Source organism: Malaclemys terrapin, chromosome 2 (genome assembly GCF_027887155.1).
Source record: "Malaclemys terrapin pileata isolate rMalTer1 chromosome 2, rMalTer1.hap1, whole genome shotgun sequence".
In the NCBI taxonomy this organism is placed as follows: Eukaryota; Metazoa; Chordata; order Testudines; family Emydidae; genus Malaclemys; species Malaclemys terrapin.
Genome location: NC_071506.1, coordinates 122,790,749 through 122,862,837, shown reverse-complemented (window position 1 = coordinate 122,862,837; position 72,089 = coordinate 122,790,749). Strand labels below are relative to the sequence as shown.

The 72,089-nt window shown below is 41.7% G+C and overlaps 1 protein-coding gene across 1 annotated transcript; it reads left to right on the top strand.

Annotated features, from left to right (window-relative positions):
* Window positions 1-12,833: 12,833 nt before the first annotated feature.
* On the top strand, window positions 12,834-52,536 carry LOC128831277 (glutamate decarboxylase 1-like). Its single transcript, XM_054017594.1, has 15 exons — window positions 12,834-12,972; window positions 17,875-18,009; window positions 20,562-20,804; window positions 21,778-21,868; window positions 26,594-26,706; window positions 27,633-27,748; window positions 30,097-30,176; window positions 33,527-33,581; window positions 37,382-37,498; window positions 39,049-39,113; window positions 39,691-39,769; window positions 42,667-42,816; window positions 45,659-45,766; window positions 47,402-47,491; window positions 49,950-52,536. Exons 1-15 carry the CDS (start codon window positions 12,834-12,836, stop codon window positions 50,121-50,123), a joined length of 1,755 nt encoding a protein of 584 aa, XP_053873569.1. The 3' UTR covers window positions 50,124-52,536.
* Window positions 52,537-72,089: the final 19,553 nt, after the last annotated feature.

The following is a 72,089-nucleotide window of genomic DNA, read 5'->3' as shown; positions in this document are numbered from 1 at the left end:
TACTTCAGGATAAAAAGTGGAACAAAAACTCCCCTTACCAGCTCACCTTTCGCAGAAAGAGTTGGTAACATAACTCCCAGTGCATCATGCTTAAAATTTTATAGCCAAGAGTGAAATCAATGTATCAGCTAAAGGCCTATAAAATATAAACCATGTGCTGCTAAGATCATTCATGAAACAGCTTTAGCACATCCTTACATTGGTGAGATAGATAGCCAGTTATGATTAAAAAAAAATCCTTGTTTTCTGGCAAATAATAATAAATATCCAATATGAGCCACAAGACAAAATAAATGGTTAATAGCTGATTTCAGACCTCAAATCAGACAGTGTCTAAGATTAGTAAGTGCAACAGTGCCCTCTACGTCTCGTCAGTTCATCTAACAACGTATTTCTAAAACTCTGATGAACTTGGAATAAAAATATTTATACAGGGTGGTAAAGTTTTTGATGCACTATCTACACAAAAAAATTTGGTTTATAAAAATAGTTGTCCACTTCAATTACTGTATATTATATTATCTGAATCTTCATATTTAAATCAATCATCACATTTAGAATGAGTTATTTGAGAGTCACATCCTTAAATTTCTATTTTTAATTAAGGCAACTCTCTCTTTATCTCAGTGGGAGATTGCTTGCGTAAAGAGTGAGTAAAAAGAGTGTGGGACTCAGGATTTGCCCCTATAGCTTATGTGAGAAAACTGATAACACCATAAATCTCAGATCATAAGATTTACATTTCTTCCTCATTTTGGTACAATAGTCCAATACTTTTTGTATATGTACATTGGAGGAAAGAACAGACTGCCACGTCCAGGAGCCAAGCACCAGCGAGAGCAGGAAAATCATGGAACTTTCAATTTGCATCTCTCTCTGAAAAGTAAGCCAGTACAGTACGGTGTACCGGTAAGAGCTGGTTCACAGCCGACCGTACCAGCAGCGGCTGGGAGCCCCAGGGCTTCGGCAGCAATTTAAAGGGCCTGGGGCTCTTGGCCACCACTACCATTATGGAACCAGTAGCTGGAGCCCCGGCCCTTTAAATTGCTGTCTGAGCCCTGGGATAGCACTAGCGACGGCAGGAAGCCCTGGGCCCTTTAAATTGCCACTGAAGGGCTGGCTGGGGGAGTCTGGCCACAGCCCCGCCCCTTCCGGTTGAGGCCCCGCCCCCACCTTGCTCAGGACCCTGGCCACTCTGCGTACTGGTAAGTCCATTAAGGTACTTTCACCCCTGGTCCTCATCATCAGGTAACGGAAGGAGCCTTTGAGCAGAACAGCTGCACTGGTAACACTGCTCTACAGCCAAAATGCTTCTGAAATAAATGTAGTCAAAATGTAGTGGTCTGCTATCCCCGGGCCACTTCCCATCTCCTCCTCCATGGGTACCTGTCCATCCTGAGTTTCGTCTGCCGTGTCCCAGATCATGGGCTCCTCCGGGCCCCGAGCACCGGGTAGGTTTGTCGCTCCCTCTGGGCCCTCGGCGGGGGGAAGCTCAGACCGCTCCTCAGGATACCGGGCTCTCGGCAGGCTCGGCCAGTCCTCCTCTGGATACCGGGCTCTCGGCAGGCTCGGCCAGTCCTCCTCAGGATACCGGGCTCTCGGCAGGCTCAGGCCCGCGGGAGCTCGGGCACCAGCGTCTGTCCTCTCCCGCTGCTGGCCAGCTACTGAGCGCTGTGGCTTGGCCTTTATACTTCCTGTCCCGCCCCTTGACTTCCGGGGGGCGGAGACAGGCGGCGGTGGCTCCGCCCACTCGGGCGGCTGTTCTGGCTCGTCCCTTCCAGGGGCGCCTGGGAGCCAGGCCGCCCCGCTACACACACCCTTCATGTAGCTACAGCTCAGGTTCCTGACTTGTTCCCTGTCAAGCCTATCTGCAGACAGACAAAACAGTCAGATAATTTAAGATTGTCATGTCTGAATTCTACTTAAACATATAGTTTAAGTTGTTTCAAATCAGTTGCATCTCAGTATAGTTATAAAAAAGTCTTCCAGAGATGTTATCAGTAGATTCATTTGCATAAACTTGTTTCTAAATGTTAGTCTGCAATAGTATGACATATCTGATTACATATCATGTTTATATAAAGTTTATTAAAGAAAAAAACATTGTACCTGTATGTCACAGATTAGGCACACAGATTCAATTAATATTGAAAATATACTCTTTAAAACTTGGTCTCCTATGCACTGGATCATTAAGTGAGGCCTGTTCCTAAGAGGGGACACTACCCCCAAACTAGTTCTCCCTCTCCCCACCATAGAAATTATAAGTGTTCCAGATTTCCTCCCCTCCCCCAATTCCTTGGCATGACTACACTAGAAACGTAAATTGACCTATGTCAGGTCGACTTACAGCCACCATAGCAATTACTACAGTGGTTCATGTCCACACTACCTTTCTTCTGTGTGGATCCTCACCAGGAGAGCTTCCACCAACTTAAGAGGGACAGTGTGGGGGGTTGAGATCCTAGGCTTTCAGCTCCACACGCTGCTACTTGCCACGAGTGCCCCAGACTACAGGCACGGAGCTCCCTGCTGGGAGCCGGCTGCAGCAGGGAGCCGAGAGTTGTGGGGGAGGGCAGCCAGGCTTCCCAGGAGGAGCTTCTGGGGAGCCTAGTCAGCTGGTCTGGGAGCCAGGGGTAACCATGCTCTGAGTGGAGTGGGCACAGCCTGGCTGGGAGTGGGACGCTCAGGGGCAGGTTGGTTCTAGCTTGAGCACCCCACCCACCCTGGTGACAGCTCAGCTTTCTTGTCACTTTCAAAGCTCCAGCATGAAGCTGCGAAATTGACAAAAATGACCGCCAACTGCTGATGTAACTAATGCAGCATCTACACAGACACTGCATCGCCCTAACTACACCAACATAAGCCCTAACATCTTTCGTGGAGCTGGAGTTATTACGTCAGTGTAGTTGGGCACTTACATTGGTGGGAGCAAGGCTACAGCTACACTAACAATTAAGTCGACATAAGCAGCAGATGTGTTCTCAAATTGTAAGTCTCTAGGCATAGTTTTTCATGGGCATGAAGTGAGTGTGCTGTATGAAGACCAGCACCTGCAAAGACTCATAGAAATTAGATGGATTGGTTACCTGAAATTTTAGAAATAATCCTCAAAAATTTACTTGGATTGGATATTGAGAAGATGAAAGTTAAAACGGCTGTATTAAACCACTGATAAGTAAGAGAAATTGAAAAGAATTTGAAAACGTTCTAGATCAGTGGTGGGCGCACGCAGCCAGTTAGGGTAATCCGCTGGCGGGCCACGAGACATTTTGCAGACGTTGACCGTCCGCAGGCACGACCACCCGCAGCTCTCAGTGGCCGTGGTTCGCCGTTCCCAGCCAATGGGAACTGCAGGAAGCAGCACAGGCCGCAGGGATATATACTGGCTGCCACTTCCCACAGCTCCCATTGGCCGGGAACGGTGAACTGCGGCCACTGGGAGCTGTGGGAGGCCATGCCTGCGGACAGTCAATGTAAACAAACTGTCTTGTAGCCCACCAGCGGATTACCCTGATGGGCTGCAGCTTTCCCACTACTGTTCTAGATGCTGCCACGGCAAAGAGTCTTTTCAATTTGTTTCTGAAATGTCAATTGCGGTCTCGTTGTTTGGAGCATTAACTGCAGCTTGCGAGATTTCTTTTTCTTGTTTGAAAATAATTTTGCCTCACTGAAGGATGAGCATGAGTAATCAATTCAATGAAAGTAAGAGAAAACTAATTCTCCTGTCATACAAAAGTGACTTCAAAACTGGACCTAGATATCTTGAAGAAGAATTCAGATGCTATTATCCAAGAAGAGTTTAAGTTTCTATGAACAATCTTTACATAACAGCAATCTATACTTTTATATTTCTGAATATTTGAATTTTTGAATGCTTGAATATGTTATACTGAACAATCACAAATATGTAACTTATTTTTCCTGATTTCACAACCATAAAGTTTTTAAAGAGGCTTCTGGCTAAGACTGTTTTTCACTAACTACATGAACTTTTGAAGGCAAGCACAACTGCCCCTCTTGTCATGCAATCTAACCCACCCACCCTGTCACCATGTCGACGTCCTAGCTACAGGGCTTTTAGCAATATCTTTTAAAGGTTGCAATCCAAGAATATGCATTAGGACAGAAAATATGAATTAGTAATCATTATTCATTTTATTCAGATCTGCTGAGAAAGTGTGATTATTTTGACACATTCACAATTTGAGCTACACTGGACTGTTAGCCCTTTTAGACACTTTGTTAAGGTGCAGAAACAGAAGCAGAAAACTGATTACATTCATATACGTACTGCAAAGTAGTTATTTTCAGTATTATTTTGTTTCCCACCAGGTTTATTTTTCATGTAGCCATAAGCATAGCATAGTCATTAATACTTATTCTGCAATACCTAAATATCCTGTTTGCTCAGAGATGTTCATAATCAAGCAGTCTCACTGTGGAGAAATATCTAAAAAGCAGAACATGTCATTTTCAGCTTCCCTTTATCATAAACACTTGCATCTTGATATCCCCCGAATTAACCCCAGAACAACGAACAGAAGTCATTGATATAATCCAACAGAACCAAGACGTGCTCTGTACACACCTGGGCCAAACAACACTGGTCCAACATCATATTGTCACCAGTCCCAGAGTGAGGGTGACAATAAGACAATACCGGAAGCTAAAAGGGAAGAAATTAGGACGGAAGTGAAGAAAATGCTGGAACTCAGGGTTATTGAAGAATCCCATAACCAGTGGGTCCAGCCCTATCGTCCTAGTCCCCAAGCCTGATGGCACCCTAAGGTTTTGCAACGACTTCTGGAAGTTGAATGTAGTATCCCAATTCAATGCCTATCTGATACCACACATCAACGAGCTAGTTGATCAGTTAGGCAAGGCCCGATACCTAACCACCCTGGACCTGACCAAAGGGGCAAATTCCCCTGGCAAGGATGCCAAGGAGAAGACTGCCTTCTCTACACCCGATGGCCTGTTCCAATACACTGTCCTCCCTTTCGGACTCCATGGGGCCCCTGCAGCATTCCAACAACTTATGGACAAATTGCTGCGACCCCATGCCAAGTATGCAGTCGCCTATTTAGACGACATAGTCATCCATAGCCCTGACTGGGAAACGCACCTAGGAAAAGTAGAAGCGGTGCTAGATGCCCTTCGGAAGGCCGGCCTCACTGCCAACCCTCCCAAGTGTGTAATAGGGCTAGCTGAGGCCAAATACCTTGGGTATGTAGTAGGGAGAGGCATGGTGAAACCCCAATGGAACAAAGTGGAGGCAATACAGGGTTGGCCTCGACTGGTCCACAAAAAGCAGGTTAGAGCATTTCTAGGGATAGTAGGGTACTATCGGAGATTCATCCCTCATTTCGCCACAAGAGCAGGGCTATTGACGGACCTGATAAAAGCTCGGGGCCCTGAGTTAGTAAAGTGGACTGATGTGGCAGAAGGAGCATTCAGAGACTTAAGGACAGCCCTTTGCTGTCATCCAGTACTCATAGCCTCAGTCTTCGAGAAGGAATTCGTCCTACAAACAGATGCCTTGGAGGTAGAGCTAGGAGCCGTCCTTTCACAAATGATAGGGGAGGAGGAACACCTGATCCTGTACCTCAGCCAGAAATTCCTCCCCAGGGAACAAAAATATGCCGTCGTTGAAAAGGAATGTCTGGCGGTAAAATGGGCCATGGAGACTCTCTGCTACTACCTACTGGGGCGGCGGTTTACCCTCGTGACAGACCACACCCCACTCCAGTGGATGTACAGAAACAAGGAGAATAATGCGAGAGTGACTAGATGGTTCCTATCCCTGCAACCCTTCCATTTCCAGGTACAGCATAGGGCCGGAAGCCAACACGGCAATGCTGATAGCCAGTCACGACAGCACTGCTTCTCGTCCCAACTAACCCAACCCCATGGTGTTGAGCTGGGGGGGGGGAGGGTTGGAATATGTGATACAGCATGGCCAGAGGGCAGCAGGAGAGTGATAGAGGGGAGATATGTAAGCCCCAGGATGATGAGAGCCTTATTCCCTGTAGAGGGAAGAGAGGTTGCTATAGATTAATTAGAGCACCTGAAGCCAGTCACCTGATAAAACCCCCCAGCTTCAATCAGACAGAAAAAAAAAGGAGTTGAAGCAGAGTGGTTTGGTGTTGGAGCAGAGAGCAGTTTGGAAGAGAGCAGTTTGGAGGAATTGAAGCAGAGTGGTTTGGTGTTGGAGCAGAGAGCAGTTTGGAGGAGAGCAGTTTGGAGAAGTGCTGTGGCAGGCCAGAAGACCAAGACCCTAGGTAAAGGAAAACCTGGCTTGTGCAGAGCAGAGGGACTCCACAGTGATGAGGGGTTGGGAGAAACTTGTCCCAGGCGGAGAGAGGGCAGGAAGCCCCCACAAGCTGAAGGGCCGGAAAGGGAAGTGGTCCAGGGGAAAGAATAGCTAGTTCAAGTTGTTTGCCGCTATCCCTAGGGCCCCTGGGCTGGGACCCAGATAGAGGGTGGGCCCGGGTCCCTCCCTCTCCACTTCCCTTCTCTGGGACACTAGTGGGACAGCTGATACCCCAGGTCAGGGGCGAGAAACGGCACCCTGAAACCCCCCCCACAAGAGGAGAAAATGCGGGACCCATCATAATAGTGTCAGCAATTTGCCACAAAGAGATCACTTCAGCATAGCAAAAACCAAACAAGCAAAAAACCCCAAACCCCCAACACACTCTACTTTGAGCAGTCACCAAACCACAAATTCGCAAATGTCTTCTGCACGATTCCAACTCTATCCTTGGGCCAGCATTAGCTAGTATGATTAGTTACACTTACACTGCTCTACAGTCAAAATGCTTCTGAAATAAATGTAGTCAAACTTTACTAATTCTGGGTCACTGAGAACGAAAATGATGCTTAAAATTGTTGATTGGCTCTAGTTTTCAAGATATGCTATTGGGTCAGTATATACGACCCTTGACTTGGGAATGGCGGAGGATAAGTGAGTTATAAAAGAAGGGATCTCAATTTAAACCAGAAATGACTAAAATACATCTTTGACTGGATCTATGAATAAATCTATGACTGGGTTTGGGCAGTACCTGCTTTTTAGGCAAAACAATGAATGATGCAATCTGAAGCTGGTATTGCATCATACATGATATGAATTGCATCATGTTATTCCTAGAAGTCATGGATGATGCAATCATAACGAAGTTTACATCACTCTGCTGAACAAATTGCCCTATATCAGCTCTAGAAATCATACAGTGTCGTGCTCTCTTATTTGTCAGTGTTTGATTTTGCAAAGGGACACATTTCTGTTTAGCCAAAGTGATCGAGCAGAGATGCCTCGTACTTGTGTGAACAATGCAGATAACTTCTGCTATGTTTGTGGTGAAGTGACTTTTGCATCACAAAAGCACAGTATAACCAGTATGGTTAAGAAAGCCTATCACCTTTATTTTGGCTGCAAAATTGGAGATCAGGACAAGAGGTGGGCCCCACACATATGCTGCCACACTTGTGCAACAAATCTTCGCCAGTTGTTGAACAGGAAAAGGAAATCTATGCCTTTTGCAGTGCCAATGATTTGGAGAGGGCCAACAGATCATACCAGCAATTGTTACTTCTGCATGGTGCCTCCAGTTGGGAAAGGTGTGTCAAAGAAGAAAAAGTGGACCGTGCATTATCCAAACATTCCATCAGCTATACGCCCAGTACCCCACGGAGAAGAACTGCCGGTTCCTGATGCACCAGAATCATTCTCACTTGAGTCAGACGAAAAAGAGGATGAAATTTCTGGTCCTGAACCATCAGTGTCACAGGACCCACATTTTCTCCCATCCTCCTCCTCTGAACCACACCTCATAACACAAGGTGAACTGAATGACCTTGTCAGGGATTTGGAACTACCCAAGAGTAAGGCAGAGCTGTTGGGCTCCAGACTACAGCAGTGGAATCTCCTGGCAGGTGATGTTAGGGTTTCCATGTTCCGTGACCATCAAAAGGATCTTGTCCCATTCTTCTTCATGGAAGGTGATCTTGTAGCCTGCAACAACATCGATGGTGTGATGGCAGCCCTCAACATCATTCACGATCCAGATGAGTGGAGACTGTTCATTGATTCATCGAAGACGAGTCTTAAAGCTGTTTTACTGCATAATGGCAATGTTTTGCCATCAATTCCAATTGGTCATGCAGTCCATATGAAGGAAACCTATGACAACATGAAACAACTTTTGAGGTGCATAAACTATGACCAACGTCAGTGGCGGCTTTGTGGCGATTTGAAGGTTGTTGTTCTCTTGCTTGGTCTGCAGACTGGATACACAAAGTACTGCTGTTTTCTCTGCGAATGGGATAGTCATGCAAGAGATTCCCACTACATCAAGAAAGATTGGCCACTCCGACAGTCATTGGAGCCTGGGAGGAAAAGTGTTCAGCATCCACCTCCTGTTGAATCAAGGAAGATTTTGTTACCACCCTTACACATCAAGCTGGGTCTGATGAAGAACTTTGTCAAGGCCATTGACAAAACACAAGCAGCTTTCAAGTACCTCCGGGGAAAATTTCCAAGGTTAAGTGACGCTAAGATAAAGGAAGGTGTCTTTGTTGATCCTCAGATTCGTGAACTTCTTGGAGATGATGCATTTTACCATGCACTGTGTGGCAAGGAAAAGACGGCATGGAAAGCCTTCCAGTTAGTGGCAATAAATTTTCTCGGAAACAAGAAGGCAGACAACTACAGTTTGTTGGTGGAAAACCTCCTCGAGGCATACAAAAGCCTTGGTTGCAAAATGTCACTAAAGATACATTTTTTGCACTCTCATCTAGATTTTTTTCCACCGAACTGCGGAGCAGTGAGCGACGAGCATGGCGAGCAATTTCACAAGGACATTGCAACAATGGAGAAATGCTATCAGGGCAAATGGAGCCCATCAATGCTTGCAGAGTACTGCTGGACAGTGACAAGAGATGCTCCATTTAATGAATACAAGAGACAAGCCAAGAAGCGCTGAGTAGACACTGAATAGGAATAAACTATGTACAGAATAGTTTTTTGCCTTTTGTTTCATAATAAATTTTATTTATATAACCCTTTTGCTAATTTTTAAAGTGTTACATAAACAGGACAGGTGAAATATTATCATGTAAAGCAACCATAAACACATGAAAAGACCTAGGTTTACAATTTATGATTAAAATTCTACTATCTGCACAATATACGTAGACATAAAATGTACAAACTTAAATATCTTAGGAACAGTAGCCAATCAGTTGTTTTAATTGTCATATTTGAATTCAGCACATCAAAATACATAATAAATAGCACATTTTATCTTTGAAGCAGACGACTTCTCAAAAATTGTAGACCAGTGTTATCTGTGATGATGAAATAAAATGAACCCTTCCACAAGGGCATGCTATCCTTTTATACTTTTCTGGAAAAAGATACTACATACAGTAGAACCTCAGAGTCATGAACGCCTCAGGAATGGAGGTGGTTCGTAAATCTGAAATGTTGATAACTCAGAACAAAACATTATGGTGGTTCTTTCTAAAGTTTAGAGCTGAACATTGACTTAATACAGCTTTGAAACTTTACTATGCAGAAGAAAAATGCTGCTTTTAACCATCTTAATTTTAATTAAACAAAACACAGAAATAGTTTTCTTACCTTGTCAATTTTTTAAAAAAACTTTCCCTTTATTTTTCTAATAGTTTTTGTTTAACACAATACTTTTAACACAGTACTGCATTTGTCTTTTTATTGGTTTGTTTGTTTGTTTTTACTGCTGCCTGATTGCGTACTTCCAGTTCCAAATGTGGTGTGTGGTTGTCTGGTCAATTCATAAATCTGGTGTTCATAACTCTGAGGTTCCACTGTGTTAAAGACACTGCCCAATACAGGAAACAACAGAGACTATGACAGAACAAAAGCGCCTCTCAAAGACATCAAACCTAATAAATATGAACTTTGACCATTATATTGTCTGTGGAAGATATTTCAGCAACAATGAAAAAATGTGGTATACCATTATACTGAACTAGAATGTCTAGCAGCTTCCTGTGAATTAGTGGATGTCCGTTTGAGGCAATAGAAATAGCTGCCTGCCAGCCAAACTTAGAAAATGGAGTATATGAAACGCCCTTAATCCCACTTGTTATATTCTCACATATAGCTGATATAAGCAAGTACAGCAGGTGTACTGGCTCAACAGAATCGAGTTAAATAAAGCCAGTAATGAGACTGCCCTGGCCATTCATGGGCAGTCCTTGAGTCTCGCTCACCAGTATTGGAACAAGCATTCATAAGGTAATAACTGAAGAAGTTTATCATCATACATTAGTAGGCCCTACCAAATTCACGGTCCATTTTGGTCAATTTCACAGTCATAGGATTTTAAAAATCATAAATTTCATGATTTCAGATATTAAAATCTGAAATTTCATGGTGTTGTAATTGTAGGGGTCCTGACCCAAAAAGGAGTTGGGGGAGGGGTCGCAAGGTTATGGTATAGAGGGTTGTGGTATGGTTACGCTTATTTCTGCCCTGTTGCTGGCGGTGGCTCTGCCTTCAGAGCTGGGAGGTTGGAGAGTGGTGGCTGCTGGCCGGAAGCCCAGCTCTGAAGGCAGAGCCACCACCAGCAGCAGTGCAGAAGTAAGGATGGCATGGCATGGTATGGCCACTTTTACTTCTGCGCTGCTGCCTTCAGAACTGGGCCCTCAGTCAGCATCTGCCACTCTCCAGCTGCCCATCTCTGAAGGCAGCAGCTCAGAAGTAAGGGTGGCATGGTATGGTATTGCCACCCTTACGTCAGCACTGATGCTGGCGGGGCACTGCCTTCAGATCTGGGCACCTGGCAGAGAGCGATGGCTGTTGGCCGGCCGCCCAGCTCTAATGGCAGCACAGAAGTAAGGATGGCAATACTTTGACCCCCCTAAAATAACCTTGCAACCCCCCCTTCAAATTCCTTTTGGATCAGGACCCCCAATTTCAAAAACACTGATCGCCCCCATGAAATTGTATAGTATAGGATAAAAGCGCACAAAAGACGAGATTTCATGGGAGAAGACCAAATTTCCCGGTCCGTGACGTTTTTCATGGTCATGAATTTGGTAGGGCCCTGTACATTACCAGGCTGGCTATGGCCTTTTGGCTGCCCCAAGCAAAAAAAAACGGGGTGGCCGGAGCGCGGGTGCAGGGGGACCGGCTGGAGTGGGGGGAAGGGAGTGGGTGGGAGAGAGACAGAAGGGGGCGGCCAGGGCTACAGCAGGGGCGCTGCCACGCGGCCCCTCCCGCTGCGCCGCCTCCTGTCACGAGGGCTCCACTCCAGTCGGCGGGGAGGGAAGGAAGTGGAGTGCCCTGCAGGGCGCTCTAGTTCTCCGTGCCGCCGCCCCCTACAGGGCGGCCAGAGCGGAACAACAACAACAACAAAAAAAGTGGCCGTGCCGCCCTAGGATTGGGCAGAATGCCACCTCGAACAATCTGCCGCCCCAGGCACCAGCTTGCTCAGCTGGTGCCTGGAGCTGCCCTTGCACATTACTAATATCCACAATTGCCTGGGCAATCCACCATGACAATGACAAGAGAGTCACATGTAGAATCATGAGAGATAGTAGATGGGATCTGCTCTGGGATGGACAACTCCAGGATTTTTCATTTCTAAAAAAGTGTTTTGTTTTATTATTTAAATGGCCTGCCTGCAATCGTTCAGTTAGTGGTCTCAACATAGGCTCCACCTACCAGGAGTTGAGTCTCAGTTTCCAATAAAGCAGAAAGTCAGGGGAAGAGACTTTGGTTCTGCAGCCTTAGCATGCATCAACTCTTCTCCCTCTGCATCAAATCTGTTGTCATTTTTGGAGCCTCCAAACTTGGAGACCCATTTACCTCCACCACCTGATGATAGAGTCCCTCTGCTGCAGGACTCATTGTGATACAAATCTCTACCAGCATGCAGAGTTATACCCTACAAAAAAACCATCCCCCATTCCCAATTAAGCAGGCAGCTTGTCCTCAGAGAAGTTCTATCTTGGCAAGAAGAGAAAGTGGCTAGAGAGAAGACTAAGGAGAGACAGTTTCACCACAGTTTCACAAGCCTGCGGGTAAGTAGAATGGGGTGGGGCTGACTAGATTAATGCAAGATTTAAGCCCTCAATTATGTCAGATTAAAGGCTTTTCAAAGCACCAAGAGCACTTTCAAATAAGATGAATAGGAAGTCCTGTCTTTCTCTGCTCCATTTTAAAAGAGAAACTCATGTTCTAAGCTTTTGAGTTGAAGAAAGAGGAAACCACAAGGAGGAAGTGCAAATGGTTGAGAAGGGTCACATCTGAGTAACAGGTTAGCATTTTCAGGTGAAAAAAAAAAGATTCCATCTTCAACGGCAGCGCTAATACTGGACTGCACACACATTGCTTCTGTTTCTCTTCCCCCACACACAGCAAAATCAACGAGAGAGTCGCATAAGTCCAGCAGAGCAAGGAATTGATCCTACAAGTTCCTGAGCACCCTTGATTCCTATTGAAGTCAATGGAAGCTAAGGGTACTTAGCACCTTTCAAGATTGGACCACAGATACACAAAGTAGTTGAAAATGTTAAAGGGAAATTTTGGTAGGCATACAAACTACTTTAATTATATTAGAGGTTTCTAAGGAAGCCTTGAAAAAGGTGGTTATTGCTTTAAAAACAAACTGGTGCTAGCCACTTAAAAAAAGAGAGAGAAAAAAAAAATCATACCTCCCCTCCCATTTAGTTTAACTAGTAGGAACGCCCAGAAACTCTGAGCAATAGAAAGAAAGAATATAAACACTAGATAAATCTGTATCTGTGACAAATCAGTTCAGCTGCACATAGGCTTGATGAACACAAGCTTTTGTTTTATTTTGTTGTTGTTTTTTTGCGAAATTGTACTTTTTATTACTCAGGGCATTTTCCTGTGCTGTGCTGTTCTTCAGAGAAGCATAGACATGGATTTCAGGACAGGTGCTAACAAGACAAGTAAGTTCAAAGATGACATGAAATAATCTCTTCACTGAAAGGCTTCATATGAAATTATATTTATAAATTTTAAAAATCAGAATAAAGTTTGTTTATGTAACCAATTTAAAAAAGTGAGATGGTCTTTGATATGACTTTAACTATACACAGGGATATGGAACTATCCCTGCATAGTCTGCCCTGGGAAAGAATACAAATATTGGTCTGTTTCATACCCCTTAGAGATCAACGTTAAGACTCCAGCTGACTTCAGTGAGTTAGAATCATGTCTTTAATTGTCTGATTTATAGCTGTCTGACGTGATATAATGAAATGATGAGGAAGAAGAGAATGTAGAAGAGGGATGATTACATTTTGGTGATGGAGTTTGATGCCAAAAAAGGGGAGAAGGGGCAAGCTGGTAACTAGCAGTGTCTTTGTGTCTGAAGAAAGGATAGTAAAAATGAGAGGAGTTTTTTGTAAAGCTATTACATGCTTGGTATGTTGAGGCAAAACGGTGTAAAACCAAACAATTTCCACCACTCTTTCCCAAACTAGCGTTCAGTTCATTAGGATGTTAAACTTCACTGCTTATCGAAGAGAACAAATCAGCATCAAGTCTCTGCTTATACTCTGCATCTTTGCTTTCTCTCCTGACATTCATTCTCTTTAGTTGTCTAGCTGTTAATCATATTTAAAAGAAAAAATCAGGAGTGTTTCTGAAGATCATGCCCTACAGCAGCCCATTCCACACTAATGATCACATTCAAAATATGTACTGAGAAAATATCCCGTAAATTCAGAGTCAAAGTTGCTGCAACTGATTCTGGTGTCATTTGCACCAGTTCAAATTGGGAGTAGCTTCTGTGAACCCAAGGTAGTTGCATTGATATAAAATGGGTATAAGAAGAAAGCTATCTTCTAAAAATACATACAGAATATATAAAGCTTAATCCTCTATTACCAAAACAAAAAGACAGTCCTTTCCCCAGTACTGGTATAAACAATGGAGAGATATTTGGTTAAACACAGAAAAGCGAATGGATCAGACTTTTGAACTGCTTTACTTTGACTTGTGTCAAGAGAACAGTCATAGTTTAAAGCTAATGGAATCCCATTAATATTTTCTTATTCATTAGAGAGAACAGTTGAGTCCTGTGGAGGATTCAGTAACAGAACACAGTGGCCTTTTATCATTCTACATTAATATAAACAGAAAAACAAGAGGGTGTTATATTATTCAATTAAGTTAAAATGAAGATTTGATTTTAGCAGTGTTGAAACAGTTATTCAGACTGAAAATATACACGCTGTTTTCTCATTATGTCTAATATTTGCTGTTTGAACACTGCAAATTCTGCACTTATTGGAGTCCTGGTATCACCTAAAATATTGTACGCATAGGAATTATCAAGGGAATACTACAGATATTGAAGTTATATAATTGCTAATACTTATTTTAGTTTAACTAGAACAGTTGGTGCATTTCCATCATAAGTAAAATTGGCATGTTGTTAGACACCCACTGGAAAAGATGTTATCTTTGTAGTTACTTAGCAAGACAAGGTGGGTGAGGTAATATCTTTCATTGGAACAGCTTCAGTTGGCAAGAGAGACTTTTGAGATTACACAGAGCTCAACTTCAGGTCTTGGAAATGGAGGCTATGTCTACACTAGCACTTTTGTTGGTAAAACATTTGTCGGTCAGGGATGTGAAAAAAACAAACCCCTGACTGACATAAGCTTCACAAACAGAAGTGCTGGTGTGGAGAGTTCTATGTTGGCGGAACATGCTCTCTCGCTGATATAGCTACCACTGCTTGTTGGGAGTGATTTAATTATGCCAACTTCACCTTGAAATGTGAAGCATAATTACTTATGCTAAACTATCTATTCCAGCTTGTATTTATCTGTGGCACTCCGAGTAAGTTTTCCAGACTTGAAGAGCTCTGTGTAAGCTCAAAAGCTTGTCTCTCACACCAACAGAAGTTGGTCCAATAAAAGATATTACCTCACCAAACTTGTCTCACTAATATCCTGGGATTGACGTGGCTAGAATAACACTGCATAGTTACTTAGCAGTCAATTATACAAGTAAAATTATGTCTGCTACTTTTAGGCTTTAGGCTGTGGTTTAAGTGAAAAAATACTCAACAAAATACAGATAGGTTTATATTTTATGAGTCTTCATTCAGGTAAATGACATCATAAGGCATTGGTAGTAACAGAGTAAGGAGTACAGTATTGGGCATAACCTTAATAGAGGCCTCATCCCAGCCTTCAGTTTTGCAGGTGCATTTTGAACACATAAATTGTTAGCTGTTTACCTGGTACTATCTAATTTTAGGCACAATAGTGCAGTTAGACATGTGACGGTTATTTGTGCCTGCAAAACAGCACTGCAAAATTAGAAGCTGTTGTTCAAATATCAAGTCTTATAACTGTATTTGATGCAAGTAAATTTCTTTGTTTAATTACGAAACACGGAATTAAAATAGTAACGAGAGTCTGCTTATGAACTGAAAAGAAAAAACAAGAATTAAAAATTCCCTCCAGCATGACTGTAAATTACTGTCTGATGATTGTCCAGTCAGTGACTATGTGCAGTCCAGCTCATATTAATTTGTTCCCTGTAGTCCCAATGACCAGTCTGTATTGCCTTTGTGAGTGGAGGAAATTCCCATATCCATTTTAGGGACACCGTGTGTATGGGTTTCAAGGACTACACCTGTTGACCTCTTTTTGCATGTAAACAACAGCATTTCAAAGTTGTATTTCTTGCCTTGATTTTGCTGTTCTGCTTAAGCAAATGTCTGATTATTAGTATTAATGTTGTTGTTTGAAAAACATAAGCAGAGAACACTGAGAGCAAAGGAGATCCAACATCTGTGAGCAAGAGCTGTGGTGCCCATTGTGCCTCTACCATACTGCACTAGGGCAATGAGAGAAAAGAAGGTGTATTTGCTTCAATTATTTCCATCTTAAAAAACCCCCAAAACATGGATCCTTGTATTTTGTGCTCTTCCCAATTATTAACACAAAATCACATAAAAGAAAATTAATTTAATAAAAGCCTAGGTAAATCAGTCATTTCCATCCAACAACCAAAATAGGAAAGCACCTCCTTTTATTAAACTAAACAGATGGCTATCTGATGAATATAAGGTTTGTTCTAATTTAATTGCCTCTTTGGATAGCTGTTATAAGGATTAGCTCAATGTGATAATGAAATAGAGTCTAGGATTTAGCTTTTGTACTTTAAAAAAAATTAAATAAGTGCCTTAGTCCAGTGACAATTGTTACTTATGTTACAGTCATGTCCACCCAAAGTTGTCAAGCTGTGGAGGCAATTTACCTGAGTAAGATGTTAAATGTGTCAAAGTAACTCTTGTGACACACTTAATTGGCAAACAGATTTTAAAATCCATCTCCAAGTCCAGATTCTTTCCAGGTGCAAGGCAGAAGTCAAAAGAAAAGTTAGCTTTATAGTCAGAGAACCGGTTAAATCGTGTGGGCTCCTTTTTTCCCCCAGGCAAATTCCTTCAGAAGTCAACTATTTTGTTTGGCTTGCACTGGCAGATCTCCTGATATGAATCTTACCTGTGGGATGCATCGTAAGGATTTAGATACTTTGGAAATGCCTTTTAGAGATTCCTTTAGGAAAACCTCAGGAATATGGGAAATATGTTAAGTAGGCATCTGTCAGAATTTGAAATTATGGTGACCAGAAGTAATAGTTTCAAGGGCTGTATGAACCGTTTGTCAAAGGAAGTTAAATGTTTGTTAAATGTTTAAAAAAAATAGTAGGTAAATAGCTAGAGGCCACATTTTGATCATTTCTCATGTTGATTAGCACATTATCCCAACAAGCCATCCCATTGTATCAAAGTCGGCCCCAAAAGATAAGCAGCCAGGGTGATTTGGAAGGGTGTCCTCCTCTATTCTATATGTATTAGAAAGAGTAAAGCTCTATGTTAATGTGCAATCCTTGACAGTAGATAGGCAGAACAATATATACATAGGGGCACAGATAAATCACACAGGGGTATGGTGGAAAGAGGGATTTAAAGAGACTTATAAAGGGGCCCATGGAACTCCTTGTCATCAGATATTATTGAACCCAAGGACTTAGTGGGGTTCAGAAAAGGATTAGACATTTATAAGGATAACGAGAAAATCCAGTTTTATTAGATAGCATAAAATATACGGGATAAATGTTGCAGAGAATAATCCAGTCACTATTTGATGGAGATTATTGTAGGAGGAAACTTCCTCTCTGGACTTCTTGTATTTTCCTCTGAAGCACCTGGTAATGGCTGTGCCAGATATTGCAAGCCAATACAAGTTTATGAATGGTTTATGTATCATTGTGGGCCAGGCATTGTATGTAACTCTGGGGTGAGGAAGGGTTATCACAATTCTGGCAGGAACCAAAAACAGTGTGTGGGAGGGTGAGGGGGATTAAGGTGAATTACTCAATTTGCTAATTCTTCAAAGAAGTACCACCCCCTAGGAAGGCTCGTGTATACTTGTTCAAACTGGGTTTTCCAGAGATCAACAGACAAAGAAAGGGCTTATGATACAAAAAGGCTGCATTTAAACTTACTTAGGGTCTTCTTTCTGATCCAGTAAATAGACAGGATATTCTGTCAAATAGGAGGCCCTAGGCCTTGCAGAAGAGTTGGAAAGACTTTGGCCTACTAGGGCCCTTCTGGGCTGATGATGACTGACTAGACACTCCTTGAGTGGACCTTGGAGTGGGGATACAGGTGCAGTTACCCTGGAACTGTGACTCTGGCAACTGTCACAGACTGAATACTGGACTAGTGGATGGACTATCGTCTGATCTGGTCTGGAAATTCCTATATTGCAAATAATCATTTAAAGCCATTTTCTTTTTTCAATCTGGTGGCATTTTCCCAGATGAACGGGTCCATCTTGAACCTTCCCAGCTGAGAGAGAAACATATCTCTAGCTTTCAGGGAGAATGTGAAGAGAAGGAAAAGGATACTAACGCTGAGATCCTGGTGGCTAATTTTTCAAATATCTATGCATCGGGTAAGTGTGACATAAAAAACAAAACAACAGAACAACCAACTCTTTCTATAATTGTTCCTTTTGTTGTCAAAAAATTCTGTCTGGTGTTTCTCTTGGGAAGATTCCCTGTTTCTAAACAGCCTGTTGTGGAGATGTGTCATGGTTCAGCTTGATGACCACATTTTATATGACCAATGGGGAAAGATAGAGGACAATGAAGATGAAGTGTCCTCTTTTCTCTGTTCCCAATCTCTCCCTCTCTATTCCTCATTCTCTCTAATCTTCATAAATCTGGTAACAAATCTCCTAAATAAAGCCAGCAGGCAAAACTGGTAGTAGAAGTCCCCCCACTTTTTTTCCCACCCTCCATAGATTGATAGGCCAAGAACCAGCAATTTCTCCCCACATACACACTAGGTTTGCCAATTTTCTAATCGCGCAAAGCTGAACACCCTAGCCCTGCCCCTTCCTCGAGACCCACCCCACCCACCCCTTCCCCTAGGCCCGCCCCGCTAATCACTCCCCCTCCCTCGGTGGCTTGCTCTCCCCCACCCTCACTCACTGTCACGGGGCTGGGGCAGGAGGTTTGGGTGTGGGAGGGGGTTAGGACTCTAACTAGGGATACAGACTCTGGGGTGGGGCCAAAAATTAGGGGTTCAGGAGGAGGATCCAGGCTGGGGCAGGAAGTTGGGGTGCAGGAGGGGGTGAGGGCTCCAGGTGGAGTTGGGGATGAGAGGTTTGGAATGCAGGAAGGGGCTCCAGGCTTGGGGGTGGGGCCGAGGGATTCAGAGTGTGGGAGGGGGCTGTGGGTTGAGGGTGTGGATTCTGGGGTGGAGATGGGGATGAGGGGTTTGGGGTGCAGGAGGTGGGTCCAGGCTGGGGGTGGGGCCGAGGCATTCAGAGTGCAAGAGGGGGCTTCAGGTTGAGGCAGGGGCTTGGGGTGCAGGAGGGGGTACGGGCTCTTTGCTGGGGGTGTAGGCTCTGGGGTGGGGCTGGGGATGAGGGGTTTGGGGTGTGGGAGGGGGCTCTGAGTTTGGGGGGGCTCAGGGCTGGGGCAGCGGGTTGGGGCTCTGTGTTGGGGTATGAGTTTACCTCGGGCGGCTCCCGGTCAATGGCACAGCAGGGCTAAGGCAGGCTCCCTGCCTATCCTGACTCTGTGCTGGGCCCTGGAAGTGGCCAGCAGGTCTGGCTCCTAGGCAGGGGGGCCAGGACACTCCGCGCACTGTTCTTGCCCGCAGGCACCGTCCCCCTCAGCTCCCATTGGCCGTGGTTGCCGGCCAATGGGAGTACAGAGCCAGTGCTCAGGCCAGGGGCAGCGCGTGATGCCAGGACAGGTAGGGACTAGCCTCCTTTAGACTCGCAACACTGCCAACTGGACTTTTAATAGCCCAATTGGTGGTGCTGACCGGAGCCACCAGGGTCACTTTTCGACCGGGTGTTCCGGTTGAAAACTAGATGCCTGGCAACCCTACCACACACACATGCACCCTGAGGAGGAACCAAGGGTTCCTGTAGCCTGTACCTATAGACCAGAGGAGGGGTAGCTAAGCCATTAGGATTTTTGCTCATGCTCAGTGAAGACCTAGGAGTTTCTCTCTTCCTACTTCGCAGGCCAGTGAGTACAAGGGAATGGATTCAAAGGGTATTTTCATCATGGTGGTGAGGCAGAGACCCAAGGATTTATGGATGATCTTGCCCCTCCTTTCTAGTGGGAAGAGGATGAGTGAAATTTTGATCCTATCAATTGCATTGTCACTAGTAGACTGAGAGGGAGCTGTGGTCTTCAGGTTCTGAGAATCAAACTGAAAACAGTAGCATAGTAAATCTCCTTTCTGTACCAGTAGGAAATTATCCCTGCTCTTCTAGCCTCTTCCAGTCTGAATTGGCCCTTCAACACCCTGTTAGAGAGTTGGGTCACTGAGCAAAATGCCTGTTTCCCCACTATCTGCATCTATGTTCTGAGCTCCGCACATGAAAGGTGCTACAGAAGTGCAACATATTGTGAATGCTACAGGAGGGTTAATGTGCTAAGCCCTTACATGATAATAGTAGGGATAAGTAATATGATAATGGGGACTGTGCCTTTAAGGGCTGAGCTTCCTAGAAAAAGAGTCTGGGTGGGACGCTGCAGAAGTTCATGTTGTTGTTGTTATGCACAGTTGGTTGGAACTGGTAACCGAATAAAGCAGATCTTTTCCAAGCACCTTATGCACTTAAGCCCACATCCTCAAAGGAATTTAGGAGCTTAACTCCCACTGATTTTCCAGTGTGGTGAGGATTCACTTCCTCAAAATGAACAGTTAAGACTTCCATTGGCAATAAGGCTCTTAAATACCTTGGAGGATCTGGGTCTGAATGATCACTGAACACCAAAACGTGTTACAACGATGGAAGCAACTAGAGTAAACTTCTGAGCATGTTCAGTGGAAACTGGATATTCCCAGAAGCCTGTGCAGGGTGAGACTGAACAGAGCATTTGTGAAGTCTATAAAAGCAGTGTGTCGTGTCTCCAACCAACCTGACTCCTGAGTACTTGTTAACATTACACTGATGTTCCCTTGATTTCTTCCTAGACTTGTTGCCTACTAGGAATGGTGAGGAATTCACAGACCAGTTCCTGCTTGAAGTGGTAGAAATTCTCCTGAATTATATTAAAAAAACCTATGACGGGAAGAGCAAAGTTCTGGACTTTCATTACCCCCATCAGCTTCTGGAAGGCTTGGAAGGGTTCAGTTTGGAGCTGCGTGATCAGCCAGAGCCTTTGGAACAGATACTTGTTGACTGTAGGGATACCTTAAAATATGGAGTTAAAACAGGTAACATAGTGTCCCCCACAGCAAAAATGTATCTGTCTCATATCTTCACAGGCATATATATCATTGTTTAGGGGTCTGACATTTCTCCATACTGGAATCAATTTGTCCAGGACTCTTCTTTTTGCCAGATTCATACAACTCGTTAAATATTTTTTTCCTTATCCTGTATTTCCAGTGGAGTGTGCATATTGTTCTGCTCTCAACTTGTTTTGATACAGTAAGAAATAAGGGGTGAGAATTCACTTCCTCAAGAGAACCAGTTAACACTTTCATGAACTATTCACTAATGTAATTCTTTATTTAAATAATTTAATGTAATTATTCATTAAAGAGAATTATGTACAGGAACTGACAACATTTTAGATAGGGCTGAGTATTTTTGTTTGTTTTTCTGTTCTCTTTCCCCTTTGCAGTGCATGACACTAGGGAGGTTTCTAAAATATTTAGACAACTTTTCCAACTGTGTATATTTATTTTTAACGCCTTTTTAGATGTGAATTGACTTGGCATGTACAAAGGTTTAAGGGATAGCACATTGGGTTCAAAAATATCCTTAGATTTAGAGACAGTTGGTTCAGAATAGTAAAAGGGTTTTGATCTCAAATGGAAAAATGCTCTAAAGCACATAAATCTTATTGACCTAAATGCTTTTGAAAATGTTACCCACATTCCAATATAAGGAACCAGTTGTCTTGAATGATTTGAATTCTGGTGTTAGTAGAAAGTAAGCTACTTAATTGGAAAATGTAGTTTAATTAATTTGCTCAATAAAGACTTGAATGTCCTAGGTTTTACTTCATACCCATTTTTAAGGAAGGCTTCTTTCCCCAACATTAGCATAAAGAGACACACTTTCTTATTCTCCATACTGATTTCACTGTCCTTATCAACACAAGTTAACTGGGGACTGAGCTGAAGAACAATGTATTTCTATCTCTTACACAGATTCTGGTTTATTTTTATTTCATTTTAGGACATCCTCGCTACTTCAACCAACTCTCCAGTGGCCTTGACATTGTTGGACTAGCTGGTGAATGGCTGTCAGCTACTGCAAATACAAACATGTATGTACTGTAAATCCCAGTCTTTGGTTACAAGTTAAATACTAACAAAAGCCAGCCACTTTTTACTACTTTTCTAGACTGCAAAGTACCTATCTGAAAACAAGCAAGCACAGACTTCCCATTTTTTAAACAAAGGCGTGAACGCTTGCATAAATAGTGTTGTATAGGTAGCAGGAATCTGTGCACTACAGGCAACCGAGGTAGATAAACCATGATGTACAGCAAAGTGACAATGGCTGTTCAGGAGCCTGCACTGGATGTAAACTCATTGGTTGTTTTCAAGTAGAACATACTCCGGACAGCAGTCTTAAAACTATGAGCCAATTAATTTAACTTAAGAGCAGCTAATAATGATCCAGGTTTATTTTGGGGCAAAACATACACAGATGTACTGAGTAGAGGGAATAACAGGGTTCACTTGAAAGACACATCAGTACCGAACAATGGGAACTCAAAATCACTAACATTCCTGTTTATGTTACAGGACTAGATTCAGTCCCAAGTTACATCCATGTGACCAAGGGTGTAAGGCCCCTGATGTTGGATAATTCCCAGAGAGGGACTGCAGGAGACAGACTGCACACATCCCCTGCTCCACTAGGGAGCTCATAGCTGACCGATATAGCCCCAAAATGACTGCTGAGGAGAGAACATGGCTAGGTCAACCAAAGGATGAACTGATTCTCTGCCATAGCCTCTACCAGAGGGGTTCCCAGGAAATCCCAACCGCAACTTAAAGCTGATTGATTCTATTATAATTAAACATAAAATATAACAAAATTTCAGAGCTCTCAGATTCTCACTAGAAGAATTTCTGAAATAAAACACAAAGAAATTAAGTATATGCAAAATGTTCAGGATAACCATAACACAGCAAAATCTTCCTTTTTTGGTGAAACTTGTAGGACTGAATGGCCAAAATGAATATTTTGGCACATGCTGCCATATTTTCAAAGGAACCTCAAACCAGACTTCAGGATTGGCATGTGCAATTCTGCACCCTCAAATACTTTTGATACATCCAAGACATCTTAGTGAACACAAAACCTTAAATTGGCACATGCATCATGGGTAATTAGATGCTCAACTCCCTGATTTATAAATGCAAATACAAGGATTGAGCATGCTAAATGTTGGGAGTGGAAAAACTGCATGGACAAAACTTAGTGCATCAAGTTGCAGCTGCAAACTAAGAAGCGATTTTTGGAACATTTGATCCATATACTTTCAAGACTTTCATCTTGGAGATTTGGCCACATGTTTTCCAGTAAAATAAGACTTTGTAACAATTATACTGAACTTTTAAAACTCTAATTTGTTTTAATTTTGTTGATAGCATTTAATAATCCTAGTAAGAATTTTGTATATTACTCCGCAAGGAGTGTAAATGATTAAGGGCGGGTGTTTGAGATAAGGAAAGGCAGAGAGAGAAAGAGAGAGTGAGAGACTTGGCTAAGAAAGTGAATTCAGGAACTGGATGCTTCCTGGAAGGGATAAAGGATCTAGCGGAGTTGACTGAAATATATATGTATTTTCCACAATTAATTTTGAAAAATTCTATCCCCTGCCCCACAAATTTTCTGTGGATGGAGGAAGTTTAGTTTTTTTTCAACAAAAAATCATTTCCCCCAAATAAAAATCTGTTAAAAAACTATTTTGGTTTAAAAAAACAACACCAGTTTTCAGCATATAAAAAAAATCAGTTTCTATTTCTTTTTACAAAAATTTGGACCAAAACGAAAATTAATTTAGTTTGAATAATCATTTTTCATGTTAAAAATTTTTTTTGACAAAAAAAGTTTTGTTCAGCTCATTTTTTAGAATGGGGGGTGGAAGCAGAAGCCTTGAGGGGATTATTGAAGATGCTTTATCTGTGGAGAATATGTGGAGTAGACTGTGTGGTCTTGGTAGGCAGGAGAAGTTGAAAAGTACTAGGTTTAAGCCATAAAATGCATGTTTTACTGAAAAGACATCACAAAGCCAAAGGGGGAAGCATCTCATAGAAACTGACTGTAGGGAGGATAGAAAGGAAGAATGGAGGTGATAGAGTTAGCCAATGTACCTTCCATGTGCCTAAAACCAAGTATCTTACATCCATAATTTCCATTCATACATTCTAAGGGATGCCGCTCAGTGCAGTTTATAATGTAATGGGGAAAAATAATCAAACTTTTCTTTTCTAAAAGGACAACATTATTAAAGACACTGGAACAGAGACTAGTGTCCACAGAGATGAGCAATGCTGCACCTAAACAGCTTTCAGCCACACTGTATTTCTGTCCCTATTTCCCAATTCAAATGTCTTAGCAGATTTTTACTATCCACAAGAACATTGGAACACATCTCTTTGGAGACATTTCAGAAAAACATGCATTGTATAACCCCATAGGAAAGATTAGCTGGAGAAAGTGTGCAGAATGTCAGTGTACCATAACATCTTAACCCTTTTCAGCTTAGAGATATATTAATTTACATACAGTAGAATTTATGTATTTGATAGTCTAAAAAATGGGGATGATAATGCTTACCCATCTTTGGAAAGTACTTTCAGATCTACCTAGGAAAAACACTATGGACAAAAACACTTACCTTTCCCTAACGTTACATATGTGAGTAGCCCAACCAGAAGGGTACTAGTTATGTGGTTAAATATGTGCTTAAGTGTTTTGCTGGATCAGGGCCTAGTCAAGCACTAATGTATTATTAACTGGCTTGTCACTTTGACAGTCTGGAATGCAAATATAGTTTACATTCATTAGCCTACATTTTTGTACTTAGTCAAACTTTTTCATGCATGGAGCATTGCACATGTTAAAAATAGGCATGTAAAACCCTGGCTGCAGGTTTAGGTTTTTTTTGGTTTTTTTTTTAAATGTAAGCCACAGATTTCTTTCAACCAAAGTAAATTCCTGCTATTGTTTTCTATTACAACAAAGCTGGGGTCTTTATGGAGATGCTTGAGTGGAAACTGCATAGACAGCTGTGAGTAGTTTGGTAAAATTATCCTGGCTGGTTGCTGCAGATTATAGTCTTTCACCTGGACATTTTGAACTAAATTTAAGGGCTGTCTTGGTATAGTTTTTTGGCTCAATCAAAATTGTTTCTGTTTTAGCTGGAGGTCTAATAGGTCTATAGTGAATAGTGTAGCTACACCACCAGATTAGCTATAACCATATTTTTTAACTAAATACAATTCTAAGAAAGAATAGAACATAAAAATATGTGCTGGAGAGCAGTACAATTCTAAGTAGTTTCAGTCAAAGGGAGAACAGAAAATAGCTACACCTTCAATTTTTATTTGCTATGATACAGTCATAATGTCATGCTCTGATAGTTACCTTCATTCACTAACTGCCTAGTAAACATTCATATCTTTCCCTTGTATTACAGAGCAGTATTAGCCACACAAAGCGAATGACTAATATGTCAGTCAGGAAACATTACAGTGTTTGGGGTTTTTTTAGCTTGGTAGGTAATTCCATTTTTCCAGATAAAAATCACTGCATCACTCCTAAATTTAGTCAATGCTAGCTCTTCCTCCTTTCCTTTGTATTTTTAAGAGTCCATATAAATGCTCACATGAGTGACTAGAAAGTTTTGGGAATGGACTTTTTAAATTGGTTTGGAGTCATGTAGATATTTGAATTAGGGTGAGAGCGTGTGTGTAATAAGCGGACTTTATGTCTCTCTCTAGTTCTTTGTCTGCTCTTATAACACTGGCTTCTTGTCTGTCTGCACACAATCTGGTCACTTTGGTTTGAGAGCCTTCTCCAACTCCATCTACAAATACCTTCCTTTAGCTCTCCACCTCAGCAGCTCCCCAGTATCTAATAGGGCCATGATGTGGCTCTACATCTATACATGGTTCTTTGGGAATCTTCTAAATGCTTTGCCTCACTCGGTGCCCAGGACATCATATTAGAAAGCACACCTGAGAGATGCTGTAGTAATAAACAGACAGTGTAACATTGTCTCATGTTATAGTTTCAAGCAAAATTCACTTGAGGAATGACCCTGAAATGTTGGACTATTTTAATCAGCTGAGCTGTGATTTTTAGTGCCATCCCAGTGCAAACAACAAATAAATCCAGTGAAGTCAACAGTTACACAGATGTAAGTGAGACAGAATCTAGAACACCATTTCTAGATTCAGTGGGCACAATTAAGGAGTCTACTTTTGCCACCTCAGGTATCTACAGTAATCACAGTATCCTTCTGTGCTTAGCAGGAAAACACAATTGCTGCAGAATGGCACATGCTGAGTGTTTAGTAACACCCACAGCATATTGCTTTCTAGAATTTGGGAAGAACATTAAATATGGCATTCCCCACTGATTTAAGGCAAATGTAGAAAAGATGGGTCTGTAAAATGATAGGTATTTCAGTTTCATACCATAGTAACTTGCAAAATAACATTTTTTTTTATGAGAGACTTGAGGAGAACTGGCTAATGTTTATACTTTTTAAATACAATCTCAGGGTAGATAAAACATATCCTCTCTGAACATTTTCGCATTCGAAATGTATAGTCAGATAATGGATATTATGTGGGATGAGAAAGAAGAAGGTAATGGGGAAGAAAAAAGGAAAGGAGGCCACTAGTCTAATCTCACCCCTTATATCACTACTAAATCAAGTTGTCTCAATTCCTTTTGTGCCTATTTTGTGTAATAGAAATACATTTCAGAAAACAGCCTGTTGCTATTTTTTTAAAACATATTTTAGGTTTACATATGAAATAGCTCCAGTGTTCGTTGTCATGGAGGAGATCCTTCTCAAAAAAATGCATGAAATGGTTGGATGGGGAGAAATGGAAGCAGATGGTATATTTTCTCCTGGTAAGTAGACAGGAAATTACCCTTGCTATGGGCCTGATCTGAAGCCCAAGCAAATCGGTGAGAGTCTTTCCATTAAGTTCACTCACTTTTGGATCAGGCTCTGTATGAAAACTGCACTAGGTTTGTTTTAGGGATCAGCAAAGTAGCTTAAATAAAATAGACAGCAACTTGAACCTTCCCTTTAATCTAAAAGCAAACTTGAATTGAACTTTTTTGCAGTTTTCAATAATATGGTTAAATTATTTAAAACATTATTTATAATTTCAAAATATTGTTAATAGCAATCATGTAAATAAAAAAAATGACAGGATAAAGAAGAAGAAGGTTACTGCAATGAAAACTTTCTCGGAATAAAAATCCACAAAGCTTCTCAGAATTCAATTTTACATCAAGCTAATTATCAGAAAGTACCTTCTGGTGTAATGATACAATAAGAATAGAGAAAGAAATGAACCTCTCAGAAATCAGAATCTGATAATTCTGAATCAAGCTCCTTAATTCCCTCTGTTTCTGTTAGGGACTGGGACATGGTGGGTTGGGGAAAAGAAAAGGAGACTTGCAATCAAATTTGCCTGACAAGCATGAACCTTAAGAGTTCCAGCAAGCTGGGACTCCCAATGGCAAATCTTATCAAATCAGTGGAAGCCTGGAGAAGTGCACAAGGGATTAAATGGTGGGGAGAAAATTCTGTGGCCAAGATTTGACTGGTATTCTATACACATATCCTGCAGTCAAAATGGGCAGTCAGCTGGTGAATTGCAAATTGTTGGGTCATTAAGGAATCAAAATTAAGCCAATGGAGGTATGCTAATTTATACCAGTTGAGAATCTGGCCCTATGATGCAATGATGTAAAATTTAAATTCCCAGTAGGAATAAGCTATTCAAACCAAAATAGAAATATTTGTTTCCCTTCCATGCTGTTAGGTGGGACCATCTCAAACCTCTACAGTGTTCTAGTGGCTCGTTATAAGCGGTTTCCTGAGATTAAAACCAAAGGCATGGCAGCACTTCCACACATTTCACTGTTTGTTTCTGAACATGTAAGTACAGAATTATAGTCAATAGCTTGTCTCTGCTAGATTCGGTACTGAATCTTGAAAATCAGTATTTAAATATTCAGACTATGGAAATAAATTAGCTGAAAATGAAATGAAATATTTCTGGAGAAAGTTTGAGTGAGATTTTCAAAAGTGCCTACATGATTTAGGAGCACCTGTCCCATTGCAAGTAACTAGTGCTTGTTTTTATGTTCTAAGTCACACAGGCTCTTTTGAAAATCCTCTCTTATGACTTTAGGCACAGCCCTGCATAAGTGGTGTGGTGTAAGCTGCACCAGGACTAGCCCTGGAAATCACTGGGTATGTCTACACAGCAATTAACCCTCCCCTTCCCCTCAGCTGGCTCATGTGTAGTGGGAGGGTCCCAGAGTTCGAGCTGCAGACTGAGCCCAAATATCTACACTGCAATTAAACAGCCCTTCAAGCCCTAGTCATTTGGTATAGGCCAGCTGGGGGTATCTAATTGCAGCGTGGACATAGCCATTGTGACTCAGAAATGTATCTCTGAGTCACAGTTCCTCCCCTGTTATCCTCTAGCTTTAGAGGAAGGGATAGTAATTTCCTGCTGACCTGCACCAGCAGTAAGTTATCACACTCCCTGCACTGGCACTTTGGGGTGATGGAGCCACGGCCTTACCTATTCCAACCCACTGCTTTTGGTGTGAGGATGGGCAAGTAACTGGACAAACAGCACCCATTCACTGCTATGTGCATACACAAGGTTCAGATTTCACACCCAGGTGATATCTGGAAGAAGTTCACTCCTTCCTACTCCCTTATGCAGGTGCATTGTACAAGTCACAATCTGGCCCTTGGAATTTCCCCGCTCCCCTCTGTATAACTCAAAAACAGTGGCACTTTTCCAAGTGAAACTTTCTAGGGGTCTGATGATTGATGTCAATGGAAGTGTTTCCATGGACCTCAATGGATCAGGCCTCAGGTGCCTACTCTTCCCTGACTAGTCTGCAGACAACTGTGCATATATACAATTTAAAAATAAGAGTTTGAATGTTGTCATTGTACATGCATAGTATGAAACGTCAACTATATTTATATTTACACCATTGCTTATGGAACTGAGGCATAATGTAAAAGCAGAATATTGATGTTGGTTACTCAGGTGTGGCTTTGTGTTATTTCACGGTGGAATGTTCCACAGTTGCAAAAGTTGTTCACTCTGCTGCTGTGGATGTACAGAGTGAAATCAGTAGAGCTTTCAGTGTTTTTTAAAATCTAATTTATTTTTTTCATAAAAATAATCTCTTACATGGATGTTAACAGAGGACAATCTAGATTATTTTTAAACCTTTATTTAATAATGCAGAAATATTATGCAAAAAATGGGACATGTGAAATTCCAAATGCTATTTATCATCATAGTTGTATGTTGATGCAGATTTGTGGTTCCTTTTTAATAGTAAACTTGAGGTCAGGATGCAAAATAGTGCAAAAATAACCCACTATTTACCCTGTAATTAAATATATTTACCATGCAACCCGTAACTTAGGTTACATCCTCACTACGGGGGGTGGGGGGTGGTCGATTTAAGATACGCAAATTCAGCTACACGAATAGCGTAACTGAATTCGATGTATCAGAGCCGACTTATCCCGCTGTGAGGACGGCGGCAAATCAACCTCCGCGGCTCCCCCGTCGACGGCGCTTACTCCTACCTCTGCTGGTGGAGTAGAAGCGTCGATTCGGGGATTGATTGTCGCGTCCCAATGAGACGCGATAATTCGATCCCCGAGAGATCGATTTCTACCCGCCGATTCAGGCTGGTAGCGTAGACCTGCCCTTAAATAATCAATGATCATATAGGCACATGAATTTCCTACTGATTAACATAATTGCCATAAATCTAATAAATAATCTCAAGCATATTGTACACATTCCTAAAGCTTTTTTGCTTTCTTTGTCTTACTGAGAATAGTTGCTCAGTCTAATGACACTAGCTAGGATTTTAAAATGTACAGACTATCTGTCGTCAGGGCAAATAATTATCTCCACATGGGATCAGGAAGTAAACTCCTTATACAGCTAAGCACAATATTGCACAATTAGGAGCATTATGGGAGGGGTAAGCCTCTTTTTGAAATATTTGGTTTTGACCAGTGTTAGGCAGGATTTGATGGACTCTTGGAAATTTCAACATGCCCATTATTATACTCTTATATGTCATCACAACACCTGAACCATAACGTATTTAATATTTCTCTAGGGCAGAAAAAATAATGGTGCCATCCATATATCGTATGTACTTTGTATACACCAATGTATCTAACAAAACTTCCTTATAAACTTTTTATATATATATATATATTTTAAGAGCCATTATTCAATAAAGAAGGCTGCAGCGGTCCTTGGAATTGGGACAGATAATGTAATTGCAGTAAAGTGTGATGAAAGGTAAGCCCCTTAATGTCTACCAATAAATGTTTTTTTCTGAATTTAACCTTCTCTTGTGCCACTTGCTCTTGTGTCTATTTCTTAAGGCGAATGTATTTTATAAAATGATCTTGAGCTACAGCTAAAGCAGAATTGATTAAATGCAAAACTATGGGTCACTTATGAATACAGACCCAAATTTGTAGGTCCTTATTCAGTATTTACTCAATCCCTATTTAGACAAAACTCTCACTGAAGTCAGTGAGAGTTGCGCCTGAGTAAGGATGGAGTAAAATTAAAGGGCCAATTCTACAAACTTTATTCCAATAGTAAAACTACTTGACTAGTTGCCAATGCCAGGTAACATATTATTTAACACGAATAAAGGTGGTGGAACCTGTCTCCAAGTAAAGATTTCAATATGGGGCCCACATATAGGGTTAGACTGAGGTTTTACTACTAACCCTATATAAGGAGCAAGACATGGTGAGCCACCCCAAGAACCTTGCAGGGAAGGAAATTGGCCCTGGTGCTCCCTGTGGGGCAGAAGCCCTGAGCCTATGGGCAGAGTTGGGGACCTGGAGGGCATTACCCCCCTATCACCCTCCAACTGCAGTGCAAGATCACGGCAGTCCCGGGGGCAGCTCCACCCTGCATCTCCTCTCCCCAACCCATGGCCAGGTTGCAGGCGGAAGGTGGCTGGTGTCCTGGAGCAGTTAACAGCAGCAGTGTTCCCGCATCTCCTGCTGGTGCCCCAGGTTGAAGCTGCTCCTCAGCTCCCAGCCCCTTTGCTCCCGCAAAGGCAGCCGGTGAGAGCCCCCTGGGTGCGGAGACCCGGCTCCGTGGCTGGCAGGGGAACAGGGTTCGCAGGGGAGTTTTCCCAGCACACAGCCCCCTAATACCCTCTCCCTGTACCCTGAGCTACCCCCTGCCCGCACACAGCCCCTAGTACTCCCTCTCTGTACATGCTGACCTACCCCCCTGCCAACACACAGTCCCTAGCCCCCCCCTCCCTGTACCCCGAGCTACCTCCCTGCCCACACACAGCCCCAGGTACCCCCCTCCCTGCACCCTGAGCTACTCCCCTGCCTGCACATGGCCCCAGCTACCCCCCTGCACCATTAGCTATTTTTAAACTTTTTGAGCTAAGCTCCCCACCTCTGAGTTATAATTTTTGGTTGCACGCCTCCGCCCCCACCCCACCGAGACCGGCTGGGTGGCCTGCTAGGGTGAGTCATGGGGTGGAGGTGGCACTCCCTCCCTGGACCCTGCCATGCGGAGATGGCTTGAGCCCCACTGGCCCCTTCCCCCCCACCAAAATAGAAGTCAAACAATGCCTATGCCAAAGGCCACTGCCCCAAGGCCCCTCCGCCCCCACTGGGCCCTGGAGTTTTTATAGCATGTCGAGGGGGGCCTCAGAGAGAAAAAGTTTGAGAACCCCTGGCCTAGACCACAATTTGGTCCACTTTTAAATCTATTCTTTCTAATGCCATCTTCTCTTCACCTGAATAGCTTTCATTTTATATGTTTACTTTGGGAGCAAGGCTGTTGAATTTTTTTTCTGCGAGTGTTTGGGAAGGGGACTATGTAGGAGTTTGTGGTTATGTTTCTTTTCCATATTTTGCTCTGGGACTATATGAAGACATGTATTAGAGCATTTCTGCAATTCTGTGTCAGATACATTCTTGTTAAGAGGCCCTTACTGTGCCTTGCGGGTTAACAATAGGTGAGCCCCTGGTACTCCCTGCGGAAGCCCTGAGCCCAGGGGCAGAGTTGGGGACCTGGAGGGCATTACCCCTCCCCCACCTCCCAACTGCAGTGCAAGATCACGGCAGTCCCGGGAGCAGCTCCACCCTGCATCTCCTCTCCCCGACCCATGGCCAGGTCACAGGCGGGTTTTTCTCTGGCAAAAAACCTGTTTGCCAAGTCTGTTTTGATACAGACTTCAGATAACATTACTATTGTTGATTGTGTAAAGAGTTGTGACCCTAGCTTTTATGTAAAACCTCATGTGACATTCTTTGGTGAACCAGAATGTACATACCAGGATAAGGTTATTCTTGTAACTCCCTTGCCAGTTGGGTCACAATTTTGTAAGGGAAAACTTCCCATTTCCTGACCTGATCTACTCAATACCTCCGCATATCAGGCCACTTTTATTTAGGAACGTAAGTATAGATACATAGACTTTAAAGTCAGATGGGACCATTATGATCGTCTAGTCTGACCTCCTGCACAAAGCAGGCCACAGAATCTCACCCACCCACTCCTGTAATAAATCCCTAACCTATGTCTGAGCTATTGAAGTCCTCAAATCATGGTTGAAAGACTTCAAGGTGCAGAGAATCCTCCAGCAAGTGACCCGTGCCCCATGCTGCAGAGGAAGGCAAAAAAAAAAAAAAAAAACCCAGGGTCTCTGCCAATCTGCCCTGGAGGAAAATTCCTTCCTGACCCCAAATATGGCGTCTGAGCATGTGGGCAAGACTCATCAACCAGACACCCAGGAAAGAATTCTCTGTAGTAACAAGTGTGCATTTAAGAGCCTGACAGCGGGCACACAAGTTTGAAAATTGGTTCTAATTCTTTCATGGAGTACAATATAACAAAGGCTTCCTTAATTTCTGCAGACTTGAAATGCAAAATCTGCAAGAGTAAAAGGAAATATTTTGCAGTATAGGAAGAGAAAAGCTTGCAACAATTCAGCATTTCAGTATATTAGTATGCCATGCAATAAGATGGATACCAAAAAGGATAACACATTAGCAGCACCCATAATAGAAATATGGCTAGTATGTGAGGGGAGAAAACTATTAACAAATTAAAATTAGTATGTATTATGCTCACTTACAAATATGTGTATTACCAATTTTTTCTAAATGTTATGGGCCAAATCCTGCCGTCAAACACATGGTGAGAAGTGGGTAGAAACTGTTGTCAGTTTTCTTCCCCATGGCCCCATATCATAACATGACATTAATTTTCAATGAGTTTGTTTACATTCATGGTCTCTTTATTTAGATGTGATAAGGGCCATAAATGCACCAGTTAGACCATTGGGAGTGATACACAACTGCTCTGCACCTCATGCAGCCATTTATTCTTGTGCAAAGTAGATCTAAAATGCTACCATTTTCATTTGGCAAGGCTTTACACCCACTTTACACACACCTTGCAAAGATTCAGGGTAGTGGAAAATCAGGCTCCTTGTCTTTTGGCCACTGTTTTATTTAGGCTGAAAATATGTTGCCACAAAATGTAAGTAAACATCACCAGACAGAGTCAACTGAACAGTATGGTAAATGTCAAGAATAACAGAACAAATAACTTAAATTTTCTTCTTTTTTCCCTCCCAACATTCTACAATCATCTAGGGGGAAGATGATTCCATCAGATTTGGAGGCAAAAATACTCAAAGTCAAGAGACAGGTTTGTTTGTTTGTTTATTATTTGTAGCCTTGTGTTATTAATATTGAGCTAAATCCGGCAGTCCTCACTCATATGAAATTGCCAAGGAAGTTAGTAGTAGGAACCACATTTTCAAAAGTATTTAACACCCAGAGCTCCAAATGCAATCTCATTTAAATTAATGGGAGTTTTGGCTGAGTGAGGATTGTAGTATTTGCCTGGATTATATAGAAGACATCTTTTAAGTTACAAAATTGTCTTACAATTAAAAGCAGAGAGTCATAGTATCATGGACATGTAGGGCTGGAAGGAACCTTGAATGGTCTTTAAATCCAGCCCCCTGCACTGAGGTGGACCCAAGTAAACCTAAACTATCCCTGACAGGTGTTTGTCCAACTTGTTCTTAGAAACCTCCAGTGATGGGAATTCCTCAGCCTCTCTTGAAAGCCTATTCCAGTGCTTAATTATCCTTAGAGTTAGAAAGCATTTCCTAATATCTAACCTAAATCTTCCTTGCTTCAGATTAAGCCTATTACTTCTTGTCCTACATCCAGTGGACATGGAGAACAATTGACCTCTGTCTTCTTTGTAACAGCCTTTCACATATTTGAGGATGGCTATCTGGTCCCCCCTCAGTCTTCTTTTCTTAAGGCTGAACATGCGCAGGTTTTTTTAACCTTTGCTCATAGGTCAGGTTTTCTAAATCTCTTATCATTTTTGTTGGTCTTCTCTGGACTATCTCTAATTTATCCACCTCTTTCCTAAAGTACAGTGCTCACAGTGGACATGACACTCCAGCTGAGGCCTCGTCAGTACCAAGTAGAACTGGACAATTACCTCCCATGTCTTACATGCAACATTCCTGTTAATAAACTCCAGAATGACATTAGCCTTTTTCCCCAACTGCATCACATTAATTCATTCATATGCAATTTGTGATCCACTATAACCTGCAGATCCTTTTCAACGGTACTACCACCTAGCCAGTTATTCCCCATTTTGCAGTTGTACATTTGATTTTTTTTCCCAAAGTGTAGTATTTTGCACTTGTCTTTATTGAATTTCATCTTGTTGATTTCAGATCAATTCTCTGATTTGTCAAGATTATGAATTCTAATCCTGCTCTCCAAAATCCTTGCAACCCTTCCCAACTTGGTGTCATCTTCAAATTTTATAAGGATGCTCTCCACTCCATTATCGAAGACATTCATGAAAATATTAAATAGTTACTGACCTAGGACTGGCCTCTACGGGAACCCACTAGATACACTCTCCCAGTTTGTCAATGAATCATTGATAATTACTTTGAGTATGGTCTTTCAATCAGTTGTGCATCTGCATTAGAACAATTTCATCTAGTCCATTTTTCCCTAGTTTGCTTATGAGACTGTCATGTGAGAATGTATCAAAAGACTTACTAAAATCAAGATATAGCACATCTACTGCTTCCCCACCATCCATTAGGCCAGTAATCCTGTCAAAGAAAGAAATTAGGTTGGTTTTGCATGACTTTTTTTGACAAATACAAGCTGGCTATTCCTTATAACCCTGGTATACTCTAGGTGCTTACAAACTGATTGTTTAATAATTTATTTCAGTATGTTTCCAGTATGTTTTCAGGCTGATTGGTTTATAATTCCCTGTGTCCTCTTTGTTCCCCTTGTTAAAGATAGGTACTATGTTTGCCCATACTTATGTTTGCCCTTTTCCAGGCCTCTGGGACCTCACCTGTCCTCACCAAGTGAGTTCTCAAAGATCCAGATAGTTTTCTAAGTACTGTAGGATTAATTTCATCATGCCCTGCCAACTTGAATATATCTAAGTTATTTAAATACTCTTTAACTTGTTATTTCCCTATTTTGGGTTGGTTTCCTTCCCCGTTATTGTTAATATTAATTGTATTGAATGTCTGGTCACTATTAACCATTTTAGTGAAGACTGAAACAAACTAGGTATTAAACACTTCAGCCTTCTAAATGTCATCAGTTATTAGCTCTCCTTCCCTGCTATGTACTATGTACATAAACTTTCCTTTGTATTTCTCTTGCTCCTAATATATTTAAAGAAGCTCTTCTTATTACCTTTTATGTCCTTTGTGCCTCACTTTGTGCCTTAGCCTTTCTGATTTTGTCCCTACATGCTTGGGCTAGTCCTTTGTGCTTGTGTAACCCACACACCTTCTGGGTGTGGTCTTGTGTCCTATTTAGTGGCATCGAGACAACTTAGAGAGAGAGATAAAGTGAGTCTGCTCTACAGCCTTACCTAACAGCCTGTTGGCTTTTAGCTAATGCGGTAGAGGCTCATGCACTAAGCCCCAAAGGTCGCAAGTTCAATCCCGCCCACTGACAACTGGGGTCGGCCGGTGTTACACTCATCCTTAGCAACTTGTTTTCACTTTTTGTAGGATTCCTTTTTGACTCTCAGGTCCTCAGAGAGCTCTTGATGGAGCTGTATTGGCCTCTTCCTATTTTTCCTATCTTTCCTTTGCAACCAGGATAGTTTGCAGTTGTGCCTTTGATATTGCCTCCTTGAGAAACTTCAAGCTCCTCTGAACTCATTTTTCCCTTTGATTTTCTTCCCATCGACCTTATCTATCAGTTCTCTGAGACTGCTGAAGTCTGCATTTCTTGAAGTCCATTGTCCTTATTCTTCTACTCTCACTCTTTCCTTTTCTTAGACTCATGCAATCTATCATTTCATGGTCACTTTCACTCAAATTGCCTTCCACTTTCAGATTTGCTATCAATTCCTCCCTATTAGTCAAAATCAGGTTTAAAATGGCTGTCCCCTTGGCTATGCCCTCCACTTTCTGAAACAAGACGTTATTCCCAATACATTCCAAGAACTTATTGGAAATTTGTGTTTTGCTGTATTACTTTTCCAACAAATGTCTGTTTAGCTAATGTCCCCCATTACTACCAGGTCTTGTGTTTTGGATATTTCTCTTTTATGTTCTAGAAATGCATCCTCCACCTCCTTTTATTGATTTGGTGGTCTATACTAGATCCTTACCATGACATTACCCCTTATATATTATCCGGAGGCTTTCAACTAGTCTGCTTTTTACCTTGTTTGGGACCTCAAAACAAGTATATATAATCTCGATGTAGCATGAAACCTCCTCCCTTTTTGCCCTGCCTGTTCTTCCTGAACAAGCTGTACCTCCTATACCAATATTCCAGTCATAATATTTATTCTACCAAGTCTCTGTGACACCAATTAAGTCATAATTTATCTTATGTACTAATACTTTCAGTTCTTCCCATTTATTCCCCATACTCCTTGCATCCGACTATAGACATGTTGAGCAAATCCCCCCACAGATTTCCCTCTTGTTCCTATGAGTCTATTATAATTTTTCATGCTGTGCCCCTCCCCCTCCTCCAACATTTAGCCTTCTATTAAGGTAACTTTTTTTTTTACTTACCTGTGGGCTTGTGTCACCTGCTCCTTTTGAACCTCGTTCAAATCCCTTTTCACGAGGTTGGTGAATCAGTGAACAAAGATGATAGTCTCCTTTTTTGTCAGGTGGCTCCCATCTTTTCCTAAAGGTATATCTTTTCTGGTTTCTTATTATGGTACTGACCAAACTTTCCATAACATTCACCACCTTCAGGCAGAAACAAAAAATGGAAAATTTCAGTCTCAAATGGGAATTTGGGGAAAGTTGTTAATGTGAAGAAAAGGGGTGATGATGGAAATGTATTGCAACATTAATTATAGAAATAGCTACTGATGATTGATATGAGATGAAAGAAGAACATATTCTCTTCGCTATCCCTTCAGCTAATATGGCCTCAATTATCTTGTATTATTTTCAGGACCATATCCCACTGTATGTCAGTGCCACAGCTGGTACAACAGTGTATGGAGCCTTTGATCCTCTTGACAACATTGCTGACATCTGCGAGAAGTATGGACTCTGGATGCATGTGGATGTAATGCTTTTCAGAAATATTGCTCACAATTATTCTTTTATAGGACTAAAGTCTGGAATTTGTTTCTTTACCTCAGAAAAGAGCATCTGCTTTGAAGGGTTCCAATACAACTAATGTGTATGAATGGATTGTGATGAATAGACATGCTTGAACAAGATACCATCTTGCAGTGAAGGGTGTGGCTTGTTTAGAAAGGAAATTAAGTAAATAGCATTTGTTAGCATTCATTCAAGTCTTGGAATAATACAACAAATACTGCTTCAAAATGCATTTTCTTTGTGTCAGACCAGAGCAACTCAAAATACCATAATACACCTCTCTGGCACACAATGAACTATCATTTTGATTAATATTATTCTTTTTATGACGAATCCTTTCTTCTGCATATAATACCACCTTAGTAGTACAGAGACACTGGGATAAGTACAGTTCCTGGCAAGAGAAGCTGAATTTAAATCACTAGGCCAAATTCTTCTTTCTGATACAGTTGAATGAATTGTAGCTAGTCATATTATTTTTTTACTCTGAAGTAGAATGTGTGAATTTTAGCCAAAATTCTCAGTAGTGGTTGCCTAACTTTAGGTTGGCATCTAAGTGCATATTTAGATCCCTATATTGGTGGCCTGATTTTCTGTTTTTTAAATTGATCAGAGCTGTGAGGTCTTAGCACTTCCTAAAATCAAACCAGTTCTATTTAGATGCCTAAATATTGATTTAAGCCTGACTTTAGACAATCTTTATTGGAAATTTTGGATTAAAAATAAGTTGAATTTTGAAGTGTTTCTTTTTCAGTAGGTACAATACTGTGCCACTATAACCAAGTTAAATGTAAATGAAGTCGTTTCAGTATATTTAACCTTACCCATGCAGTCTAATCTTTGGTAAACATAAAGAGGATTTTCATACAAATTCTTCTTGGAGTTAGTATGCACTGTGGATCAAGATAATTAATGGCTTCGATTTGCTACTGTAAAGAAAGAAGCTGGTCAAGGCATTTAAAAGATCATGCAATGAATTAAGTGTGAAGGATCACAGACCTGGAACCTGGGCCCACAGGTAGTGCTCAGGTCCCAGCTGCCACCCAGCAGTTCGAATTGACTTCAGTGTGACAGAATTCACCCTTCGTCCTTATTAAATGCTGTGATTATCTTATTCATGCATGAAATCACATTAAAGCCAATGGACTATTTGTTTAATAAGGCACAATGAATATGGCTTATTTTTATCCATACTTATTATTTGCAGAATGCTATATAAAACTACAGCTGTGGCACAGCACTTTACAATACTCTGTTATATGCCAACAAATGAGCTGAAAATCGTCTTGAATATATGCACTTTGTTCCCTTATTGTCTGTGTGGTGTGGCTGGGCGTTGATCTGTTTGTTTTTTCCTATATAGACTGGATTTCTTGTAACATTTAATGCCTGAGTTGTTTATTTAACAGCTTGTATCTTTTAGAAGAAAATATTTTTGTAACTATCTTATGAAGGATGGAACTTTTCTTCTCTTGTTCTTATTTTATAATGTTAACATCTCATTTTTTACAGGCAGCATGGGGAGGTGGGCTGCTGATGTCTAGGAAACATTCCTTTAAACTTAATGGTATTGAAAGGTGAGCATAATGCATTGTGTGTTTTTATTCAGAGTAAGTCATCTTCCTCCCCTCTCTGTTGTTCTCACCATGTTACCCCCAAATACCTTGAATCCTTCCATTACCACACAACAAACAGCCTCATCTACAAATCCCTAAATAATCTTGCCCTACCACCTCCATTTCTGATCTCACCGCCTCCTTTACTTTATACACTCCCCATTTCTTTTTGCCTTCCTCCTCCTAAATCTCCTTTTCTCACTCTGAGCTTCATTCCTTTATCACAGTGCTCCCTTCACAAGGACCAGCCTTCCTTTCCTCCCACCCCCCACAATCTACCTTCTCTTCCTTCCTCTAAATCTTTCCTTACAACCTCTCCTCTCCTTTTTATTAATAATTCCCTTGCTTTTCCTACCCTGAACCTTTTTCCTATCCTTATCCTGTAAGAACGTAAGCTCTTTTCAGCAGCAAAGGTAGACACACATAATATGTCTAGAAAGTGATATGTATGTGTTTGCAGGGGCCTTTGGGGAGACTGATACATATTACATTTAACACCTGGCATGTTCCTTATATTATAGTTTGGTTTATCACCTAGGGCCAATTCTGTCACCTGGAATCCACACAAATTGATGGGCGTTCCACTTCAGTGTTCTGCCTTCCTGGTCTGTGAAAAGGTACCGTGAATGATGTCTTTCATATATCATACTGTCTTTAGGTAATGGCTTAAAGTGCTAGCATGAAGGCCAACTAATGTGATCATGAAAGTTGACAAAGGCAAAGAGCAGAAACCTCAGAGCACAGTAATCCTCAACAGTTGCTGTACCCCTCTTATCTTTGAATTTTCTGATGGTCCGAAAACCCTGACTTGTCCTGTGTTGTAGGATTTGTGTTTCCCAGCTACCAATCAGGTAGTTCTAAGTCCCATCCTAAGACTGCAGAACCGTGGAACCACCAGAAGAAGACCTTTCCTATCCTGTTGGTACTTAGTGAGGAAACAGACTCCCATAAAACCTCTTCAAGATCACGTGGCAGTATGACTTCTAGGCATATAAATTCTAAAGAGGCGAGATATGGGAAGAAAGTGGCCACACCACCACTCCTAAAGATGTCAGGAGATGAGTAATGGTCATCCAGGCCCAAAGACAGCAGGGGATAGTAAGGACTTTTTTTTTTTTTAAATAATGCTCATTATCTTAAGTATTGATTTGGCTGTTAGTCATGTAAACACCTTCACAAGTGAGAGAGGGGTCTAGGCCAGCTTTGGAGAAGGATTTCCTGGGGTTGAGAAAAGAGTATATAGCCCTTTGGGAAGGGTAAGTCCGGCTGATATCCAGATCTGGATTTCTAAATATATAGTCATAGATTTTAAAGGCAGAAGGGGACATTCTTACAGTCTCATTGGAACTCCTGCATAACACAGATCATAGCATTTCACTCAGTCATTTCTTTGGTAAGCCCCGGAATTCTTGTTGAGCTAGAGCATAGTTTTTTAGAAAGAAAGTATTGAATTTAAAGACTTCAAGCAATGGAGAACCTACCACATCACATCCCTTGGTAAGCTGTTCCTCTGAATATCCTCTATCTGGATATTTGAATCAGAATAGCGGACAATTCACTCATTCCTGTTTGCCATAAAAATATCTTCTCTGGAGGCAACCCATCTTTTGATATCAAAGGTTATCTGTCACAGTAATGACTGACAAGAGGAATGTAAAAAGCAACAGAGGGTCCTGAGGTGTGAACACAACTGCTAGCAGAGCACCTCACCCTCCCTGATTGAACTAACCTCGTTATCTCCACACTGATATATACCTGCCTCTAGAGATTTCCATTACTTGCATCTGAAGAAGTGAGGTTCTTACCCACGAAAGCTTATGCTCCCAATACTTCTGTTAGTCTCAAAGGTGCCACAGGACCCTCTGTTGCTTTTTACAGATTCAGACTAACACGGCTACCCCTCTGATACTTGACAAGAGGAATGTATCTTTGCAAATAAATAGAATATTTGATTACCATTTGTGTTAAATGTATACCCTAATACAGCATACAATATTATGCAATGTGTCTGAGTTGATGTTATTGTGGGAACCTTAACCATTGAGTTTTCTTGGTCTTGAATTTTACCTTTTTGTAATCTTAACATTGTGTTAATAAGGTTTTTTCCATGGTATGTACATACACAGACACCCATTGGAAACTATTACAAAAAAGTCAGCATTTATCAACTGGCAGTTAAATTTACTATATGCCTTATTTCCCATTCTGTGGCAACTTAGGAAACCCCATGATTCAATCAGTAAAATCAAATACCATGGAAAAGTAAATGTTTAACATAGACCACTTTACACACAGTTTCCTAAGCATTTATTTGGTTGGTATTTGGTAAGATACCTTTAGTCTAAGACTTAAGGTTGTTATTCTATTTTTCTTCATTATGTTGTTTCTTTGTACTACAGACTCTCTTCAGTCTGTAGTAGATTCTCTTTTCATAGCAGAAATAGCTTTCAGCAGCACCATGAGTTGTCTGTGTACAAATTCAGCTTGAGAATAAAAAGTGTATTGCTTCATCAGAGACACACAAATCAAATTCTGTAGTGCTTTGTGCAGAGATCTTTACCACAAAGTCCGAAGAAACTGTCAAGTGTTTTTAAAAAAAAGTAAAAGGCTTTTTTTTTTTAAGAAAAATAGGTGGAAAATGGGCTTGATGTCTTATGGAGAAATCATTATTATATGGGTGTCTATTACCAAGACGTAAACTACCTCTCCGCTTCAGATGAATGTAATGCTGTCAATATTCTTGCTTACTCCATAAGCTATGAACAATGGTTATAACCATTGGTAGCTCACACAGTATCCATAAAACACACAAATATTATGACTCTAGCATAATAAAGGAGGCAATTAGATGAAATTTTACATACTCAAGACTTCATTTTGCATTTTTTTTGTATATGTGCATGATATGGGGCTCAGTGTCATATGCCTGATAAAGGGCCTATTTAATAAATTCTACAGATCAAGAGGAACTAACCAAAAACCAGCCAAAATTGGCTGGGCTATCCCCTAATAATCTAACTCTATTGCCATAGCAAGAACAAGATTCTGTTACCACGACAACCAAATACACAACAAAGACTAAGAATTTGTTGATACAAACAGTTAGTGCACGGCAAGCGGGGGTGTCAATCTACCTTGTGCTATCCTGCTATACACTAGCTGTCTGTGTGGATCTTGCCACATTACACTAAAAGTTCCCTAGGGCACTTTGATCTACCCCACTTTGACACAAGAGTGGATTAAAGTGCCCTACGAACTTTTAGTGCTCAGCAGCAGGGTCCACATGGACGATTAGTGCATGGCAGGCTAGAGAGAGAAAGAGATTTACACTCCCGATTGCTGTGCACTTACTGTTCATATAGACAAGCCCTAAATGTAGCATTATTCTCAATGGGAATGTGTTTGCATTTCAGTGTAATCATCCTAGTATTTGCTCATTTCTAGCCCATTCATTCTGAAATGAATCTTGTTCATAAATATAGCATGCATATTGATGGTTGTATTCCTGCTCTAGGGTCTTCTGCAAGCCTGTAATCAGATGTGTGCTGGGTATCTGTTCCAACCAGACAAACAGTATGATACAACTTATGACACAGGGGACAAGACCATTCAGTGTGGCCGGCATGTTGATGTCTTCAAACTTTGGCTAATGTGGAAAGCTAAGGTATGAAAGGTCTACAGAAATGCAGCTTTACCAGAAACATAAATGTTCTTTAGCCACTTGAAACTGATGCATAGGTGGAATGAAAGTTAAGGCTTAAAACCAAAATTTAAATGTATGGTTTAGTTGAGAAGAAGTGGTAACAGGAAGATCTTAGTGGAGCACCTCATCTGTGAAACTGTAGAAATCACACTGAGTTCAAATCTTCCAAGCTTTAGATCAGCATTAAACTCCTCTTTCCTTTGCATTGGGCAGGTACATAGTAGCTCCAGCAACGTACTCCCAGGACCAACATGTACGCTTTACAACATGGTTCATCAGTGGCTATTAGCCAGGATGGGCAGGGATGGTGTCCCTAGCCTTTGTTTGCCAGAAGCTGGGAATAGGCGACAGGGGCTGGATCACTTGATGATTACCTGTTCTGTGCATTCCCTCTGGGGCCCCTGGCATTGGATGCTGTTGGAAGACAGGATACTGGGCTAGATGGACCTTTGGTCTGACCCAGTATGGCCATTCTTATGTACTGGTAAATAACTGACAAACTGTGGAGAATTGGATCCTTCTCTTTATAAACTACTAATATTGATTTAATCTAAGCATGTGGTGAATAGATGCTATTGCAGGGGTTGGCAACCTCCGGCATGTGGCTCGCCAGAGTAAGCACCCTGGCGGGCTGGGCCAGTTTGTTTACCTGCTGCGTCGGCAGGTTCGGCCGATTGCGGCCCCCCTGGCCAATGTGGTCCCAGGCCAATGGGGGCTGCAGGAAGTGGCGCGGGCTGAGGGATGTGCTGGCCGTGGCTTCCCGCCTCCCCCATTGGCCTGGAGCGGCAGACTGCAGCCAGTGGGAGCCGCGATCGACCGAACCTGCCGATGAGCAGGTAAACAAACTGTCCCGACCCGCCAGGGTGCTTACCCTGGCGAGCCACATGCCAGAGGTTGCTGACCCCTGTACTATTGTGATGAGAACTGAGGAAATGCATACATAACAATACAGGAACTAAAATGATCCTTCATCCATAATCTAAACTGTTTTTAAGGTCCAAAAAAGACTAACTTTCATTTTTATTTGCATATGTACTTCATGGTTACATTAGACAAGAGCTCTGATACTGCGAGATACTGAACAATGTCAACCCCATTGACATAACTGTAAATGCCAAAATATCACCTAAAAGATTGTTCTTGCATTGTTTCTGACTTATACATACTAAAAACTTCATTAGGGGGCAAATGCTTATGACATTGCCAGGTAAGTTTTGCAGACTTAAGAGACACAGGTATATACTGCCTGATATACAATCTCACCCGTATTTACAGTGCTATAAATCCATTGAAGTCAATGGCGTTATTGTTTACTTACACCCCGTAACTGTGATCAGACTCAGGCCTGTGGTCTTCTGGGTATTTAGCTAAAGCTCCAAATCTCTTTCAGGCTCACCTATTGCTATTTAAAACCTGTTTCCTCCTCCCCCTATCTGGAACCCTATTCTGCAAGGGGCTGATGGCTCTAAGCTGCCGTTGATTTCAGTCCCTTTAGGCCCCTAAAGATTTGTAATAACCAATTTCATTTTTGGGGTGCTTTATTTTTGAAACCTGTCAAAGAGCGTTACAATAAAAATGATAAGGCTCCTGTCCTGAGGGGCTTTGTTCCGTATGTTTCAGAAAAGGTGTGTATTTTTTACTTTATATGTAAAACTGTGAACTGTTTCCTTGAGTTAGGGAGGTTACTATAGTGTTAATCTGAAATAAGATAAATGTTGCATGAGAAAACAGATGTTGTGTGGACAGAAGAAAAAGTGCATACCTAGTCTTAAAGTTTTGCAACATCAACAACAAAGCACATAAACAATAGCTGTTATTGCAAGCAAAGTAAATATTAAATGATAAATAGGAGGATCACTGCCTAATGCTCAGTCTTTTTTTGTGTAGAAGAGACATGCAACCATAGTGTAATGTGATATACAATTCTGATTTTATGATTTATAACAGGGGTAGGCAACCTATGGCACGCGTGCCAAAGGCTGCACACGAGCTGATTTTCGGTGGCACTCACACTGCCTGGATCTTGGCCACCGGTCCAGAGGGCTCTGCATTTTAATTTAATTTTAAATGAAGTTTCTTAGACATTTTAAAAAGCTTATTTACTTTACATACAACAATAGTTTAGTTATATATTATAGACTTAGAGAAAGAGACCTTCTAAAAACGTTAAAATGTATTACTGGCACGCGAAACCTTAAATTAGAGTGAATAAATGAAGACTCGGCACACCACTTTTGAAAGGTTGCCAACCCCTGATTTATAATTTACAAAAACCAGTTATGATTGCAACAGTAATGGAACAAAGATTAGGACAAGAAATATAGCCAAATTCTGAAACCTTTGAAACAGTGCTATATTAACTACTGGAGTAAACCCCATTATTCCCTAAATAGGAAATATGTTCACAATTACAAGGTAAAAAAAAGGGGGGTGGGGGGGTGGGCATAATTTATCAACTAAACTGGTTATAGAGATCTGTCAAAGTGCAGTCCCTACCATGCATGCAAAAGCTCAGACAGATTAGACTTCATTTGATGTGGTTTTAGTTTAAGCTCAATAGTTATGTAGATTCATACTTCTTCTAAAAGTGTACCTTTTTAGAATGAGGTTCTGTGTGTTATATAGAATGAGCATCAATAATTTTATGCCCCAAAACAATAAAATACAGTTCCTCGGGACAGTACCCTCCATTTTCCCCTTCAAGCTCATTCCTGTACAATAAAGTTGTTGTTTGTTTTTCCTAACATGGCTCAAGCTACTCTTAGAGCTCACTTTCTATATGTTTTGCATTGATATTCTACAGGGCACTCGAGGCTTTGAGATTCTTATCAACAAATCCCTTGAACTTGCTGAGTATCTTTACAGGGAACTGAATTCAAGAGAGAACTTTGAGCTTGTATTTGATGCCGAAGTAAGTATCAAAATATCCCTCTGTTCTCTTCTTCAGTATGTATTCTTGTTTACTTTACATGTGATTTAATTTCCATATAAAAAGCGAACGTATTTTCCTGTTGTCACTTTCTCTGTCTAATTGAAATAGGCACTTCATAGATCGGGTATATTCATATTGTACAGTAGAAATGAGTCTAGCCATAGTATCCATTTCCTAAATGAACAGAGTATTTTTAAATTCTCTGTGTTGTTCATCCAGCCTCTGGGATTACAAACAAAAGTGGCAAACCAAATTTGGGTGATGGTTTTCTTTTGCAACAACATGGACAGTTGTAAACAATTAACTGGGCAATTAAGGACTTGATTCTGCAAGATGCAGAGTAGAGCTGGTTGTAAAATTTGTGGCTGAATTGACTGAACTGGAGATTTTTCTGAACTGGAGATTTTTTTTAGTCTGTCTCTTGAGTTTTAGCCTCTCTCTGCCCAGGGCCAGCTCCAGGCACCAGCAAAGGAAGCAGGTGCCTGGGGCGACCAATAGAAAGGGGCGACACATCCGGGTCTTCGGCGGCAATTCGGCAGCGGGTCCCTCACTCCCTCTCTTCCTCTTCGGCGGCAATTCGGCAGCAGCTCAATCAGAGTTTTTTGGGGTTTTTTTCTTCGCCGCTTGGGGCGGCAAAAAAGCTGGAGCTGGCCCTGCCTCTGCCCACCCACAGTGTATGTGACCAATTAGTGTTGCCCACTCTCCAAAATGTGTTGGCTAAGGAAATTTTAGCCTCTGCTCCAAGAGTTCTCACCTCCACATCTGCCTATCCCCTGCCCAGCAATTAATCTTGTCCCCGATATGCCCCATCAGCCCCACCCCCATCAGTTCAGCTCCCCTTCCCTCCCCCCAACCTCACATCTGTCCCTCTCTTGGAGGACTGCAGCAGGGCTCTCCCCCTTTCCAGGATTGGGATGGGAGATGCAGTTCCAGGAGCTCTTCACCCCTCACCCTCCTTTCCCAGGCCATATAATGCAGGGGAAAGGAAAAGGAGCAGAGGCCCCATCCTGCTTCCTTGGGCACAGGAGGAGAGTGGGGAGGAGGAAGTGGACCTACACTGGTCTGCTGAGCTTTTTGCTCTGTCCTTTCCCCTCCTGTGAGGAAAAGCGATCAGAGGGGGAAACTCTGCTGGCTTCCAGGGGCACTTAATTTCATGAGGGAGCCGGACTTCTCATGTCATCACGATATGAGCTCTAGTCCCCTCTGAAATCTTGGCACTCACCAAAAATAGTGAGAGTGGCACTACTACACTTAATCATGGAACTATTCATTTACTTACCATTAAGCACATGCGTTAGTGCTCTGTTAGATCAAGGCCATGGTGCTCAACACCTTGCAGGAGTGAGCCCTACATTATATCCCATAGACTGCTACACAATCATCACAAGAGTAACAACTTTTATGATAATTATCAGCCTGGGCCAGTTTTGAAGAAATGACCTAAAAGTAAAAAGGTAGGATTTTCAAAAGTGACTTAGAAGCATTGGAGCGATGTTCAATGGACTTATGCCTACGTCATTTAGATACTATTGGTATTAAACTCTTGTTGACCTCACACTTAATAGCAGAATCATGATTATCGTTTACTGAGAAATAATCGTCTTTGTTTTAAAGCCTGAACTCACCAATGTGTGTTTCTGGTACATTCCACCAAATCTTAGAAGAATACCAAATGGGCCAGAACGAGAGAAATTGCTTCATCAGGTAAGATTTCTAGTATTGACATTCAGAGGGTGTCGTGACTAATAAGGCCTCTACTGATAGTTCTTAGTCTTCCTACATCCCATATGTTTATACAACCTTGTAGTTTAATCAGGACTCAAATGCTAAAGTTTGTATGACATCCAAAGAAGAAAAACCGTAGTGTCATGGACATCTCCTAGTGTCAGAATTAGAGGACAGCAAGCTCTTAAGAAATTATGAACATTCATTCAGATAAAAAGAGTCCTTTGAACATGTTTGAGAAAAGTTTTCTCTGACCATTTGTAGGAGTGACTCACCACTCACAAGAATGATTACAGACCATTATTCCAAGTGTATCTGCAGCCCCCTTAAATGTTCTCCTTGGGCTTTGAAATCACTCAATCAGGAAACAGAAACAATGACATGAGACTTAAGTGACCAATCATAGAGCACTAATATTAAATTATGGAACCTAAATTAATAGTAGTAGTGAATAGTTTTCAAAGAATCCCCAGTCTGAAACGTTTGCATAAACCATTCATCAGATAATTTCAAATATGCAAAAATAGAAGGCCAAGATTTTTTTTAAATGACTAATAATCTAGTACACCTAAATATTTTGGTGCCCAACCTGAGACAATGTAAAGGGCCTCACTTTTCAGAGTGCGGGTTCTAAAGCACAGAAGTGACTTATCACTCTTGAAAATCTTGGCTCAAGTCCCTTTGTAAACAGAGAAAGGGGCTACATTAATTGAATAACTTGTTTGCTTTATCAGAGGGGTAGCTGTGTTAGTCTGTATCCACAAAAACAACAAGGAATCCGGTGACACCTTAAAGACTAACAGATTTATTTGGGCATAAGCTTTCAAGGGTAAAACAACCACTTCTTCAGATGCATGAAGACATGTTCACTTTATATAGTTTACCGAGGTCTAGTCAGTCAGCCCTCCTCTGACCTTTTTTAGTTTACAGAATTCATGAGAGTTGAGGCAATAGTGTAGGGTGTGATTGACCTATTTTATGGTGTTTAGTGACAGCAAAGCTAACTTTATTGCACCTAGATACACAGGACAACTTGACCTAGGTGAACACTTAAAAGGGGAAAAAATCTACTGTGCACAATCGTTACATGATTTTAAAATGCTCATATCTTGGTCAAATCAAACAGTCATCTAAAACAAGGCTGTGCACTCTTCCTCAGTACGGGTTATTTTCATACCAAATTTCAGTTTTCAAATCTCATTGATTTGGGCTGCATGGCTGTTCAGAAATGTTGTCTAAGTGACAAGCATTTTTAATCCCAGTGAGAGGATTCTGTATATGTGCTTTCAATTCTGTAAATGTACAATTTACCAACAGAAAACCTCTTAATAAAAATGCACATATAGCATTGTGTATATTAGCATATATGTGTATATTACACACAACTAAAATAACACTTGGCCATGTGGCAGCAGCAGGGTGCCATGCAAGACATGATTTGGAGTCAGAATTCCCACTCCAGAGATCACATGTAGTATAATAAGAAGGGTGCATGTTAGCATCCAGGGTTAGTGTGCAGGGCTCAGCTGTCCTAGATACTCAGGATTTCCAGGAAGTGCCACTGATAGTGGCCTTGTTTTGCCTTCCCAATATTATGGTAGGAGTTCTACAATGATGGCAAATAGAAGAAAATTGGAACTCAAATCAGACAGCCAACTATAATGAAGATGCAGAAAAAAAAACCCACCGTGATTCTCATCGCAACATATTTAAAAAGTGATTAAAGTTGATAAGGAAAAAAGGAGTAGGACACAACTTAGTAAACTCTACTTAAGGTATAAAAAGTGATGTAGAAGAGCTCACGTGCACAACTCACTATTTATTGCAAATTGAAACTTTGCCGAATGGGCCTGATTTTTCAAAGTAATCTAACCTCTGATGTTGGGTTCCCACCATTTGGGTGCTGAGAATCTCTGATAACATCCACAAATCAAGCAAGTAACAAGTCAACACTATGCTAAATGTTTGTGTGCAAATTAAAATTTTTGTTCATCCATTATCTTTGACATATTACCAGCCAAAATCTACAAGCCCCAAAATAGAAGCACCTAAAATTTTAAGTGCACAAAATTAGGGATAACAAATGAAATAGCATGACTGAAACTTTATAAGAATGTTATCATTGAAATCAATGAGAGTTTTGCCTGTGTAGGGAGTGAGTAAAAGCTGAGTAAGGACTTCAGGATTTGTCCTACTGTGTGTAATGTTAACATCGTATCTTATGTCAAAATTGAAAACAGAAGGACAAATCCTGAAATTCTGTCTTCTTACTCAAGCAGAACTCTCACTGATGTCAATGGCAATAGTCTTATGAAGTTTTAATCATGCTAGCTTTTTTGTTATACTGTGACTTGCAAAGTCTGGCTGTAATGAGAGGGGGGTAACGTTTCCAAATATAAAAGGAAAATAATTGTGATGGCTGACTTTTTGTATACAGGTTGCTCCAAAAATAAAAACACGGATGATAGAAGAAGGAACGACGATGGTTAGCTACCAGCCACATGGGGACAAAGTGAATTTTTTCAGAATGGTCTTTTCCAACCCAGCTACTAGGAAATCAGACGTTGACTTCCTCCTTGAAGAAATTGAAAGGCTTGGCAAGGATTTGTGATGACTGATGCTGCACTTTGAAATGGGCTCAGTTTTGTTCTGGTATAGTGGGCACCATTAAAAAATGTTACATTTGCTACTCCATGTTAGTTTAATTTATGATGGCACCTCCTGTTCTAAGGATAGGAAGATACTGCAGTTACTGGAGGTACCTAGAGTAATGAAATCTCAACTTTTTTTAATGGAACTCCCTTTAGACATGTGATCTCATCATTTCACAGGGCTTGAGAGTCATTGTATACATCAGGGGTCGGCAACGTTTGGCACGCAGCTCACCAGGGTAAGCACCCTGGCGGGCCGGGCCAGTTTATTTACCTGCTGACGCGGCAGATTCAGCCAATCGCGGCCCCCACACACCGCGGTTCACCGCCCAGGCCAGTGGGGGCGGCGGGAAGCGGCGCGGGCGAGCGATGTGCTGGCCGCGGCTTCTCGCAGCCCCCATTGGCCCGGGACGGCAAACTGCGGCCAGTGGGGGCCGCGATCAGCCGAACCTGCCGTGTCAGCAGATAAATAAACAGCAGGTGATTACCCTGGCGAGCCGCGTGCCAAACGTTGCCGAGCCCTGGTATACATCCTTCTTAACTGTATCTTTTTCCTCCCTGCCCCCCAGTTTGTTTTCTAGCAGAGTGGTGTTGGGGCTTCATATGCCTTCTGGGCTGCAGCACAATGGACTGAGATTAAGGTTTACCTTTGTTTTCATAGGCTCCTTTGATGGGTGTTAGGCCCTATAAATATAGCACTCTTTTTGTCATTAGTTAAAGAGAGCAGAATACAGAGGCAGGAGCTCCAGAAGGGCCTTTGGCTCAAAGCTTTCTTCATCACAGTGTGTGTGAAACTTTGTAGCTACTCATGGCAGGCAAATTATCCTAGAATACAGCTTTTTTTTGTTTTCTGTCAAGCCACATTAGTACTTAGTAGGAAGTGTTGTTTGGATGCTTGCACCTTTTATTGGTTTTTATCACTTGCTTTGGTTTTGATGACTTCAGTAAACACATCTGTGCAGGCTTCCCTTCACTCTCCCCTTTTTACATTTCATTTTCCATCTCAAGTTTAGTGCAACAGTGTAACTCATCCTATGTGTCCATGCAGTGGAGTAAAAGAATATGAAGGGCATTACTCTCCGGTACTGGTTACTGTTATAGTGTAGACTCTTCTGCGGAGCCCCTACTCTCCCTCTGGTGCAAATGGGTAGAGCCTTGGCCTGGACTCCCCCTTCCAACCCCTTGTTCCCCACTGTGCCAGCACAGCTGAGCTGATGTAAAGAGGGAAGTATAGGACTGGCACAGATTACTCCCTGCTCACTGTCTAGAACAAGTGGCAACTAGGGACCAGATAACTACACTCTGCTAATAACGCAGGGCTTGTGGCAAAGTCACAGTCTAGCCCTTAGTGATTATGATCTATTCAGCCATACTTCCTTCTGACTCTGCCACAAGTGAATATAAAGGAATGCTACAGATTTATTTATTTCTTCCACTGTGTGTATTCCTGAGAACCTTTGGGTGCATGGATCAACATGTGGATCACTTAGAAATAACTGAACAAGGCTCTGGAGAATATACTGTAGAGAACTATCCTGCACTGGGTGGAATAAATGGCCTAACAGGGTTTTTTTATTCCTATCTACTTTTTATTCTCATTTTACATTACAGATAACACTAAAGTTAACACAGTGCACGTTGTATTGGTAATAAGGTCAGTTATTTAGACAACTTTTCTAAAGGTTTTGTTATGAAGGATATATTTTTTAAATTTTCTATTTTAAGGTCTGTGGCATTTGTTTCATATTTATTTACCTTTGTGCTGTATTGTTTTGGGTTTTTTTAGCCCTAGGGCAGGGGTCGGCAACCTTTCAGAAGTGGTGTGCTGAGTCTTCATTTATTCACTCTGATTTAAGGTTTCGCGTGCCAGTAATACATTTTAACGTTTTTAGAAGGTCTCTCTGTCTAAGTCTATAATATGTAACTAAACTATTGTTGTATGTAAAGTAAATAAGGTTTTTAAAATGTTTAAAAAGCTTCATTTAAAATTAAATTAAAATGCAGAGCCCCCCAGACCGGTGGCCAGGACCCGGGCAGTGAGAGTGCCACTGAAAATCAGCTCGTGTGCCGCCTTTGGCACGCGTGCCATAGGTTGCCTACCCCTGCCCAGTGGTATTAGGCATTTCAAGTATGCACATGAATAGGGAATCCACTAAACAATGAAACATGATCTGAAATCAGATTTGTAGCTGAAATGTGTATATAACTTTGAGAATTGCTCCCTTTGGTAAGTAGAGAAAAAGGTGGGTTAAAACACTGGACTGTGCATGTGTGCAAGAAAGGGAGATCTACTGTACACTGTACATTGCAACGAAGCTACAGCAAAACTGCAACTGTCTAGACTAACACTGAATAAAGCCCTAATTCACTGCACTTATGTTCAGCCTACTGTGTGAAAGTGTCCTTCATTTTAGTAGAGTCCACAATAGGAGCCATATACAGTGCTTCTGTACTTTTAATCATGATATAAGTCTCTTTCTTTTGCTTTTTCAGTTACTAGAATCACAGTTTGCTACTTACTTCTTCAGTACTCTTGGGAGCCCCTCTTTCCTGCAGTGTGCCAGACACCTCCCTTCCTTACTTACTTCCAACTCCTGTCTCAGAACTCAGGATATCTGCAAAGCTGACAATTGCTGACCTGTGCCATTAAAAATATAGATGTCCTTCCAAAACAAAGAAGATTTCTGATTTCATGCTGGTGTAACCCCCACTGAAATAAGTCAGCCCCCCTGTGTTTATATAGCTTCTTAATAAGCTCCTCAGGGCTTAACAAATGCTTATATCCTGTCACATGGAAGGTACATCCCACATCTACCTGTGTGGCATAGGAACTGGCAGCTACTTGACTCCCTTTGCTGGTGCCAGCAGTGCTGAGCCATATGGGCCTTAGTAAAGGACTGAGGAGGTGAGCCGGGGCAATGACAACAAGCTTCTGCCTTTGCTGGAAAGACAGGTGTCTGGTAGGTAGGCAGATCGCTGGTGGCAGTGAAAAGGAGTCTGCCCCTGCAGTTGGCACTGAGTTCCGGAAGCTGAGCAGCAGGGACTCTGTAAAGAAGAACTTGTAAAAGAGCATGGCAGGAGGACATACTTAGCATTGGGGAGGGATGTTGATTTGATTTTTGTTGGGGGAGGCAGTGTTTAATTTATTATGGGGATTTGATTGGCTTATTTTGGGGGGTTAATTGGGAGGAGTCATTAGTGCTTGGTTGTGGGGAATTTTGGAGAGATCGTTTTATTGAGTGGGACACTAACAGGCACAGGCAGTAAAACCCTTGTCCTATTCAGACTGAGGACACTGTCTGTAGCAAAGATGTGTGTGAAAGGCAGGTTGAGTCCTATGCCCCAGTGACAGCTGTTGTCACTTCTTAAAACCCTCTGCAAAGCCCCCAAGGCCTCACTACTGCAGTCTCACCTCAGGAAAGCTGTGGCTGGCAGCATTGCTGGATCGTCTTGGGTATCCCCCAGCAATACTAACACAAAAAAAGGGGGGCAGCAGCTGCCAATTCCCATGACATACAGGTAGATGGACAAGGTTATATGAGGTGTCAGAGAGAATTCTATGGTCATCTTTTAAAAAAAAAATATGTAGAAATAGAGGATGAGGTTTTTTTAGTGCTATGCCTCATCGTGTTTTAAATATCAGAGGGATAGAGCTTTCACTATTTCCCATGAAAGGCTGTTTCAAAGACTAATAGACCATCCTTTTAGAAGAAGTATATTTTATAACCTAAACTAGGTGTGTATAAGTGCAGTAAATGTGTTTGTTAAATCTTTTGACCGCTGATAATGAATAATAGACATTTGACCTGGAATTATCTACTCCAGTCCCCAGGGGTTGTATATCATCGTGTCCTACAAGCATATTTGCCAGTCTGTTTTGAATTTAGCGAATTGATGCATTTATACTTCTTCCCTTGGGATACTCTGCTAGCATCTAATAGGTCTCATTTATAGGATATTTCTCCTGATCTTGTTGTGTGACTGCTACAGCACCAAGATAACTGTAAACCCAATATCCTTAACACTGCCAGGCACTATTTTTTACTAACCTAGTTATTTGTGTTTGAACAACAAGAGAACAAATTAAATTTAGTGAAATTAGCCAGAACAACAAACATGTTTTAAGGTTAATTACATTTAGTTTCCCAATAGAAAATGCCAGCTGGATAAAGGGAACAGATCACCCACAGCCTGGAGAAAACTGATCAAATCTTTAAAATGTTGAAATTTACAAACAGCACACGTTCCCTAAACTAGTTTCCCAGGAATGTTTGGAGGGTTTTTCTGCACTACCCTGGCCCTGGGCCCTAGCTCAATTCCTTACTCAGACAAAACTCCCATCAAAATCCTATTACCTTACAAAGGTGGGCAGGAACTTTACAAGTTTTCTTTGTCCCCAGAAAAAGCACTACCTAGTGAATATGGGTGATTGAATATAGAAAAGAAAATGAAAATACTGTGTTGTAACCTGAGTTAGAAGGGAGCGAGGAAGAGTGATAAAGAATTACAAAACAACAGAGAAGAGGCTGCTGAATTCTTTAGCTGCTGATTTCCAAATGTTCCGAATTTGGTTTTTATTTTTTGGGTGGTTATTGGGTTGGGTTTTTTTTTGGAAAATGTAGATATTTTGTAAAGAAATGTAATATTTTGGGGGAAGGAGGGATATTAGATGCATTTCTTTACAGCATACTTTCAGCCTTAGCTCTTTGTTAAAAATGTTGTTGTTTAAAGAACTTCCCTGTCTTTTGAATGAGCACCAACATTTAAAATCAAGATGGTGTATAAGGTCAACAGTAGGGCAGCCCTGCCCTTATGAATCTTATGAGGCCCACCAACGTAGAACTCCCATCCTGAAGCTTTTAGTAAGTTCATAGCAGGTGTTAGATATGGAGCTTGGTGAATATTGAGAAGGAAAGCAGGGGAGACTTTTATCCACATGGCAAACTTTAAGTGCTTACAGTTTAATATCTTCCAGTACTCCATGCCAAGGACCCCACAGCCTTGCCACACTCACCCACATCAGAGTGGGCTTCACCAATCCACACACAGCAGCTTTTTTGTGGGGGGGAGGTAATGGGTGGTTAGCTACTCAAATTCCGAGTTTGCTCAGGATGAGTTGTTTGTAGTTATTTATTATTTGTATTACAGTAACACACAGAAGATCCAACAGAGACTGGAGCTCCAGCACACTGTACAAACACACAATGAATGATTGTCACTGGCCCAATGACTTTACAGTCTATATAAACAAAACAGTAAAGGATGAGAGCAGAAACAGGGGCACAAAAGGGCAAAGTGACTTAGACAAGACAGACAAATGGTGAGAGAGAAAACGGAGGCATTGAGAGGGGAAGCGACTGATCTAAGGTCAGAAGCCAAGCCAGGAAAACACCCTAATTCCGACTAACTGGACAGCCACAATCAGGATAGAAGAGCAAATTATTTGTCTAGAATCCCAGCATTGTGATTTTATTAGTCTGGTTCTTTAATAATCCGACTTGCTAGCCACCCTAATTCTGAGTCTAACTATGTCTGTCAGCAGAATGTGGCATTATAGCTTGATGTAACATATTGAGTGCTGATGGCTGAACTATAAAAAATGAAAAAAAATCATTATGATAAAGACCTGTGTCTGTCTTTATTATAATCACAACATCACCTTCACTCACCCACAGATGCTTGAAACACCATTAAAAAGGTGGGGCAGGAGCCTTTGAAGTTTTTCCATCATTCAGTTCGAGGCAAAATGTCTTTGGAGCCTCTGGCAAATGAAAGGGAATCTGAAAAAAACAAAACAGGTTAATCCCCAGGAAATATTTGGCATGTTGGCAGGTATGAAATATGTATCGATTGCCTCATTAAAAATGTACTAAAAATGTCTTTAAATCCCATAAATTTCTCCAGAAATATGATCTCTTCGGTCAGCAACCCTGTAATCTTTTTTTAGTGAATGTTTTTCTTCCCTCGGCTACTCGCAGCAGATCAGATTGACTTCTAAATTCTAGTTTTTTCCGGTTTTCAAAGATAGGCTCAGCTGTTTTTGTCTTCTTTTTCTACTTGCCTTCTCTCCTTCTCTTAGGGCTTGTCTAGACTTAAAATACTACAGCAGCACACAGATGCACCACTGCAGCTCTGCTGCTGTAAGGCTTCAGTGTAGACACTACCTATGCTGAGGGGAAGGTGTAAGTAATCAACCTCCCTGAGTGGCGGTCGCTAGTGTTATCTACATGGAGACTTAGGTTAGCTTAACTACACTGCTCAGGGGTGTGGATTTTTCAAACACCTGATGGATGCAGTTAAACCAACCTAATTTTCTAGTGTAGATCAGGCCTTAGGCTATGTCTACACTAGGCACCTTTTAGCGACACAGCTGTGCTGCTCCAGCTGTGCCACTAAAAAGTGCGCAGCGTAGCCATTTTTTGTCGGCGGGAGAGAGCCGACAAAATAAATCCACCCCCAGCGAGAGGCGGTAGTTTTGTCAGCAGGAGTGCTCTTCTGCCAACAAAGAGCTGTTCACATTGGCGCTTTTCTTCCATAAAACTTTTGTTGTTTGGGGAGAGGGGGTCTTTTCACACCCCTGAATGATAAAAGTTTTACCAGCGAAAGTGTAGTGTAGGCAAACTCTTAGTCTTCATCTGCAATTTCCTTTTGATCTTGGTGCCTATGTGTAGTCTGCCACTGAACAGCTTTTCAGGGTCATTAGCCCTTTCCATATGGTAACTCTAGAGATCATCTTTTGGCAACTTTATTCACTGCTTCTTGATGACCCGAGAGGCTCAAAACAGAGCTACCCGTTTTAAAAAGAAACTCACCTAATGCACTCATCATTGTCATGGTGTGTTGTGTTACTACTATCCTTAAATCCTGGAGAAATGCTGGCAGGCCATTATTTTATTTCTTGAAGTAGCATCAGAGGCGATTTTGTTTCTGCTTGAACAGCAATTTGAAGGCAGCAAGTGGCTTCTCTCTCATCTAGCCTGTGGCTAGACTCATTAATTTCAGTAGTGTAGAACCAAAAAAGGACCTGATCTGGAGCAAGCTACATGCTGTTGAAATTGTCTGAAAGGCTTTGTCTACCAATCGGGAGTTTCAACATAATTCTTTTTTTGTCATTTACATGAGATGTTACAATGTGACCTTTGGGCAAATTAATTCCATTCCTCTGATAGTTAATGTCTCAAATGGACGGGGAAAAAATTCAGACTGCTACACTTTTATTGGTAGCTTGATTTCACAGGAAGTTTCTCTGCTCATCTGATCTGTACTAGAAGGAAAAGTCTCCCAGCTGACTTACAATGAAAATTCTATTGAAACAAAAATGTGACATTGAGCTATTGGCAGTTTCCATATTCAGAGTTGTGGAAATAGATCCGCTGTCTCATTTAATGTTAGCAGTGGTGATCATTGTACTTACATTATGGCCAACATTTTTAAAAGTAACTAGTGAAGTTTTGGGAGTGCAACTTGAGAAACCCTAAGATGGCCTGACTATGAGAGGGTGAGTACTCAGCACTTTCTGAAAATAAGGCTTCTCGCAGGTGTCTCAGTTTAGGCACCTGGAATCACTAGTCTCTTGAAAAATTATGATTATACCACTAAGTACAGGGAGCAGGAAACTCTCAGTGTCAGCTCATGGAATTTCCTCCCATTCATTCTATTGGAAGGGAGGAGATGGGTGTTTGCACCCCAATGACAAGACAGGAATACACCCCCTAAACCAGCAGATCCACACAAACCTCAGGATATCCATGGAGACCCAGGGCCTCCTCAAAGTTCCCCAGGCCCTTTTCCCCATGCCCAAACAGCACTCTCAGGAGAAATGTTGCCACTTACATGGACGGTAAGGCCCAGATCCTCAAAGATATTTTGGCACTTAGGCCCAGATCCATAATGGTATTTAGGCTCCTAACTTCCATTGATTGCATACTAGGGAAGAAAGGACCTAAGTATGTTTGTGTATCTGGTGGGCAGGGCCGGTGCAAGGAAGTTTCGCGCCCTAAGCGAAACTTCCACCTTGCGCCCCCACCCCAGCCCTGTGGCAGCTCCCCGCCCCCCTTCCACCCTGAGGCGCCTCCCCCGTGGCAGCTCCCCCCACTGCCCTGAGGCACACCCCTCCCCCCATGGTAGCTCTCCCCCCCGGCCCGGGGATCTGTGCGGCAGCTCTGACCCAGGGGAACCCCTGGGCTGCCTGCCGGCGGCTCAGACTCCCTCTCCCTCCCAGCACAGTGGCTGCTGTAAAAAAAAAAAAAATGGGTGCGCTGCTCTTTGGCGCCCCCAAATCTTGGCACCCTAGGCAACCGCCTAGTTGGCCTAAATGGTAGCACTGGCCCTGCTGGTGGGCCCTAAATCCTATTGACTTCAGGTGGAAAACCTAAGGAGTTAGATGCCTAAATACCTTTCAGGATCTGAGCCAAAGTGCTTGATCCCATTCCAGTCTCCCCACTGACTTCAACAGGCATTGCATCCATCCCTAATGGCATACTTAGTGGGCATTATTGCTGCTTGGGTCAGCATTAATTCTTGTTCAAATATCCAGTGGGACATCTGTGGGGTCTATAGTGGAACAGCTGCTCATTAGATTTACCCTGCAGCATTCCATAATATCCACAGGGCGCTGGTTCACCTCGCTCACATTCCTCACCTTAAGAAGCTTCTGCTGGGTATCAGGGAGGAAGTCAGAAATTGTGTGAACGTTGTATTCTGTATCATTTTAGAGGTACTGGCTCCATGGAATTATTGGATATGTGGGAGGAAACGTGAAGAAAAGCTCAACATGGATATTTTTGGCTTGTGCTGATAACTGATTGCATTTAACTGACTGAAGTTTATATTCACTTCAATAGGAATGGCGGGGTACTTATAAAAATCAGGCCATAGGTGAAAAATTATATATCAAATAAAATTACGTTAGAGCATAACAGTGATGGAAAGATGGCCAAGGAGATCAATAAGGGAATCAGTCTCTTCCCTTCTATGTCATTAGTTCCATGCTGGCATAGATCAATAATAGCAGCCCATGGTCTGTGTGAAGGGATCTGCTGGTCTTGGACCTTTTCTTTGTAAAAAAATGCAACTGTTGGAAAACTTGTTTGCAGTTTTTTCTCTTCACCTGTGCTGAAACAGTTAGGGATACTGTAGCTGGTCTTTTCTCACATAAAGATGGTCTCTTTCATGGTTCACGATCATAGCTAAGGCACAAAACTTTGGAGAAGTTTGAACTGACATTACATCCTCCAGATGAATAGAAGACTTTAGTTTCTAGAACTGTGCGTTAGCACCATTCATGAGCACCAAGGCCCAACTTGAGATGCAGTTCCTGTAGCTCCCACTGACTTCAGAAGTTGCAAGTGCTCAGCACTTCTGGAAATCAAGCCCTGGGTGGCTCAAGTTTGGCACTCAAAATCAGTGGCCATATGTGGAAAATTAGGCCCAAATGTTTTTAAGTAAAATTTTCAAAATGGCCTAAGTGACTTAAGAGCCTAAATCCCACTGAAATGCACTGGGAATTAGGCTCATAAATCACCTAGGTTTCTGGAAATTTTACCCATCATCCCTGATGAAAAAGTAATAAAATGTAATAGAGCATAATAAGCTCTCCCTAATTTTTTTAAATCAGCATTTAGAATGGTAAGGCTATAATTCTCAGTTAAATTCCACAGGTTTTCAAGCGCGATTGCTAGAGAACTATATTTAATTTCTGTAGTTAGCTGCAGCTTGTTCATGAGCAATAAAGTCTGATGCAGTCATATTGATCTGGTGTAATGTGATATAAACATTTGACAATTATTAAAATACTTTAGAAAGCATAGTCTCTAAAGTGCCACAGTATGTAACTGTAAAGTAGTAAATATTATTGAAACATTAAGAAAGCTCCTCTTGTTCAAGTCACCAGTTTCGTATATGCATCCTACCAGCTTGGAAGGGGACCTAAAAGTGGAGTTATTTAGTAAGATTGTTTTATTTCCGTGGAGCCTGCTTTCTCAATTGTGATGCTTTAAAAAATCTCTGTATATTTTGTACATTTTGCAAAACATTGTTTACTGAATTTTATCTTTAGTACAATTTATTATTTATTATTTGTATTACCATAAAGTCTAGGAGCCATGGAGCATGGCCCCATTGTGCTAGATGCTGTAAAAACAGAAAAAAAGCATGGTTGCTGTCCTCGATAGTTTATAATCTAAGTGGAAGAGACAAAAAGTGGATACAGACAGACCAGACGGGGAGCACAAAAAACCAATGAGACAATACAATTACCACAAAGTAACTTGACATATTTTTTTCAACTTCTCTTTCTCTCTGTGTATGTGTGTGCCTATACCTATATACACAATAGAACCCCATTTCTCTGATCCTCCATTATCCGGCTCTCCACAGCAATTGAACAACAGGTGCACACAGGTCCAGAAGCAAGTGATATCTTGTGTGGCCACTAGATGGCGATGCAACCTTGCAGTTTCCCGTTCTCTGGCTTATCTAAATGTTTAACTATTGGATCTGGCTCTGATCCCAATTAGAGCAAATAAACAGGGGTTTGCTATGTGTGTGTGTAAGGCAAGGATCTGAATGAACTTTCCCCTGCCATCTAGTGATTAATTGGGGAAAAGTCTTCAGGAGCAGTGTGCCTATTTGCAGACACACATATTCTGCCCAGGTGTTCAGCAGACCTGCTTGCCACAGTAATTAAATTTGGCTTTTAGCGTTGAATGCTGGGGTAATGAAATATTGTTATCCTTATTGTATGAGTAAAGGGCAGCAGAACTGTACGGAGCATGCCTTGATTGAGGGGTCACAACTGGAACCTCACTTGCTAAGCAGGGGAGAAGGTGTCAGTAGTAGGTTGTTGGCGGTCAGGCCTTGTGATTGGAGTCCAAATGCTAGAGCCAGAGGTCAAGACAGGGCCAGAACCAGAAAGGGAGGACCAAAGATCATATGTGGAGTCAGAGTCCAAATGCCAGAGCCAAGTAAGGTGACCAGACAGCAAGTGTGAAAAATCAGGACGGGGGTGGGAGGTAATAGGAGCCTATATAAGAAAAAGACCCAAAAATTGGGACTGTCCCTATAAAATTGGGACATCTGGTCACCCTAGAGCAAAGGGTTGAGACAAATTCAGAGTCAGGAATCAGAATCAGATTACCAGGAGTCAGGGAATGTTAGCAGCAGGGCTGGTTCTGAGGTAGGACCAAGGCTGAGACAAGATGGGAACAAGGCTGGTGCAGAGCGGTATCTAGGCTGGAGCTGTGAGGAATAGAGCAGGAGCAGCATTTGGCAAGAGATATGACAAACTCCATGAGCACATGCATTGAGCAGCCAGTGAGCTGGCCTGCTAGCTTCCTCGGGAATCAAGTATGGTGGTCTGTCAGGCAGCCTAGCTGACTGATTACGGTGCCAGGAGCTTTATTGATGACTTAGTGATACCAAATGCAACTTAAAATCAGAGGTAGTGCATGTAGGTGTCCTACCTGGGTGGTGGTCACCTGTTTAAAGAGCCCTAGGCACTATTTGATCCTTTCCGTCTAGTGTTTAAAGACAGAGATGGCTAGACTCATTTGAGAGTCCTAGGTTTTGTCAGTGTAGAGTTGAGAAGCTGCTCTGAGGAGGCTGAACACTGAACGTAGTATGGAGACAGTGGTGCAATGAAAAGACAAGGCAGAAGAGGCAGCAGTAGAGGTTCCCCACTATTGAGTGAAATCACTAGAGAGCTGACAGCACTGAGAGCTGGGCTAAGTGGTAGAACCTCAGGACACAGTGTTGTAGCCAGAGGCAGTAGTGATGGCAGCAGCTGTGAGCAGAGGCACAAACAGCAACAATGGCAGAGACTGCAGCAACATTGATGAACGGAGGCTTCACTCAACTATCCTCTCCTCTCAGGGGTGTGAGGCCAACCCACTCAAATCTATCCCTGAACTCCTGGGATGTTGCTGACAACAAACTGTGAGTGGGATGCAGCCGAGAGAAAGAGTGTCAAGATGGGGAAATTGAGAAAAAGGATCTTGTCTAATATACTGAGGGACAGGCGCTTTACTGATTGATTGCATACTTTCAAGTCATTGCTGCAATGTTTCTTCAAATTAATGCTGTGATTATTTCTTTTAATAACGGTTTTCTTTGTTATACACAGACTCGGTGCTTGTGAGTGGGGAAATATTGTCCCTTAGAGGTGCCCAAGGCTGGTGTTTAGTTTTCCCGGATTACTGGGTGTGGGCTTGAGCCGATTCTGTTTTGTATTGTTAAGAGGAACCCTAGATATTGAACCTGGGCTTTGTTGCTGTTCACACTGCCTGGTAGAAGGGTTACATATTCAGGAAAGAAATACACAGAATCTTCCGCAAACCCAGTTTTGCTTTTGCAATTCTGATGTGGTTTAGGCAAATATTGGAGATACTTGTAGTTTTTGGATTTAGTTTCCTCTTTTCAGAATCACAATTGAAAAAAAAAAAAAAAAAAAAAACCCACAAGGAAACAGAATAGAAGACCCAACATCAACAGAAACTTAAGGTTGCAAAGTTAAGCATTCCAAAGTCATGCACCCATTTGTTCGTAGGCATTGCGGTCCTGATTTTCATCAGTGGCCACTATTGCTGCAGGACCCTGGCCTTGTTGTCAGTTACATTGAGCCTTTAAGGTGCTACTCACCCCAAAGGAGGCATTGTCTCTCCCTGAAATCCCTGGTTTGTGGATGGCTTCATGCCCCTTTCTGTATACTTTACAGGCTAGGGCAGAAGGGAAGCAGGACTACATCCCAGCTGTACCCTCCCACCTCCTGCAGAGTGAAGTGCACCCTCCAGGGCACACAGAGGTAGCGGCCCCAGTTCTCAGATGAACAAAGGGACTCTGCTCAATTAGCCCATTTGCAATATGCATAAGGGGAGGCTCTTCGCACACGCAGGCTCCACTGCACACGGGCAGAGGCCAGTCACAATGAGTGTACAGATTGGTCACTGAACAATGAAAAAGGCAGGGCTCTTTCTATCTCTCTGGGCCAAATTCTCTTTTCAGTTTTAACAGCAGAAATTTAGATTTGCCCATCAATCTGAATTTACACTGCTATAATGGAGCAGCTGGAATGGTGGGCAGTGAATGGGGCAGGATGCACTCATTAAGCAGTGAGGATAAAAAAACAAAGGGAGATGGAGAGCAATTGTTCTGTGCGTAACTGTTTTTCACTTATTATACCATCAGCCAGTTGCACTAAGCATTGTACAAACACATAGCAGAGAGAGGCGCTGCCTGAAGGAGCTTGTAATCTAAATAACCAGGACAAAGGGAGGGAGAGGAAGGAGTGACTTACTTAGGGTCACAGAGCACATCTGGGAATGGAACACAGGTCTCCTGACTCCTAGCCCAGTGCTCTATCCATTAGACTGCACTGTCTCTGCAAAGTGTCGCTTCTAATAAATTATTTAAAAAGCAGTGCCACAACCCCATCTCACTCATGGACTGATTCTGCTCCTATTGTAGGCAGTGCTAAAACTCCCATTAAGTTCAGTGGTGTTGGGTCAGGCCATCACTACACATGATGGATGTTGTGCTTTGAGGTCTCAATCCTGTATGGTGCTGACTGCAAGCTGCCAACTGCCCGCAAGTCCCATTACATTTTTTTAAAAACTCTGTATAAAAAGGGAAAGTTTTAGTCTGGAATATTGGCACTCATTTTAATTACAAGTTCTGTGTATATATGGAGCTGATCAGACACCTCATATACTGAACAGAAAATCCCAGCTGGGAAATAAAGGTCAGTCAGATAAAGATAAGCTATCACATAAAGAGTCAGCTTTAGCAGAAGGTTAACAATATTATTTAAATGTCATCTAGGTTCACTAAGACATAATTATGGCTCAAACATATTGGTATTCATGCACCTCTCAGCTTTGGAAAATACATACAATTCAAGTGGGAAAGAGCCCATTATTTCAGTAATAACCATACCAATCATACTGCCAGGCTCTGATTGCTGCCTGGTTGAGGCTGAGTCCCCTAAACTGTTGCTGTTGTGAGAGTTGGGGACACTGAGTTCTCTCAAGAAGCACTATCACCCCTCATTTCACTTTTCTTTCACCTCCCCAGGCCTGCATTTACAGTTCCCTGGGGAGCTAGCCGGGGTCAGGCACCACAGGCAAGAGTCTTCAATTCTCAATCTCTCTAGGAGGGGGAGGGATAGCTCAGTGGTTTGAGGATTGGCCTGCTAAACCTAGGGTTGTGAGTTCAGTTCTTGAGGCGGCCATGTAGGGATCTGGGGCAAAAATCTGTTTGGGGATTGGTCTAGCTTTGAGCAGGGGGTTGGACTATATGACCTCCTGAGGTCCCTTCCAACCCTGATAGTTTATGAACCAGACTCATCAGCAGGGTGTTGACAAGAAATAGTTACCATGGTAACCACAGGCTTTTGTTCTCCCCCATTCACCCTTGGGAGAAGTGCCAAGAAGGCATATTTTCCCCTTCTCAGGATAGTAAGGAGGGGACAAGAAGGAAGACCAGGCCACAAAGGCAGTTTTTTCTTCCATGCCTACAGGGAACTGACTATAGGAAGTCAAGCACCAGAGTCCATTTTTTATTTTAGTTTATTTTTTCTTGCTCCCTCATGACATGACCTGTTGACCAGCCAGGCAGAGCCAGGAGCACTAATTAGTTCAGCTGATCAACATTTTTCACATTTTTTAATTATAACATTTGAAATTTACAGAATTTAGTTTTTTTTATTAGAGCTGGTTGAAGCATTTTTTAATATCCCCCCCCCCCCCCCCCAATATGCTATTTCCTTGAAACTAGAATGTTTTGTGAAGACATACTGGTTTCAACGGAGTTTTCAACAGGAAGATTTCTGGGGTGAACTTCTTTCTGGTCACTTCTGACCAGAGATAGCTGAATTGAGAACCCATCCTTTTCATTCTGAAAATGGCCATTTTGACACCTCATAAATTGTTGTGAAATGTAATTGGCATCCTCTGGCCTGCTCTAGTTTTGATGACTTTTTTGCATTTTTTCCCTCCTGTTTTGGTTAAAATATAGACCTGGTGGATGTTTTGAAAACTTGAAATTGGGGGATGGGTGGGGAACCTCACAAACTTTTTTTATCACAAATTTCCACCTTTTTTTCCATCCAACTCTTCTAATTAGAATCGCTAGCTTTATTCTGTTGCATATAGCAGCACACCCCAGCTGCTAGCAGCATACTTACAGGTGGATTAAAAGACTATCTAGCAGCCCAACATTTTCAGAGTGATAGTCAACAACAGTCAGCTGACAACTCTAGGGCCAGTATTGTATTCAGCAAATTTGTTATGGTAGTCAGCTGTCCCCAATAATTAGCCTTAGAAATGGGCTGAAATCCTGGCAGAAAATCTGAGCATGCTATGGGTGTAGTTTGTATAGGGGAGGGAAGGTCAGTTCCTTTAGCTTAGCTGTTATAACCCCTGTCACCCTCTGAACTATTTCTGTCTCTGCTATACCTCTGAACCTGTCATTGAACTAGTTTCAAAGTGTAAAGCTTCAGGTAAGTTTCAGCCCTGAGTTGGTCAATACCTGTTTGTATCAGGGTATAGAATATTTTCTAGTAGCAAAATTGCCTCTTATTAATGCATTTGAGCACTGAATCCTCCCAACTACTCCAAAGAGAGAAGGATCAGGCTCTTTGTGCCATTTGTTTGTAATTTGCACAAAATGGATTCAGTGGTGTTGCTCAAGATTTGTATGGATGTGACCCAGTTATAAAATGCAGATCTGGATCCAGATGACAAACATTGCAGAGTCCAGGGTACTCAGATTCAGGGATTTGTTTTGGTCCATTGCATAATCAGATCTGTGTTTGGATTTCTAATAGTTTTGAAGTTTGAGGTGTGAACAGCCCTGGTTTCAGTTTGGTCCCATCTCTAAAAATTGCAGTTTCAAAGGGTGTGTGGACAATGGGGTAATTGTATGAGGGAAGCGTCACTTGCCCTCAACTGATTCCAGACAACTCTACCTATCAAATCTATCTAATCATATAGGACCACTTCACTGAAATGTCTGAGCACCCCCACTGGCTGATCAAGTGAGGAGAACAAGGAAAAAATGGGCAGTACAGGAGCTAGTAAGTGCTGAGATATGAAATCCTAGCACCTTTGAAGTCAATGGGAATATTACTCTGACTTCAAAGGGGCCAGTATTTCCCCTTTGGTCTCTTCCCTTTCTCCTTTGCAACTGCTGTAATGAAATCAATCCTCATAACATTATTCTCAATTTTAAAAAAAAATAAAAATAAAATCTAGCAACCTCTGCAGCCCGTGAAAACTGTGATTGTTGTAAGTTCACAAATTTCTAACTTTGGTCACACTGGAATCTATCAGGACCTCTTCCAAATCAGCCAGAAACAAAATATTGCCACTTCTGTGGGGAAAAATCTTCTACAAAAACAGATTTCCCCCTTTCCCTGCAAAAATTAACAAGCATAAAGGGGAAGGCAGATGAAGCTGCAAGATGTTTTGGGGTTTTTTTCCACCATACTTGTGAAACTGGGAATTCCCCGTCTCTCCCCAGCTCTAACAGTTGAGATCGATGTAAATAAAAATTTTACAATAGGTGGATAGAAGAATATTTCTATGGTGAAATTGTGTAAACCCCAATAGATCTGGGGAGTAAGATGAGCGCAAACTACCTTTCTAATTAGTGTGTGCGTTTGTTTTTTAATTATCCTGGCAGGTAGCCAGACTCTCCAAGTGTTTCAAGAAGAGCCCATCTCTTTCAAAGTGAAAAAGGATGTTGTGATAGACAATACTGTAGCATGCAAACACATTCTGGTATTTCTTCCAAGCTACCACAAGATGGCACAGTTAGTTCACAGTAACCTACTTTTTAAAAGGACAGTAGGCAGTAATAAAACAGGACAGTTCAAGGCACTAAAAAAGTCATCATAACTAGATGTGATTCAAAGATTGCAGAGTGAGCTAAGTCCCAGTCTACAGAGGAGGCAGTAGACATTCCAGTTCCTCCATGCATAGGAAAAGGCCTTATATTTTTAATAACCCTAGATTGAAATCCTGGTTCCTTAAGTTAGTGGAAGTTTTGCCACTGACTTCAATGGGGCCAGAATTTCAGCCCTAATTTTTAACCAACTTAAAATAATATTGCTTCCACCCAGTCTTGCCTTATTGATCTATGTGCATTCATCCCCTCTGCCAAAATAGCCCATCCCTCAAGCAATTAGGAACAGGCACTTTAAGAACAGAGACTCACACTTCTATAAACAACCAGGAGAGGGAGAAGAAGAACCCTGTTCTTCTAGGAGCCAAGGGGGAAGAGAAGAATGTATAATGAATGGAGTCTGTGACAGCCTATCGTAGGCCACCAAATAATGAGGATACAACATCCTGACAGTCATTTGTGTTCACCTTATGATGATTTATCAATAGGAGATAGCACTGTGTCCCATTGCAACAGTGTCATAGTGTATCCAACCTACATCATGAAGTAAGTATCACATGTTATAATGTGCACTGTAATTGTTTTTGTTTTGTGGGTCTTATTCTGGTTGTTAGGCTTGGGAATGGAGTGGCTGGGTGATGTGTAGTGGCCTGTGATATGTAGGCGGTCAGACTAGATCTGGTGGTCCCTCTGGTCTTAAACTGCATGTCTCTCTGAAGTTGCTCTTCACGGTAAGTAGTCCCACTTTTGCAGCTCTAACTTCCTCAGCAACAATACAGAGGGACTGATGTGGAGAAGGATCCCTGAGAAAAGAAACTGGATCTGCTAAAATAGTTCTATTCAGACTATTGGCTTCCCTGTGGCTCAGACCTGGTTTCCTTTTCTCCTCTAAAGTATTTAGTGGCACACTTTGGACTAGATCAGGGCATTTATGCCACTGACCTCTGTGGTGTATTGAAAACTGTGTAAAAATTACAAGCTGTCAGTTTAAGTCCTAAAAGGTTTAATGGTCCTGCAGATTAAGGGGCTCTGCTGGGAAGTGTGCACAGTGCAGTCAGAGTCTGTCTGCAGAAAGCCAGGGTAAGGTGGGGTGAGTTGTGCTTCTGTATCTTTAGGAGCAGCTTGTTTTTTCTCTCTCTGCTTTTGGGTCTTCTGTGTTTAGAATTCAGAATTCTAAGAAATAAAGTAGTGTTATGTTGCAACCTTTTGGCAAGAGTATTTTATGTTTGAATCTAACTTTTCTATTTGTGTAACATCAGTTGGAACAGAAGGCAGACAGAGTTCTCCTCTGAATCTTCCCCTTCCTCTCTCAGGCATTTCCTGATCTCCCCGAGGTTCTTGTAACTTAGGGAAATAAATTGTGGCCTTGTGTGCTAAAGAGAAAGGGCTCTCTGCACTTTCCCTCACCACTTCCTCTGTATACCATGCAAGGAGGAAGAAACTGGTCTTAACATTCAGCTCTGTTACATCAATAGAGTCACAAGAGTCACATGCATCTCAGACCAGAATTTTTGTATGTATTATTACTTTTTGTTTCCCCTTATTTGATACCTATCTGCACCTATGCCATTCACCCTTCTTTTCACCACCATGAGCATCTTCATTAGCTCTCCTGTGTTCTTCCTTCTTTCTTTTTGGTTCTCAAGTATGGATGGGAAAACAAGTTTCCATAATTTTGAACCTACTGGAACATTGTGAATTTTAATGCTTGATTCAAAGATCATTGAGCCAATGTTCTACTTAAAAGAGACTAGGAGGGGGGAAGGGGAAGGTCAAAAACGTGAACAAAAAATGGAACAAAGTGTGTGTGTGGGGGGGAAAGTAGAGAGAGACACCGTGAAAAGAAGGATAGAGGGGAAAAATGCGTATTTTGGAGATTGTCTAGCTGATGATATGATACCGTGTAGACATAGGGCTATGTCGACACGGCACAGCTTTTGGCGACGTGGCTGCGTCGCCACATCCGTGCCGCTAATAGTCATGCAGTGTCGCCGCTGTTTGTCGGCTCTCCTGCTACCCACAATGAGCGGCGTTCGTGTTGTTGGCAGGAGAGTGCTCCTGCCGACAACGCATTGTTCACACAAGCACTTGCCGCGGCAAAACTTTTGTCTTTCGTTGGGGGGAGGGGCGGGTTTAACACCTCTGAAAGACGAAAGCTTTGTCGATCAATTGCCACTGTAGACATAGCCTCAAATAATGAAATTTGCATGTGCTTAATACATAACGTCTAATTTTACCATATGGCCAACTTCAGCTTTTACTTTATTTCTTAATGCCAATGAGACTTTATGAGGCACTTGTATTTTGTCAGCTTACTGGGATCTATGCCAACATGATGTATTACACCTTTAATGCACCCCAGTCTGTTAAACATCTCATCAAACTGTTAGGGATATATTTTGCATCCTGTTTTGTTGGCAAGTTATACATCCATTTAATTGTTCTGTATATGTTTATTGTGATTAGGGTCTCGTGACAAATGTGCAGTGTCCACCAGGTCCAGCAGCTACTATTACAGGATAACACGGGTGTTACTGAGGGCAAAATTTGGGCTGCAGTAGCGCTCTCACTAGTGATGAAGTGAGCCCAGAAACAACCCAGTATGATTCATATCCCAGGTTCAGCAACCATGGCTAACAATTTAAGAAAGCATCACTTTACTAGTAATGAGAGCCCATTTTATAAGGAGACATTGGGATTCAGAAAACATGGAACTTCATGGTATGATTTAAACACAGTGTAACTGCATGTTAACGTCCATGGTGGTTTAAAGACCATTAGGCAGGTTGGCTTAGTAACACCCTTATTAGACTCAGAGAAGTTAATAAATGATCACCAGATGGCAAAATGTTGCATATTTTTGTTATGTCTCAGGCTTGTAATTTCCTCCGGGACAAGGATACTCCAAATTTTGTTGAACCAGCATCCCAAAGTGGGTCCATATGGAGTTTTCAACCTTCCACAATAGAAAAGTAGGCTGCTATCAGGAGAAACCTAGTAAGGGGAGCTATGTCTGTTTGTTTGTTTTGTTAGTTTTTGTTAATCTGGAGCGTCCTTGTTAACTTGTAATAATGAGTTGAAAACATTCAGCTGATGGTTAAGACCTAATTTTAAATATTTGTTTTATCTTCTCCCAGAAGACATGTTTATTCTGGTGTGATCCCACTGTATCTGGTGAGTAAGACTGGCTTGGACCAAGCATGAACACACAGGGAAGAAGACAGGGTAAGTGCTCTATCACTGCATTCAGACTTTGAATCCAATGTCAGGACCAGGAAAAACTATAATCCCCGAGATGTGGTGGGGGACACATTTTGTCCCCAGAGGGAGCAGAGGGGAAATGGAGCCGTGGCCTATTCCTCCCTCTGCACTGGACTGTCAAGCATAGCAGTTGCACTGGGGAGCACAGGATGAACTGTCCTAAAGCATTCTATGTAAACTCCTCTCTCTGACTAAAGCTTTCGCTATAAGCCTTCTCTTTCTCTCTCATGTGTGCACAATGAACACACAGAAACTAAACAAACAGTGAAGTGAGCTATTTCTCCCACAGGCTAGGGGAGACATGAGAGATCATTGTCATTAGTAGTTTTAAATACTTGAAGTGCTCTGATGCTACACTGATAGTGGACATATAAATACACAGAGAGACATAGTTAAGTATATACACTTATTAATCTCAATACCAACTTAAAATATAATTAACACGCACGGATAAAAGAGAGGGTGAAAACACAGCAGCATAACCCCTAACCAGCAGGGAGTAAAGAGATCTAAAATTAAATATGATTGAAGCTGGAGCAGCATAATGTGATATAGCAAGAAGCCATGGGTCCATATTTTTGAAATTGCTAAAGTGACTTAAGCTCCTAGGCCAGATTGTTAAAGGTATTTCTGCATCTTTAGGTACCTAGGTGCTTTCAAAAATCCTACTAGATGCCTAACTCCCATTGAAATCAACAGGAGTTCAGGGCAAGATTTTTAAAGGTATTTTGATGCTTAACTCCCAGTGGGAGTTAAGTACCTAAAATCCTTTTAAAGATTTGATCCTACATGCCTAGACTCTTTTGAAATGCCAACCAGGCACATATCTGCATCTTTAGGCACCTGAAAACCTTTAAGAATCTAGTCCTTAGGAATCTATGTCCCACTGAAAATCAAGGGGAGGTCACTTTGCCTGATTTGTTGGTTATACCTTATGTCAAGGATGCATAGAGTATAGGCTTGGTATCGTGTATGTATATGTGTGTGTGTGTGTATATATATATATATATATATGTGTGTGTTATTTATCTTTTTATTTTTTAAAAAGTATGCCATGATAGATCTTAAATCAATAATATGGACTATGCTGCTTAAAAAAATAGTTGCAATATAGTAGTGATCTATTTATTTTATTTTATTTATTTTATTTATTATTCAGTTATTTGTAAATAGCTTGTGTGTGTTTTTTGTATTTCAGCCTGAAATTGATGGGTAAAAATGTATTAAGCTTTTCAGCCTCTCATTGTAAGCCTTCTTTGTTAGCCTAAGCTCATGTATTGGCCTCTCAATCAATAGCTAGATTATCTTTCTCCTTGATTCTCTCAGTTAGTAGATTTTATTTGAAAAACTGATCTTGTTTCTGTAGTTTCAATTTCTTTTCTATGGAGTACAGAATAGAAGGCCTCATGTCACACTGAAAGTTGTATCCCACTTTCTTGTATGAGAAATTTCAGGAGAACTGCTCTAGGTAATTTTTAATTCAACTGTTATTGTTTGTCGTTAGGATTCTAATTAAGAGATTATTAAATCTGCATTGTTTAGTGATGTTAGTTTGGATCAAGCTTTCATCATGAGTTCATGCTCAGACTATATAATAGATCCGATGCCAGTTTCTAGGTCTTTGTTGCGGCTTCTGAAAAATTAATCAATTCTTAAATAGGTTTTATGAGGATGAGAGTAAAAACAATAGTCATGTTCCCCAGAGTGTCTGTGTCTCCAGATGTCTATTAAATGAAATTCTTGTATTGCATTTTGATGAATTTAGT

Bases quoted from the DNA above. Each gene is read 5' to 3' on its own strand.
- LOC128831277 (XM_054017594.1), top strand. From the start codon at position 12,834: ATGAACACAAGCTTTTGTTTTATTTTGTTGTTGTTTTTTTGCGAAATT. The intron at 21,869-26,593 runs GTATGTACTGTA...AACATATTTTAG, and splicing joins GCTACTGCAAATACAAACAT to GTTTACATATGAAATAGCTC. The intron at 45,767-47,401 runs GTAAGTATCAAA...TTTGTTTTAAAG, and splicing joins AGCTTGTATTTGATGCCGAA to CCTGAACTCACCAATGTGTG.